Genomic DNA, 67,640 nt, shown 5'->3' with positions numbered 1-67,640 from the left:
TCAGGCGATCCTCCTGCCCCAGCCTCCCTCGTAGCTAGGACTACAGGTGTGCACCACCTCGCCCGGCTAATATTTACATTTCTGTACACACAGCCCAAACAGAAACAGGGAAGGGCTCACCTGAGGGAACGCTGACGAAAGAAGCTCGGCTCGGGCGCACAAGACACACTCCCGCCACCAGACGTGCCCCTGCCCCACCACACACATACACACACACACACACACACACACACGCACAGAATCGGCACACAAGGCAGTTCCCGAGGCTGCGGGGTTCTGCCCCCCGCCGGGACGCCCCTCTGGGAACACAGCCGCCCACCCACAGTCCAGCCCTCCAGGACACTGGGCATAACTTTCGGGGACACTCACAGGCACATCCCTGAGGCAGGCGTGAGGCGGCAAAGGGTCCCGCGGTGAGCCCACGCGGCTCCCGACGAGGTTTCTGGGGGCCTGGCCGGCCCTCCTCCAATCCAGGGATCCCGGGACCTTCCCCTCGAACTGTTCCGGAGCCGAGCGGGCCACAGGCTACAGCCTGCTTCGCCTGGCCAGGCCTCAGGCGCACGGTTCCTAGGCAACCAGGCGGGCGGCCTCTGTGACGTCAGCGCCAAGCGCGTGCGCAGTCCCAAGGTCGGCTGGGACTCCCGGATGTCAGGCTTTGTGATGTGGGAGACGCAAGTGGGGTGTCTGGAGTGGGAAAGGAGGCTGCGGCCGGACCCAGGGCCAGAGTCTAACCGTCCTGTTCTCAGGACCCCTTGGAGTAGAGCCCTGGGTGGGTTCCCGGTGGAGGCCCAGCTTCGTGGTTAGGGGTGAACAGTCGAGGCCTCTTTGGGTCATTTTTCGGGTTGGCTGGTGTGGACGGGAGGGGTCACATGGTGGTGAGGATGTAACGTGGTAAGGGGGCATGGGACCACTGGGGCACAAGAAGTTACCTGAGTTCCCAAGTGCGTGAGTCCGCTGAAATTACACTACCCGTGTGTCCACTGCCTCTTTGTGGCCTGACCTACAGGGTGGTGCCCTGGTCTCACCCCCCAGCGGGTCCTGCTCGTCCCCACTGTTTTTCAGGAAAGGTGGAAACATGGACTTAGGCAAGTCCAAGGGACTGCAAAGGTGACCACACAGGTGGGCCACACATGGAACTCGGATCCCAGAAGGGCAGGTGGAGTGAGTGTTTCAGAAGCAGGACTGGGATATCCCTAGACTGACTGTGACCACAATGTCTGCTTCCAAGGGGCACTGAAGACCCCAAGAGAGGGAGGGAAAAGCAAAGCATACCTGGGACAACAGAAGCCTCTACTGGAATCCTAGGCAGGTTCCGGGAATCTTGCCAGAAGGCAAAAGAGCTTTCTGAGAAGTGCAAACAGCCCCACCTTCAACAACTGGGACCACTACCACCGCCTCCACCCGCACCCACCCAATCCCTAGTCTCTTGTTCTCAGTGAAACACAAGGGAGCCAAAGGATTCTGCACTGGTAGCCAGATCCTCCACCCTCGTCCCCAGGAACACAGGAAGTACATGTATTCCTTCAACGAAGAAAGAAAAGTGTAGCTGAAATAAAACACATTTATTAGAAGGCAATGGCCAGCCACACTGGGCTGCATGGAGCTGCAATACTCTTTATATTACAATATAAGTGCTTCAGGCTGTTAATTTATTTCCAGCTATTTTAATAGCCTCAAAGAATTACCCAGCTGTCTCCAATGTTAATTTTTTTCTTTCTCGTAATAGATTTATATACCTAATACCCTAAATACAAGAAACAAAGAAAAATCATACAGCAGGAAGAAAATACTTCTGGGAAACCTGAATGCTTGATATTTAATTATAGTCCTTTTATGCCATTTCTCTTCTCCCATTTTTTTAAACTGCAGAAGAGATTTTATTGCCCCATTTTAACAAATGAGTTTTCAAAGTAAACTTAAAAATAACACTGAAAACTGCACCAATCATGTGCAGTGTATAGCACAAGGAGCTTTCAAATTTAACTCAGCTGTGTGTAACCAGCATTCACATCAAAAATGGAACATTATCGGCTCCTCAGAAGCCCTCTAAATGCCCTGTAAAATCAGTATCTTACTCCAAAGGTATCCGCTATTCTGATTAACACCATTGATTAATTTTAACTGTCTCTGAATTTCATTCAAGTGCTCTTATTTCACCCTACATTTGTTTTGTGAGATACATTAATGTTGGATATGTAGCAAACTTTTCCTGTAAATGGCCAGATAGTAAATATTTTAGGCTTTGAGGGCCGAAATTTCAGTCTTTGTTTCAACTAAACTCCGCCATTATGGTGCAAAAGTAGCCATAGACAATGTATAAAGGAATGAGCACAGCTGTCTTCCAATTAAACTTTATTTACAAAAAGAGACAGTGGGCCAGGTTTGGCCCATTGACAAGCCCTATACCATGATTAATTCTATCTACGGTTGATGGGCATTTGAATATTTTCAATTTGGGGCTGTTGTAAGTCTTATACATGTATTTTGATGCACATGTGTATGCATGTAAGTCATTTTAATAGAAGTCTCCAGTTTTCCAAAGTTGTGCTATTTTGTACTGTCACCAGCAGGACATGAGAGTTTCAGCTGTACATTTTGATGGGTGGGTTGTAGTATCATAATGTGCTTTTAATTTGTATATCTCAGATAACTAGGGCATTTGATAGGCTTTTTAGCCATTTGGTTATCCTATTTTGTGAAATTCTTGTTTAAAGCTTTTGCTCATTTTTCTATTGGGTGGTTTGATTCTTGTTTGCTTATTGAAATTCTTTAAATAGTCTAGAAAAAAAGCACTTTTCAGATATATATATTACCAATACCTTTTCTCAATCTATGACTTGATATTTTGTTCTATTCTTGTATATATTTTATTCTATTTATTTCATGAATGGCATTTTCTAGAAACAGGAATTAAGTTTAATATCCAAAAAAGAAAAAAGACAACTTTATTTTCCTTTTTGGTAAAATATTTTTATTTTCCTGCTCTGTTTTAGGCATCTTTTCCTATGCCAAAGTCAAAAAGATACTCTCCCTTGCTTTCTTCTGGAAAAATTATGGTTTTACTTTTCTCCTTTAAATCCATACTCCATTTAAGAATTGATTTTTGTATAGGGAAACAGGAAGCAGTCATGATCCTTTTATTTCCCCCATGGGGCCTCTTTTACTCAGCACAGTTTATTAAAAAGTCTACCTTTTCCCTATAAGCTGCAATATCTTCTTTGTCATAAATCAGCTGACCATGTATGTGTGGGTCTGTTCTTGGATTTCTGTTCTATTCTGTTGGTATATGTTTGTAATGTTTGCATCAATTCCACACTGACTTAATTACTGTAGCATTATAGTAAGTCTTGATATCTGATAGTGTAAATTATACGTCTTTGTTCATTTTTAAGATTGTCTTGTATGTTTTCATTTCAAGATTAACATGAGTGTTTATAATTGATACATCAAATTTCTTACGAGGTACTCAGTTCCTTGTAATAAAAAGAACATTTTAAAAATTATCCTTAAAGCTTTGGGTCTGTTCTGCTTTAAGACTATGTTGTCCATTACTCATTTTGTGAAGGTTATTGAGCTTTGTAAAAGAAAAATTATTCACCAGGCACTTGTTAAACATGACAAGACATTTTATTCCTTACCATGGCAATAGGAGGGAGAGTCTGAACTCCACAGGTCGAGATATATAGCCAATGGCAGGGGGAGAAAGTAGATGGAAAATTCCTAAAAGGAACATTGGTGAGTGGGGGAGAAGAAATTGACTAGATATCAAAGGTTGGAGAAGATCTTAATTGCCTATAAAAAGGGGAGAGATTCTTGATAAACTGGTTTAGCGAGAAGATTCTTTGCTAAAACTGGGCTCAGCAGACCAAGGAGGAGGCCTAGTAGAGAAAAGGGCTCAAAGGAGCCTGCCTAATGTTTCGTCAAGGACAGAGTTTTCATCAGCTTCCAGAAGAACGTATCTCTAGTAATTAATTCTAACTAATTCTTTTTAGTGAATGTAATTATTGCATAATATGCTGTTTTTGCAGCATATATAATTTTCAAAATCATTTAGCATAGGGTCTGTTCTACAGAGGGTATTCTAGTCTGATGCTGAGGATTCAGGATGGGATATGCTTTGTGTTATTAGCAATGGTAACATGATTTTGTCCACTGGATTACACCAATATCTTTATTCTTGGAAACAGATACTCAAGATTTATGAAGCATCGTGTATAGGTTCAGGCAATATATTGCTCACTGGAAAATGTCTAACTCTCCATGCTCCAGGATGCAGAGGCAGGCCTATAAACAAATTATTTTAATCATTTAACAAATTCTGTCTTAGCCGTATCTGGAATCTTTATGGGTAGAAAAGTGAGAATCTATGGATGGGGAGGAGCATTTGAAGATGACCTCGAATACGGGGTGGGGGGGGGGCCGTTGAACTGATCTTTGATGGCAGGTAAAACCCCCCAGCTCTTGGGGGAAAAAACTCCACTCCTCTTAGAAAAAAATTCAAACTCGTTGTATCACGGGCCTTCTGTGAACTGCTGCTGGCTACTGCTACATTCCTGTTTCCTACCACTCTCCCCTTCCACCAAATTCCAGCCTCAGGGGCCATCTTTCTGTTCCTTGAATATACCAGGCTGTTTTTCTCCTCTGTGCTGCTGTGGTTCAGCTTGCTTTTTCTGGAAGGCTTTTCCTGCAGAGCTTCCCAAGCATCGGTCATTGGTCTTTAGCACTGCCCAGCTCTCTGACTATCCCCATGCAAAACAAGCCTGAATAATGTAGGACTCAAAACATCCAAAAAGCTACTATGATATCCTCAAGGAAATGTGATAGGATTTTGCACCATTAATTATGAACAGCATGCTATTAAACGAAGAACTGGAGGAGAATAAATAGAGCTCTTGGAAATTATATATCATAGCCAAAGTAAAAAAAAAAAAAAGAAGAAGAAATAAAAGATGAAGACATAGAACATTCCCAGAAAAATAAACAATAGAATAAAGAAATGGAAAAATAGGAACGAGAAGAAGAGAACATTAGAAGATAAAATATAGGAGGTCTAACATCCTATCCATGGGAGTTCCAAAAAGAAAGTGCAAGAAAAATGTAGGGAGAAAATTAATAAAGGAAGAATACAAGAACATTTGCTAGAATTGAAGAGCATGAGTCTTCAGATCAAAAGAACTCCCCAAGTGCTCAGCACAAATAATGACAAAAGACCCAAAGCAAAGAAAAACAGTCATTTTCATGGGAATAGAGGTGCTAAGCACATTCTGAGAAGGAAAAAAAAGATCACTTTCTAAGAAACAAGAAACAGAAAGCCACTGAATATAGCATCATAGATAAAAGAAAATGGCATCCTTCAAAAATCCTGGGGAAATATATGCCCAGCAAAATATGAATCAGGTATGATGGTAGAACAAGAACATATTAATTCTTACAAGGACTCAAAAAGAATTCACATCTCATGCCCTCTTTCTTAAGAGGTTATCAGAGCATATGCGCCAAAGAAAAGGAAAATGTGGTTCAGGAGGGAACTCTACAGGAAGGTGGTCAAGAGGTCCCAAGACGAAAGGTACTGAGTCAGTCCAAGAGCTGCAGGTCCCAATGTGAGGAGGCAGAGGGAAGGTTCCAGGTGGTCTCCATGAAAGAACAGAATATCTAATATGTGTAAGCATTTAGAGATGAACTACTAACAAGAATATGAAAAAATTAATACGATGTAACAGGAAATTATACAAACGAGAACAGACAATCCAGGAAACGCAAAGAGTACCAGAAAGGTAATAAAGTGATGTTACATTAGGAGACTCAGGAGAAGGAGTAATAAAATACTGTAATATCATAATGTAATAAAATCTGTTACTGAAAATTCCAGCACTTATCCATGAGGCCGAATCAGAAGAACAAGGAGAAGCAGTTTGGGGAGGAAGGAAAGAGATATTTTTATTACTTTGCTGACAAAGGAGAAAAAATGGTAGATCTTCTCCTCTCAAAATCCGAATTTCCTGAACATAGGCAGAGATAAAGAGCTTTTAAAGGAAGGGTTCTCAGCTTCAGGCAATTACTGTGGTTAACTATTCTTTCTAATCAGCTCATCTCTGCCAAAGACAAAGCCAGTGAACTCCACCAGCTGCCCGTCTGGGGGGCTGGAGCCACCTGGGAGTTTTAACAAAAGACTTCACCTGCCTCAGGGATGTGGGCCAGGCCGCAGTTCCCAAACAGAGTTGAGGAGGTTTTAAAGAGACAGAAAATATTTTTTTTTTTTTTTTTTTTTTTTACCCCCAGGCCATTCCCTGTTACAAAACCCCAGCCTGATTTAAACAAAAACTCCCAAGTGAATGTTTAGTTTGATGGGGGTAGTAGGGGAGTAGGGAAACCAGATAGTCATTTATAATAACATGAAATTGATGATTTATGTCTAAAATTGATACATCAAAAGCAGTAGTCTTAGACTATTACCAAATGATGTATAAGGATAAATATGAGAAAACACAGTTTAAAAGGTTAAAAGAAGTTACTTCTAGGGAGCAGGAGATGGGAAGGAGAGGGAAAGACAGAGTGTGGCTGTAGACTGTTTTTTTGGTCATGTGTTATTTAATTATATTTAATTTTTAAAACATGCTCCATGTTTTATTTTTTAAAATTTTGTGTTAAAAACATATATTTTAAAAAGCATTCAGCTCCTGAGTTGAATTCTTTGTAATAAACCAGTAATAATAAAGTGCAAAAAAAAAAAAATTTCAATACACCCCTTTTGCAAGGAAAGAAAATGAAGTGTTATATGATCACCAGCAGGTGGCACTATTGTCTGTAACTCAGAGAGAGCCTCGCTTATCCAGCTGCCTGCACTCTTCTAAACTCATTTAATTACATTGAATTGTGTAGCATTTGCATCACTAGAAATGAGCTCAACTGATTGATCATTATTGAGAAAAACTGTTTGCTTCTGTAGCGTTTAGGCAACCACAAACATTTCTATAGTGACTACACTCAACAAAAAATGATCAAATTATCTAACACCAGTAAATTTTTTCCTGATATTTTTCTCCTGTAAACCAGAGATGAATTCACTGAACTCTTCCCTCTTTCATAAATATTTGCTTTCAAGGAAAACCAGCACATTTTTCACAGAGCCAGCTAATTTATTTACCGACTCAACCTAACAGTTCATTAAAAAGTGTCAAATTTTGCAAGCACAAATGCTATTGGTTATGACAGAACAATTTGGAATCTGAATAGCGCTGATTATGAGGAGTAGGATAAAGGGTTGAATTGAGTTTACCTAATTCCACCTCTATTAGCTCTACGTGATACTGAAACGAGATCTCGAAGCAACAGCAAAGACTGATTGAGCAGTGGTTCCTGAACAGGACTCACCTGCAGTTGCCTTATCAGTGCCTTTCCTGTCTGGCCCCTGCAGTGTGCTCACTCCCTCACCCTGCCCCCTCTCCGCACTTGTTCTCTGGCCTTGGCCTTCATCTCGGTTCCTCCCACCTGTCACCCACTCCCTGACAGCTTTCACTCATTGTCTCTGACGCACCCACTCACATCACTTTCTTTGTCTCACCCACTCTTTCCTCCCTTTAGCAAACACTGTATTTTCCAACATTTGTCTTTTTGCTGGGACTCACCTGATGTCTTTTCTCCTAATGCATTTTTTCTCTGTGTTGGGAATTGTGTGTCTTGCTCCCTATAAATTAGGGGCAGGGCCAGGGTCTTCCATATTTCTTTCCTGAGGCTATTCCTCTGAGCTGGACTGTGCAACCTCTCTTTCATCACCTGGGACATTCTCATGGGTTCAGTGACAACATTTCAGCCCCCACACAAAGAGAAATAATGTGCACAGAGGACTGGGAAAATAGTGCAGAGCTAGACAAAGGAAAGTCACCACAGTGCTTACAACAAGCATTTGGTGAGTATAGAAACCAAAGAAAACCAAAATGGGTTTTTTTAGCTGATACTGAATAACTTGGTATTGGTCAATGGCAGAGGTATTTTTGCCTCTGTTTTAAAATGAGATGTGTAAATGACACCTGAGCTGAACAGGAGCCAGCTGGGACTAGAATTAGAAAGAACAGGGGAGTATGAGGAGACAGGTGACCTCGCTACCTTGTCCACACCTCACGGAGTGAGTGATCGTAAACAAGTCTCTTTTAACCTCAGTTTCTCAGGACTCTGTTCCTTTACCTATAAAAATGGTAATATACATGCCTGTAGCCATAGCCTCTGGACCAGGAGAAATCTTTTTCTCTCTCTTTTTTAGAGATAGTGTCTCACTCTGTTGCCAAGGCTAGAATGCAGTGAAGCAATCATAGCTCACTGTAACATCGAACTCCTGGGCTCAGCGATCCTCTTGCTTCAGCCTCCCAAGTAGCTGGGACTACAGGCACATGCCACTACGCCTGGCCAATTTTTAAATTTTTTGTAGAGACGGGTCTTTCTACATTGCCCAGGATGGTCTTGAACTCCTGGCATCATGTGTTCCTCCCACCTGGGCCTCCCAAAATGTTAGGATTGCAGGTATTAGCCATGGTGCCCAGCCAGGGGAAATCTCGATTTCCTGTTTTTAAGATCTCTCTCACAATTCTCTTAAATTGGCACACAGTAAACAAGTTTCTGGAAAGAAAGGGACTTGATAAAATATTAATCAGCGATTAAAGGATCATTTTTTATAAATATAAGGACATACTTTGTCCCACTAGAGGAAATTGGGGGAAATTGGCTCCAGGACATGGTGATAAGAAATGGGACTTTGTACTTTCCTAGACAATGATCCTGTCTTTGACTAAGTCTGCAGGTGGAACTCACCTGCTTCCAAAGGTGGGTCTGGGCCATAGAACTGTTTGGAATCATCCAATTTCTTCCACAGTCATTGGGTGGGATTATTAAATCACTCCCTTAGTGTGTATACACGGATTCATTCAAAAAACTTCTGTATTCCTACTCTGCGCAGGGACTTTGCTCACTTCTGAAAATCTCTTGAGCCATGAAAAACAAGGAGCCATGGCCTTGCTTTCCACGGGAGTAGAGACAGCAGAGAGGGGCTTGAGAAACTGGCATTGAGTGAGAGCCTTAAAAACTAGAAATGGGAGGGCCTGACAGTCTGGGGTTCCTCCCATTAACATCTAAGACAGCGCACAGCTGCCACACACGCCAGCCAAGTCTGTTCAGATAGTGTTTCCTCCTTTTTCTTTCTTTTGCTCAATAAAATTAAGGTTTTTTTTTTGTTTGTTTTGTTTTTTAGAAAAAAACTGGTCTTGGAAATATCAGGATTATATATTATGTGGGTTAAACTAAATGGACATGCATTCTTTCTTTTAACATATGTTTATTGAGCTACTACTTTGAGCAAGGCATTGTTCTGGGTGCTAGGGATAGGATACAGCAGTGAGGCAGGCAGGCAGAATGCCTCAGAGGGAGCTTGTGTTCTAGGAAGGGAAGACAATCAATCCATCACTCAGTCAATTAATACGCTAACAAGAAAAATTTCACATACTGGAGAGTGAGCACAGATATAATAATGACTGGACAGCTACTTTATGTGTTTAAGTAGGCATTTTAGGCTGAGATTTGAATGAAAAGAAGAAGGATAATTATAAGAAGATTGGAGAAAAGTGCATTCCAGGCATACTGAACTGATGGTACAAATGTCCTAATAATGTACAATGAGATCTAGAACCTCAGACAGGGTCCCTGTATCTGGAGAAAATGGCAGGGAAGGAGGCAGAAACTAGGCTGTGTCAGACTTAATAAATCACTCTGCAAGCTGTGTTTTCTTATGTGTGTGTTTTTTTGTTTTTTGGGGTTTTTTTTGAGACAGAGTCTTGCTCTGTCATTGGGCTAGAGTGCAATGACATCATCATAGCTCACTGCAACCTCAAACTCCAAGGCTCAAGCAATCCTCCTGCCTCAGCCTCCCAAGCAGCTGGGACTATAGGCACGCACCACCACACACAGCTAGTTTTTCTTATTTTTTGTAGACATAGGATCTTGCTATGTTGCCCAGGCTGTTCTCAAACTCCTGGCCTCAGGCGATCCTCCCACCTCAGCCTCCCACAGTGCTGGGATTGCAGGCCTGAGCCTGCATGCCTGGCCTCACTCTGCAAGTTCTGAAGCTGGCATTTTTTATGTTTGTGCACATGCAGGCAAAGACAAGAAGGTACAGAGCAAATGCTTCCCGGCTGACAGCAATGGAAGATGCATCCCAATTTCAGAGTTGTCAAAGCATTACAAAAAAAAAGTATGCCTTTGAATTAATGAAATGTAGTGCTTTAGATGTGTTGCAGAAAGTTCTATTTTAAGCTGTCTTTGTTCAATCTTTTGTGAGGCAAACTATCATTTCCTTGTTATCCTTTCTTATAAATCCAGGTACTTAGAATGAAGCTCAGATTATAACAGGAATGCTTACCCAGCATGGTGAATAGATTATTTTAAGAGTAATTGGCACACCTGAAAAACCAAGTCTGAATTGTTGAAACTGAAATTGAAATCAAGTAAGATGCTCAGATAAGCTTTTTACCAAGCTCACTTTAGGGTGCAAAGATAAATCTTTATCAATGACTTTATCAAATCTTATCAGTTGCTATGTAAATTCAATTGCTTAAGAGAAGATGTCTATATGCTTAGTATCAGGAGAATTAATAGACTTATTTCTTTAAAAATGGGTATAAATTTGGATGACCGGTCTGGAACAAGGAGCAAGAGTTTGTCAGCAAGAAGTTTGGGAACGAAATTATTTTGTCAAATCCTTTCCAATTCCACTTCCACTCCAGCAGCCAGAGAGAAAAAATACGCCACAAGTCAGGAGAAGCTAAAATGTTTCTAGGTGACTCAGAATGAATTGTAGAGAGTTGACAAACTTGAAAATATAGACAATCGGCTCAATATTAACTTTTCTCCCAGTTACCCTGGTATCTAGATCTTTGCAAGCAGCACTACACTGGGTTTAATGATTTTGGGGTTGCTAATGCACTGCGACTCTAAAATATAAATGCTAGTACAAAGCACTACATGTCGAAGTGTGAAATGAACTTAGAGGCTGGAAGTAGCCTTGTATTCTAGTTTGGTACATACAAGAACGCGGCCCAGAAGGTGGGTAGGAATTCTCGGGTTTATGGATTTAACGCTGCTTCACCAACAGAGCAGAAGCTCCAGGGGCAGTGGAGAGGGGCAGCCCTGCAGGTCACACGACTTGAATTGTCATTTTGATGCTGATGTGCACAGATTTGGCTCCTTTGAGCAAAACTCTTCTTCTCTCTGAGCCTCAGATTTGATACTCTAGGATTTTTATTTATTATCTTCATTATTATTTTATTTCTTGTTTTAAAAACTCTTCTCACATTACCTTGGCATACTTCTTTTTTCAGCCATAGCTTTCTAGGACATTCTGTGCAAGCTCAGACTCATTTTGTACGGCCAGCCTTCCACCCCAAAAGCTTGTGTCCTTCTGCATTTTTCCACAGGGCTTCTCCTACTCCATTCTGGACACCCTCAGGCTGTGCTGCAAGGACAGCCCTGCAGTGCAGGGTATTTAAGGCCCCCCCTTACCTCAGTGGGGGTGGGGGGCTGAGCCGGACCGAGCCAGCAGGTGGATGCTGTAGTCTCGTGGTTGTAGATGAAAGATTCTGGACGCATTCTGCACACTTCTCGGGAGATGACAGGACAAGGAAGCCCTCGTTTCTCCAACCACAACCTCCCATCGGGCACTCCTACATTGGCTTTCGTCTTTCCCTCTTCACTACCTCCACTCACTCTTCACTCTCCACTCCATACCTCCTACTCGCTTTGATCACTTCCTGTAGGAGAGTTTTATTGCTGCATAACAAATTACCACACATTTTTTACCGGTGTTAAACTCATTACCTATTTTGTAGGTCAAAGGTCTGAGTGGGCTAGACGAGATTCTCTGCTTCGGATCTCTCTAAGCTGAAATCAGGTTGTCAGCCAGGCTGGGTGCTTTTCTGGAGGCTTCTGGAAAGAATCTGCTTCCAAACTCATTCAGATCATTGGCAGAATCCAGTTCCTTGCAGGACTGAGGTCCATGTTTTCTGTTGGCCGGGGGTCATTCTCTGTTCCTTGGGGCTGCTCTCTGGCTCCTTCCACCTGTCCCCCACCATTACGAAAGCCTGCAATGGCATGTCACCTCCTCCTTGTGTTTTTCAATATCTCTGAATTCTCTTTCTGCAATCAACCAGAGAAAACTTTCTGCTTTAAAGGGCTCATGGTATTAGATTAGGCATACCTGGATGATCTCCTTTGGATTAACTCAAAGCCAACAGATTAGTAACTCAATCCCACCTGCAAAGTCCTTTTAGCCACATAATGTTAACATAATTTCAATCACGATATCTCATCATATTCATAGGCCCAGGAATTAGGGTGCAAAATCTTGGGGAATCATCTTTAGAACTCTGCCCATGATCCCTCCCAGCTAAACTACTTGTACCCAAATCCTTGCCTCAGGCTCTGCTATCAGGAGAACTCAAAGTAAGATGTTTCATGAATAACAAACGACCGCTCTTTAAAATTCTAGTTGAGCTTTCTACTATTCCAACTAAATTCAAGATTTTAGAGATGTTTACTAATTTTGTTGTCCTTTTCATGACTGGAAACATGTAAGAGAAATAAGTATAATAGTTAAACAATTTCTCAAGCCTCCTTAAGAATGTTCAAACTATTTGAACCTAACAAAGGCTGACAGTTCCTTGCTTTTTGATCTTCTATTACAGTACATCTCACTTTATATTTTATATTCTTTCTTTTCTTCTCTAATCTATAAGCTTTACTGCACTATCTCATTTGCTCTTTACAAGAAGCCTGAGAGGTTTTTTTCACCCTGGTTTTATAGACAGAAACCGGGGCTCAGACAGTTTCAGAAAATGTCTCAAGGTCATGCAGCTACTCATGGCAGAAACTGGATGAAAACCCAGGTCTGTCTGATGCCAGATGCCCACTCCTCCTACTTCACATTGCTGCCCTCCAAAATTAAGCAAATTAAGCAGATACCCTGAGAGCAGGAGGTTTTCTGCACAGCCCCAGATAGAAACACACTTTAAGTGGTTGAGTTAGAGAAAATAATGACATTTAATGCACGCTGGCTTTATAGAAATTACAGGGCACAGTAATGATCCCAGATCATAGTCCTGATTTTCTCTGGCAGGACTTCTTCTAGAAAATTCAACAAACCTCAGCGAACACAAGCATAGCCCTGGAAGAGTTTCCAGCATTTCCTTTTAGCAAACCTGTTCATTAAACAGCAATCTATTACTTGTAGAATAAAAATAACTTATTGTCAGACATATGAACAAATGTTTCCCCACAGATATCTCTTTCTAGAAAATCTTACATGCTGTTCCTTTTGAAGGAAATTTTGAAAGTATTAACTACACAAAAGTCAAAGCAAGATAGAAGGATGTTTGGAATTTCATTGACTTCAAATTATGGCATGAGAACCTTAGCTGGACATGGATGGACACTTAATTTTGAAAAATAACTTCTCTAAAAGGCAGAAAGTAGTTTGAATTTGAAAATTAATGGTTGCTTTGAAAGGTGTTTCTGCTTTTAGAGAAGTTTCATTTTCCATATGAAACTTTATTATCCTATCAAGGATCAAGGTCATTCTTGACAGGAGGGGGATTTTCTCTAAACTCCAAATAAATCAAAAGGAAGGAAGGGAGGCAGAGAAGGAAAGAAGAAACAAAAAGAAGAGAGAGAGAGGGAGACGGAGGAAAGAGATTCTTGTTTATGAATAAAGCAGAACAGTGAATGACTTACTTTAAAATTTGTGATGGCATTAATTTTATAATTACAGTTGACCTTGAACAGTTGAACTTGATCTTGAACTGTGCAGGTCCACTTACATACAGATTTCCTTCCACCTCTGCCACACCTGAGGCAGCAAGACCAACCCCTCTTCTTCCTCTTCCTCCTCAACCTACTTAATGTGAAGATGATGAGGATGAAGATCTTTATGATGATCCACTTCCATTTAATGAGCAGTAATATATTTTCTCTTGCTTATGATTTTCTTAATAACACTTTCTCTTACTTTATTGTGAGACTACAGTATGTAATATATATAACATACAAAGTATGTGTTAATCGACTGATTATGTTATCAGTAAGGGTGCTGGTCAACAGTAGGCTGTTAGCAGTTAAGTCAAAAGTTTTACGTAGATTTTCAGTTATGTGGGGATCAGCATCCCTAGCCTCCTTGTTGTTCAAACTGTATCTCTGTTTTGGAAGTAGGCATGTGCACACACAGGTACATGATAGAAATATGCAGTGCTTTCAGATGCAAAATGCTCTGGTAGAATGGAGCACCTTGATTTGTGACTCTCATTTACCTTCGCAGTGAAGGAGAGTGTGAAGGATGTGTTACCGTACTAGCAAGATCTTTCTACAGTATCTCTGATCAGTGATTCTTCAACCAAGATTTAAACTTCTTAAAGGGCAGAGAAATGACCTCTATCTCCACCTCTCTCATCTTTGAGTAACTCTCTCAGAACATTCTTTCTTGTACTGAGTCACCCTCTACCTCCGTACAATGCCTACCAATAATACCTAGCTTTCTCTGTTTGGCTTTCTTTCCTAGGGAGGAAACTCAGGAATAGGACTAAGGAGAGGAGAGGGTGCTATTTTCAAATGTTTCAAGACCCATTATTTGATAGAGAAATTGTACTTGTGTGCTAAGACCATTGTGATCTATGAATAAAAGTTATGGAAAGGCCAAAGAAACACTGAAACTAACATTACTGTCCAACAATGTAATAAGCTGCCTGGGAAAACCCTGAGTTTCTCATTATTGGAGGTATTCTAATTGAGGCTTGGTGGCCAATTGTCAGGGTACTATCGAAAATGATTCTATGTTACGTAGAATATTGTGTCTTATGAACTTCCTCTGACTTACTATGCTGTTGTGCTTTCTGGATTACAACTTAGTACTCAACAACTTTAAAATAATAACAATGATAATAATAGTAACCACTAGCATTTATTTAGTGCTTATATTGTAACAGGCATTGCACTAAGCATTTTATATATATTATCTTAATCTTTTTAACAACCCTATGACAGAGGAGATATTGTTAGTTGTCTCATATGATGAATGAGAAAACCAAGGCTTAAAAGATTAAGAATCCTGTCTTCCAATTATGAGGATTAAGAACAGATCAGCGGTTGCCAGGGATTGGCAGTGAGGGGAGGGACTGATTACAAAAGGACAAGGGAGAAATTTTGGGGGTGACGGAACTGTGCTCTGTATCATGATGGTGGTTGCTTGGCTAACTGCATTTATCAAAACTCACACTAAAAAGGGTAAATTTTACAATATAAATTATATCTTGGTCAATCTGAATTTAAAAACCTTGCCTTTGATTATACAGCTAGTTGGTGCTCTTGTGCGTGTTAGGACATTTGCCAATTTGGATTCTGAAGTTATTTTCTCCTTGCCCAACGCCTATAATTTGGGGAAGGTGCCATATTAGTAACAGTGGTACTTGGCCTCAGTTCATAGTCCACGTGGCCAGTACTCTATGGGGATTTCTGTGTCAAAATAATTTTTATCACATTGTACTTTCTTTGTTACTGTATTCATCTCTGTAACACACTTTTTAAATGCTTAGTTTCCAATCTTGCTACACTCAGATGAACCTGAAAGCAGAGACATTTTCTTTATTCCTATGATAATAAGCTATGTAAGTTTAATATCTTTCAAAGTCCATGATTCAGGCAAGATGATTCTTTTCCTCAGTAAATAATAGTAGGAAAACTGAGAGTTGGATGCAGCATAAGGAAACATTGCCTGTAGTCACTGCTGCTGAGAGTGGGACCAGGTGCCCACTAGGGTAGGGGTGGCTTACGTCAGAGAACAAAGTATTTCTAAAATCACCTTTAACTGAATTTGCCCAAGTTCCCCCTCACCAAAATGCTCAATGATTTCTCCAAAGTCAAGGGCAAAATTGATTGACTAGACATACAAATACGGAACATTCTGAGAGATAAGAGGGGAGCCGCGGGCTCTGTGTCTAATCTCACTCACTTTTCCTTCTCTGCCCACTTTTCTTTTGTGGATGGGAAGATTCCTCCCGAGAGCAGTTTAGGGCAAGATTTTGACGCAATTGATGAACGAAGTCACTATGAGTAAACCATTTTATAAATGAAGGATATTTTAATAATGACCATGTCTAAAGATATTTTCCAGATCATTTGTTACATGGCAACTGAAAGTTGTTCCAAGTCAAAATAATCTAAGATGATGCGAACGTTCTTTTTATCAGTAATGATAAGGAAAAAAAGGAGTAAGAGAGAACTCCACCTACGCTGGGAAATGTATTGAAAGGCAAAAAGTATAATTCCTGTTTTCTCTGCATTTGTTTTGGATGCCTAGGTCAGATCTGGGCATTCCATGCTGGTCTCTGAAACTTTCCAGAGTCAATGTGACAATACACTAAACATGGCCATGAACGCAGGGTGCTAAGAGCCCACGGTACCGAAAGCCTTAAGAGAGAGCATCATTAGATACACAGTGCCCAACAGTGGAGACCCATAGGATTTGGGGCAGCAGCTCTCTGCAGCAAAAGGTGCCCAGATCTCTGCAAGGCAGGTGGCATGACTTAGGGAGAATCAGGCAGGGACTCTGGGGTTCTCCTTCCCACGTTAGTGCACAACCTTAAACAAGCCACAGCGTGTCTAGCTGCCATTTCTTACCTGCACCATGAGATGTACACAATTGCTGGAGCCAATTTCAGGACAAACTTGATATCATCTCCAGAGCTAGTGTAGTCAACGTTGTAAAATAAATTTCAATCTCACATTGGGAGTGTCTGGAAATTTCCTAGTTTTCAGTATTTACCTGGAGTTTGAAATGTCACACCACTGTGAAAATGTCTTTCACGGTTTCCAGCGGTCTAGCCAATCAGGGGAACAGCGAACCCTTTGAATTGAGTAAGATAAAGACTTACTTTAAAATAGAAAAATATTGCCCCATAGAACTTGTGTCACTGTGAAGACTGAGAAATATCAGAGAACAGTTTCTTAAAGTTGCTCAATTGTGGTGGAAAAGGTTAAATAAAAGGGACAAATTGCCTAACACGCACTCCCTTCCAAAGCATAAAAGTAGCAGTCAGATGAGGCAACTGTCTACAACCAGGAAGTCCTAAATGAAAGAGTAAAGAAGTAACTGTCTACTGGAGTGAAATACTACAAAACATGTACATATACAAAGTAACTTCTTTGCAACAAGGAAATCAGAGAATTGCTTAGGCCAGTGTGTAGCAAGAATTGGTAGCACAAATTTATCCATACTATGAGTAGTCAAAGTATAGAAGCCTAACAGTAAATTCACCTCATCATTTAGTTACCATTATTAACAATATGCTTTTTGGTATTGTGTTGTACAGTTTAAAAATAATGTTTACACACATTGTCTCACTTGAGACTCAGCCAATCTCTCAGGTCGGTGGAGTAGCCTTGTCCTATGGAGACACCTGTCTCTACCTCCCATCCCAGGTGCCAAGGGGAATGGCCACAGAAACCATCAAGGAGGCCCTAGAGGTCACCTGACCCTGTGTGCATGATGAGGGCAGCTCACAGCCACCTCTCCCACTTCCATTCCTGGATCTGGAAAGAAGCAACACAAAATCTCCAAATCCAAAGCTGTGCCAGTTGCAGACAGCCACTGCGGTGTGAAGAAACTGGGTGTCTGTTATCAGAAGGCCTGCACTTCTAAGCCGGGGCCGGAGCAGGTCCCGACCTGTTGGAGGCTGTCTGCTCTTCCGTAGAACACTGGGGCTCATAGTACCGCCACCGAGGGCTGTGATGACAACTGCATCCATTCATTCATTCAATGTTTACTGAGCTCCTACTGTATGCAGGCCTAGGCCAGGCACCTGTGCTGTGGCTTCCCACCATCGCAGGGTGACCACCACAGTTCTGGGCTGCAGGCCAGACCTTGGCATGTAAAGCCACTGCTTCACTTGGTCACAGCACCGGGCACCTAGACAGTTCCCCCGCAGCCTGCGCTGGCATGGTGAAAAGAGTAACAGGAGGAGAATCAGGAGGCCTGAGCATTGGCACAACACAGCCATTACCTGGGCAAGAATGTGTCAGACACCAGATCTGTCAAATGAAGGAGCTAGGACAGATAATACCTAGAGTCCCCTGGCCTTGTAAGTTTTGGTAGCAGCAAGAAAGCATAACTCTAACACCGCAGATTTTGTAATAAATAAGCTTCGCCGCTTCCTAGCTGTGTGAATTTGGACAAGTCACTAAACTTTTCTAAGCCCCAGCTGGGGCACCGAGGGGATTCCAGGAGACCCTGACAGGAAGCCCCGGGCACAGCACTCATGGTGTGATGGAGGCTGGTTTCCACCCCTCACTGGGATGCTTTGGTGGATGCCCTTCTGAGAGTCCCGATTCCAGTTCTAGCAGGACTTTCAAAGGGGTGCCCCACAGAGGAGCCCCAGCGAGAGAGGAGACGGGGTTCTGCCACCCAGCAAGCCTTTAAGCCAAGCCCTGAGCATCGATGAGCTTCACTTCCTTACGTGTAAGATGAAGATACTATTACCTGCCCTGGCTACCTCCTGAGGCTACTGTGAACACAAAAGAGGACGTACGTGGAATGTTTTATGACCCCTAGAGAGTCCTTCAAATGCCAGTGTGAGGGGAGAGCAAGGGCTGAGTATCTGTACCGCCCAGTGGCCTCCTGCCCACTCCTGGACGTGACCGTGCATTCTCCTAGACCGTCGCTCATTCCCAGGTGGTGTTGGAGCAAATTCAGGGTGCAGGTGTCCCTAACCCGCTTAAGAATTTTTTTGTGCTCAGCACATGACACTTCTGAGAGGGGACACCCCTTCACAGTGTTAGCTGCAGAGGAGATTTATGTCTACACTGTCTTTTTTCTACACAGGCAAGGAGGATAGTTAGGTATGGCTGTATTTCCTTTATACTGTGTCTTTAACAAGCCATGCACCTATGGACAGACATTTTAAGTGACTATCATGTTATAGAAACTGGGGGTCCCTATTTATAACTGTAGTGTCAGCGGATTCTTTTCCATTACTTTGTTTCTCTGATGCCTTGCTTTTCTGAGAGACAAATTGACGGTGTTTCTAACATGAAAAGTGGTCCTGGCCGGGCGCGGTGGCTCACGCCTGTAATCCTAGCACTCTGGGAGGCCGAGGCGGGTGGATTGCTCAAGGTCAGAAGTTCGAGACCAGCCTGAGCGAGACCCCGTCTCTACTAAAAATAGAAAGACATTATATGGACAACTAAAAATCTATATAGAAAAAATTAGCCGGGCATAGTGGCGCATGCCTGTAGTCCCAGCTACTCGGGAGGCTGAGGCAGTAGGATCGCTTAAGCCGCGGAGTCTGAGGTTGCTGTGAGCTAAGCTGACGCCACGGCACTCACTCTAGCCTGGGCAACAAAGTGAGACTCTGTCTCAAAAAAAAAAAAAAAAAAAAAGAAAAGAAAAGTGGTCCTAAGAAAACACATGGAAAGCGTCCCACATTTGTGCCTCTCTGATCTCCAAAGCCCAATTCTACCCATTTTTAATTTTTTTCCACAAGTCTGTGCCCTATGACTTCCTGGCAATATGACGACATATTCTCCATGCATGACCTTTGGAAAAAGTTACCCGCTCCTTCTAAATGACTGATCCCCAAAATAATTAAGTAGGGATTTGAATGAAAGAACAGCTTGTGGGAAAGTGCAAAGGATGCCATCACATGTATTTCCTATCGTTAGTTCAAACTTTTAATTTCCTGTAGGTACGAAAAAGAAGGCAAACCTTCAGTCAGACAGCAGGGATGTAGACAGATGGTCCGAAGGCTTTTGGAACCTTCAAAAAATGATGGCTGTCTCCTCACCTGTTTTCTTAGTCATCTTGGGCAAGAAAATAGGCACCTAGGGAAGTAATTAGACCTCCGGGACAGCAGGAAGAGAGCTACTCAGAAAGATGAACCTGGAGTTCAGGCAGAATTGATTCATTTACTTGACTGCCTTCTGCTTATTTTGAAACTTCCTCCAGATATATATTTAAAACTCAGTGGCAATTAGGTAATGATGATGTAAATAGTGGTAAGGTGTATAAGGAAAATAGAGTGGCTAGGATTGCAGTCATGCAAAATTAAAGATGTACGATGACATGTCTGTGTTATGCAATGAACCCCCATCATACAGTGAGATTCTTACATTGGGTTCAGACATGGTACTACATGCACAGACTAAAAACTGGGGGGGAAATGCAAATATCCAGGTATTTGGTGTCATATAGGCAACTTAACTAATAACTTCTATGTAGTTTTAGTGTAATAAAGATAAAGTAGAAATCAAAAAGTGCTAGGCTACTGCAGAATTCTTGTAACTCTCAACTGCAAAACCAAACCAAGACCTTAAAAATGGCATTTCCACTTACTGACACCTGGGAAGTCAAATATATTGTACAAGAGCAGGAATTCTTTTCATCTCTCTCTGGTGGACTTTCGAAAACATAGACTGATCCCCATTGAGAAGCACCAAATTATAGAGACCTCACCAGCTTATTGGTTCGGTCACATCTCTTAAGTCAAAATATGATAGATTGTTAGCAGATTTTTTGGATAAAAATTTCAGCCATTAAAAAAAAATCAACCAAAATTTGCATGATTTGGAAAAATGAATCCTATTTGATTAAATAGCCAAGGGCAAACATTTTCACAGTCAACTATTTCAAAGCACAGAATGATCCCACAGCCATGGCAAAAACAGCAACCAAATATGACTGCTCTTTGAAGAATTCTAAAAGCAGAAAATCAAAACCAAAACCAGAACCAAACACCACCAGTGAAAAAAAATCTTACTGTTTCACTGAACAAATCTACAAATCTACATTCACTACCAACTCTGCTTTATAAAAACAAAACCAAAAAATTTGAGAATACATTATTTCCATCTAATATAGTTATTCTTGACCTCTTAAGAATAATCTTATTTTATAATGGAGGAAAACATTAAAATGGACAAAAATTAATTTTTTCCTTTCCAACCAATTAGATCTAAAGACAAGAAGTTCTCTCCCTTGTTTAAGATGATTGAGAGGTTAGTTTTAGGAGACAGACAAGCACACAACAAGAATCTGGGAGGCTGAGAAATAAAAGATCAGCCTTGGCAGTAGAGTGTAATCTTGCTCTCAAGGAAAAACCTCCCATCTGTGTTCTCCTGGTTGAGATCATTTTAGGAATTTAGGGTTTGGATTTATCCTCCCTAGCCAGTTTGCAATGGAGGAGGAGCAAAGCTGGGACCTGTCCAGCCACAGACTTGATGACTACAGTGTTCTGGTCTAGGGTTCAGTTCAGGGAGTGCCACCTCTCACCTCTATCCAGACCACTGGACATTAGGAGTCAAGCTGCCAACAAAACGAAGGGACAAAGGTCAGTGGCCACCAGCTGGCTGCCAAGTCCTTCCGAAGTCTCCACATTCTCATCAACTTGAGTCTAAACCATCTAAACAGATGACTTCGGAGCTTCTTAAAGAAAATGTAAATAAGAAGCTAAAGCATCGGACAGGCTTTTCTCCTGACTGACTCTTCTAAGGTGACATAAAAAGCAGAGCACGAGAGACAGCTCTCCTATAAAACTTCATGCTCCAGGAAATTCACAAGCACAGAAATCACTCCGTTTAAGGTCCGGCGCCCTGGGGTGATTGAGTCCAAACACACATAACACATTGTCTTACATTTTCACTGGTCAGTCCCCATACCAAGAAATGACCCCTGGGCTCTGGGTTCCAAAGACAGTGCCTGGTGCACTTCTTAGGACACTGATTTTTCAAGGGTAAAATTCTGAGAATTAGGACAAGCTCTTCCATGTCGCCATAGTAGAAACCGAGCCAGAGCAATTCTGAGTGGAATTCACTTTCCACTCAGACGTCAGCACAGTTCTAGAAACACCATCAACTTGAGTAAACACAACGTGCAACTTGTTTCTTTGTCATTATATAATTTTTAGCTTGGAAGACTTACTTTTCGGGAAACAAGATAACATTTCAAAATAATACTATATCGTACCTCAGAAGGAAGCAATGTCATTAAGAAGTAACAGATAATCCCTGAACGCCGGCATTTCTATAGCACTCTTCTGTTCACAAATTCCTTTTTTTAAATTATTATTTATTTATTTTTTTTTTTGAGACAGGGTCTTGCTCTGTCTCAGGGCAAGGAAAAAAAAAGAAAAGAAAAGAAAAAAATGAAAAAAAAAGAAAAGGAAAAAAATGAAAAAAAAGAAAAGAAAAAAATGAAAAAAAAAGAAAAAAAATGAAAAAAAAAAAAAACCAGATTGAGAAATGCTGCTCTAGACCACGTTCCTAAACTTCTAGGTGACTGAGAATAATACCTTGTACTAACTGGTGGTTTGGTGGATTTGTCTGCTTGGGGCAACAAGTGAAGAAAAGAGAAACCGGCATGAGGAAGGCCATTTTCCAGTTAACCCATTACTAATCAGGAACAAAGAAGAGTCTCAGGGCAGGAACCATAAATTATATTCACCCTTGTGAGATCCACACCTTTGCGTGACCCACACATTTTAAATGACTAAATGAACGAAAAGTAAACAAGAAAGTGATTGATGAAGGAACAGCTATTCATTTCTTTTGTAAGGTTTGTCAGGATTGATACAGCTTCAAATTTCCAAAATTAAATTATTATACAAAAGTTAGTTTGAAGTGCTGGTTGGTCATTTCCCCTAGGCACCTATAGTTTTTCATTTACTACTCTATCATTTAAAAAATAATATAAAAATAACTCACGATAATTTGATAATTTTTTTTTTTTGAGAAAAGGTCTTGCTCTGTCACCCCAGCTAGAGTGCAGTGGCATCACCATAGCTCACTGCAGCCTCAAACTCCTGGGGTCAAGAGATGCTCCTGCCTCAGCCTCCCAAGTAGCTGGGACTATAGGCATGCGCCACTACCATACCTGGTTGATTTTTTGAACATCATAATCAAACTGCTGAAAAACAAAAATAAAGAAAACAGATGTTACACACGGGCACATGTAAACAATGATAATAATGACAGGTGATTTCTTATCACAAAAAGTAGAGAACACCAACCAAAAAAAAAAGACCTCTTGAAAGTACTGGAAAAAAAAATTAAGTGGCAACTTAGAATTCTATATCCAATAAAAATATCCTTCAAAATAAAGACATTTTACATTTTCAGATTAACAAAAACAGGGACAATTTATTGCCAGTAAACATGCACTATAAAACATTACATGAAGAAGTTATTCAGATACCAGAAATGTGGATCTATGGGAAATAATGAAGAAGACTGAAAAACATGATCGATAAAGCTATAAAAATTGGTAAATTGAACTTTACCAAATTTAAAAACTTGTATTCTTTAGAAAGGCACAGTTAATAAAATGAAAATCATATACTGGAAGAAAATATTTGTATACACATATCTGTAAAGTTTGTTTTCAGAACATATAAAGAACTGTAAAAACTACACAAACTTAAATAAAGAGATGCAGGAAAAATGATCAAATATTGAGTTTGTCCAAGTACAAAGTTTGAGGGTGGCCACCCGGGAACACAGATTCCAAAGGATGGAGTTCAAGGATTCAGTGAGCTATGATCATGCCACTGACCTACTGTCTGGACAGCAGAGTGAAAGCTTGTCTCTAAAAAAATAAATAAATAAATAAAATCTTTCCCTCAAATAAAGCTGTAAGAATAGGCAGCTTCATTGTTGAATGCTGTCAAATATTTAATAAGGAAATAAAAACAAATAATAGCAATGCTATACAAACTCTTTCAGAATATAGAGAAAGGAAAACAGTTCCCAACTCATTCTATAAGACAAGAATATTATTATGTGATATTTATATCACAAATACAAGATTGCTTCAATATTTGTAAACCAATCAGTGTAATTCACCATACTAAAAGGACAAAGGAGGAAAGTGTTTTGATCATTTAAGTAGATGCAGAAAAAGCATCTGATAAAATTTAACATCAATTAATAATAAAATATTGACATACTAGAAATACAAAAAAAATGCTTAATATGGCAAAAGGTAACTATCCAAAACCTACAGCTAAAATCATACTTAATGGTGAAATATTGAACACTTTAACCTCCTAAGATTGGAAACAACACCAAAAAAATTTTTTCTCACCACTTCTATTCAATATTTAACTGGAGGTCCCAGTCAATAAGAGAGTGAACAAAAATAAAAAGTATAAAAGTATAAAGGAAAAAGTACAATTGTCTTTAATTGAAGAATAAAATATAAAGAACAAAATAAAAGAAAATGGATGTTTTCAAATAACCTAAAGGAACTGCCAAATAAGTTATCAAGATCACAGGATACAAGGCCAATATACTCCTCCCCATCAATTTAATTTGTACATACCAGTGACAAACAATGAAAAACATAAATATCATTTACAATAGCATTAACAAATAAAATGCCTCAGAATATATTTTAAAAAATTTTTAAGAACTCTACGTGGAAAATTACTCAACATGCAGAGAGAATTAAAAAATAAAACACCTGGGCCGGGCGCGGTGGCTCACGCCTGTAATCCTAGCACTCTGGGAGGCCGAGGTGGGTGGATCACTTGAGCTCAGGAGTTCGAGACCAGCCTGAGCAAGAGCGAGACCCCATCTCTACTAAAAATAGAAAGAAATTATATGGACAGCTAAAAATATATATAGAAAAAATTAGCCGGGCATGGTGGTGCATGCCTGTAGTCCCAGCTACTCGGGAGGCTGAGACAGGAGGATCTCTTGAGCTCAGGAGTTTGAGGTTGCTGTGAGCGAGGCTGACGCCACGGCACTCACTCTAGCCTGGGCAACAGAGTGAGACTCTGTCTCAAAAAAAAAAAAAATAAAAAAAATAAAAATAAAAAAATAAAATAAAACACCTGAATGAATGCAAAGATATTTATAGATTAGGAGACTCCATACTAAGATGTCAGGTCACTCCAATTGATAAGTTGATTCAATGCTCTCCTGCTCTCAGGTCTTGGAACTATATCACTGGTTTGCCTGGATTTCCAGCTTGCAGAAGGCAGATCATGGGATTTCTCAGCCTCCATAATCATGTGAGCCAATATCTTACAATAAATCATGTAAATATAAAATAAATCATATGTATATAGATACATATATACATATCTCCCATTGGTTGCGTTTTGTGGATAGCCCTAATATACTTGGGGCAAAAGATTATGGGTGGAGACAGACAACAGAGCATCTAAGGTCCTGCAGAGAAACTGGCATGAGCCTTCATATTCATTAGAATGACTCATTAAAAACAAAATATAAAAACAAAAACCAGAAAATAATAAGTGTTGACAAGGATGTGGAGAAATTGGAACCTATGTGTACTGCTGGTGGAAATAAGAAAACAGTATAGAGTTTCCTCAAAAAAATCTAAACACTGAATTACCATATGATCCAGAAATTCCACTTCTGGGTATATACTCAACAGAACTGAAAGTAGGGATTCGAACAGATATTTGTACACCAATGTTCCTGGGAGCATTATTCACAATCGCCAAAAGGTAAAAACAACCAAAATGTTCAGCGATCAAAATATGGATAAATAAAATATGGCATACACCTACAATGGAATATTATTGAGCCTTAAAAAGAAATGAAATTCTGCTACATGCTACAACATGGAGGAACCTTGAGGACATTATGCTAAATGAAATAAGCCAAAAACAAAAGACACATAATGTATGATTCTACTTACAAGAGAGACCTGGAACAGTCAAATCATAGAGAAAGTAAATAGAATCATGGTTATTGAGGGTTGGAGGGGTGAGGGAAATGGGGATTTACAGTTTAATGGGTAAAACAGTTTCAATTTGGGATGATAAAAAGTCCTGGGGTTATGGGACTGCAAACAAGTACAACCTCTGGAAAGTAATATGGAGATACCTCAAAGAGCTACAAGTAGAACTACCATTGGATCCAGCAATCCCATTACTGGGCATCTACCCAAAGGAATAAAAGACATGCTATAAAAAAAACACCTGCACTCGAAAATTTATAGCAGCACAATTCACAACTGCAAAGATGTGGAAACAACCCAAGTGCCCATCAATACATGAGTGGATTAATAAAATGTGGTATATGTATACCACCGAGTTCTACTTAGCCACAAAAAACAATGGTGATCTAGCACCTCTTGTATTATCCTGGAAAGAGCTGAAACCCATTCTACTAAGTGAAGTATCACAAGAACGGAAAAACAAGCAACACATGGACTCACCATCAAATTGGTATTAACTGATCAACACTTAAGTGCACATATAGTAATAACGTTAATTGGGTGTCGGGCAGGTGGGAGGGGGGAGGAGGGGATGGGCATATACACACCTAATGGGTGCGGTGAGCACCGTCTGGGGGATGGACACGTTTGAAGTTCTGACTCGGGTGGGGCAAAAGCAATATACGTAACCTAAACATTTGTACCCCTGTAATATACTGAAATAAAAAAAATTAAAAAAAAATTCTGGGATTAGATAGTGGTGATGATTACACAATGTAAGTGTACTAATGCCACTGAACTATCTACCTAAAAATTGTTAAAATGGTAAATTTTATATTAAATGTATTTTATCTCAATAAAAAACTCATTGAACTGCATGGTTAATTCTTGTTTTATGTAAATTTTATCTCAATTTAAAAAATCATCTGAAATTGGGAAACACTTTAACCATTAGAATTGCAAATAAAACATTCATTCAAGAACAAAAGAATAAAGTACAAAATAATCAGGTTGTCAAAATAGATGTCTGATCCAAACCATTTCATTTCAAGTAGGTTTTTTGTTTTGTTTTATTTGCAAAATTCACACATTCCAGGATAAAATCCTCTGGTTACAGGTGCATGGGCAGTAAAATGCAGGTACTTATTACCTTCCCTTAAAAATAAACCCAGGGAAGACTGGATTTCTTGTCTTATTTGCTTCCCTGTCTCTCAGCCAGTTGGCTTCTGGATGCCATCTGGTCAACTGCCATCTGGGACCTGGCCTACCACAACATCTCCCTCTGCTCAAGAACAAACGCCAATTTCTTTTCCTAGTTGAAATTTCTCAGACCCCTAAAAAACTATTATTTATTTCTGGCCTTAGAGACACAGGGCATCACAATTTAAAAAAACAAAATTAAAAACAAAAAATATGTACATAATAAGCCCTACGGCACACACTAAGAAAATGACTCAAACCACCTAATAAAAAAATCATTAAGGTAATGGAAATAGCACACTAGAAAATATTCAGTTACTGAAAAAGAAAGCAGTAAAGGGTAAATAGAGGAACAAAAATGATGTGACACACAGCAAACAAAAAGTAAAATGACACAGGTAAATCCAACCAATAATAGCGTTAAATATGAATGGACTAAACAATCCAATCAAAATGAAGAGATTGTCAAATTTAAAAAGCAGGAACAACTATATGCTGTGTACAGTATACACTTTAGGTTTCAAAATACAAAGAGCTTGTAAGTAAAAGAACAGAAAAAGATATATCATACAAATGGCAACCATAAGAAAATTGGAGTGGCTACACAAATATTACACAAAGTAGGCTTTAAAACAAAAAACACTCCTAGAGATGAAGAGGGATATTTTATAATGATAGGTCAATCCATCAGGAAGACAATTGAACAACAATAGTTGGAGACTTCAATACTCCATTTTCAATAATGGATAAAACAACTAGGCAGAGGATAAACAAAATTAAAAATTGAACAACACTGTAAACCAACCAGACTAAATGACAGGTATCTATTGAACATTCTACTCCCCCAAAATAGTAGAATACTCATTTTTCTCCTGCACATGAAATATTCTACAGGTTAAAGCATATACTAGGTCATAAACCAAGCCTCAGCAAACTTAAAAGGATTTAAATTATACAAAGTATGTTCTCTGAGCACAATGAAATGAAATTATAAACTGATAGCATACCTAGAATATATAAAAAATTCTTACAACTCAATAATAAAAGACAAACAACTCAACTAAAAATGGGCAATGGATCAAAAAACACATTTCTTCAAAGAAGATATATAAATGTCCAATAAGCACATGAAAAGATGCTTAATATCATTAGCTATCAGGTAAATATAAGTGAAAATCACGAGATACCACTTCTCATTGGCTAGGATGGTCTATATGTAAAGCGATCACAAGCCTTTAAATGGGGGAAAAGCAGAATTATAGGGATATTCTTGTCAGTTCCACCACTGGGAATCTATTTTAGTCTTAATGAGTAAGGCCTTTCAGGAAACTCTACTTTCTCAAGGTTTACATCACGATTTTCTCACCCTGTCACTATTGACATTTGGGGCTCGTTAATTCTTATTCTTTGTTGTGTGGGGCTGTGGCAATCGATGTTTAGCAGCATTTCTGGCTTCCACCTTTCAAAGCAACTCCAGTTCCTCCAATTTTGACAACTAAATATGTCTCCCGACATTGTCAAATGTCACCCGGGTGCCAAAAAGCTTTCTGGTTGAGAACCACTGGTTTACACCAAGGATTTCACAGGGGGAAGAATCAGTGGTGCACTGGTAAATATTTAACACCCAGCTCTCTTCAGGGGGCAAAAAGCCTTTGTTGGGACTGTTTGCTGATTTCCATGGTGGAAATACTCCCTCAGTGACTTATTTCAAGCTATAAATGCTGTCAAAGTGCTTGCAAAGTGCCCGAAGATGTAACAATCAACTTTCACAAGCTGCTATCAACCAGCTTCAACAGGTTACAGATAAAGATTTACAGTACTTGAGTAAACACAGCATTCCACCTTAAAATATCTGGGAGTGCTGATGTCCAGGTGATCCCTGAGGCCAGGCTCCTAGCAATCAGGGGTAGGCCCAGAGCTCCCACTTCTGTGGTCTCCCCACCTTTCAGTGTGGACCTTGCCACCTCTGCTCCAATCTTCTCCATCAAATTCTAAGATCAGCTTTCCTTGGAACTTTTCTTTCCTCAAGCTGCCAGAATTGAAGTTTGAGATTGAAAAGCTTCCCTAATTCAGGCAGGGCAGAGCTGATGAGGCTGCCTATTTTCTCCTGGCCGGTCCAGCAGACAAATTGGGTTCAAGGCCTCTAGAGAAGGCCCTTAATTATGTAGGCTCAAGGTCCTGGCGGATTTCTGGCCCTCTTACACTGTGATTAAGAAATAAGTCAACTGACTTGACCTTCTGAAGCATGAAATGATCCAAAGAGTGTATCTAGGGTAGGAGATGTGCAGTAGGCTTGTGATGGCTGTGTTAGAATTTTGGACACAGGTTGATCAAATCCCTGTGTACTAAAAGGAAGTGTAGTGACTGATGTGTGAAGTCAGAGAGTGGAGCTTTCAGACAAAATTCTGAACATATTACAATTTGTGTGCTAATTTTCCTGGGCAGTTGTTTGAAAATCAAGGCCAGGCCCAGGCAAAGTTTCAATTCTGAGTCTGACGTCTTTGTCTTCACAGCTTGTGAAGCCTGTTTCTACGTGACACGTTGTATTATTATCAGACAATTTAAATATCTTCAGTGAAAGATATTGGAATCGGTACTGAACAACATAAATATTATTTTTTGATAAAACGGAACTCTAATTTTACCAGTGACAACAAAATAAATTCCCAAAAATTCATAAAATGACAACTAGTTCTAGGCTAAAATATCAATTCAAAGAGGAGAAAAAAAGTCACCTATGAAATGTTATCAGTTATTATAACACATTTAAGTCACATGATGAAAGTAAAGAGTACTACTGTATAATCACAAATGTTTACAACAATGTAGTGACAATGTAAGTTCCCTGTGGGTCCTCTCTTTTTGGACTTATTTCATTTATGAACAGAATGATGTTCATTCATCCATAAACTTCTTTAAGATTCAAAGAGTTCAATTTATCCATTTTAATTCTGGCTCTTTTATTTATCTATTTTGCCAAGGAAACTAGAAAATGAGTTTTAAGAGAAATTAAATACCTTGTGGCATATACTGATTTTCACCCTTCAAACTTTTACTTCCTTCCTTTATTCAATCACTTGTTCACATAGATGTCTGAGCACCTACTCTGGTACCCAGCTGTATGTCTGGTGGGAAGGATACAGAGATAATGAATGAGATTTCACCCCCAACTTGGAGCAGGTCAAAAATTCATGCAGTAGACAGTAAATAATGCCCTATTTTAAGTACAATAATCAAGGAGTGGACACCACTTTACAACACAGGAGGTAGTGACAAACTCTCAGAGGGAAATCTGGGAAATTCCACAGAGAATTTGTAGCACTTGAAAGTTCTGTTTTTAGTATTTTTGGTTTTGTTCAACAATATTTTGCTTTTTTATCTAAAGAGTTAATTAGAAGAAAGAAGAGGAAGAGATGAAGCCAGCAAACATTCCAGTCAAATGAAGTTGACTTCCATTCTTCTAATCCAGATTTGGCCTACCTAGATTTAATTTACGGCAAAGGGGTTGTGTGTGTGTGTCTGTGATTGAAGTTTTATAATTAATAAGTCTAATGAAAATTTAAAATAAAAAAGAATCCTGCCTTCTCCCCATTTCATACTGTATCATCTTTTACTCAGTGTTATTAATTCACCCAACACTTTCTAAGAACCTCCTAACTTCCCAGCACCCTTCCATGCTGTGGGAAAAACCTCAGAGGTGGAAAGAGCAATACCTACTTAGGACCTAACAAAAGAAACAGGAAAGCTCAAATAACAATACAAGAGTGTAATAATCAAGTCAATTCTGTTTCAAGCCTCTTAAGAGGGCTTTTCTGAGACGTTACAGTATCATCAGGATGTCAGCAGGGGACACCTTAAACATATCTTCTATTTAGTAGAGCTCAGCTCATTTTCAGACCTGGGCTTTGATGTTGGGTTTGAAGTTATTTCTGAATGTGAAACCATCATCAAAAAACATTCATGATCTTGCATATTCAAATCATTAACTAGGTCTCATAAAATGTCTCCTTTTATCTTCTACATAGACTTAAGTTTTGTTTTGTTTTGTTTTTTGGAAAAGGGGGAAAACTACTTATAAATAAACATTATAAATCCAGTGAGTTATTTGTGGGGATTCTTTTTAGTTTTTACAAGCTGTCTTGTAGGAAAGGCCTGCATCCTTCTACAGTTCTTCGGTGACAGCATTTGGCTGGTGTGCTCTGTCACTTCTCCCTCACCAGAAAGCCTCATTCTGGATGTAACATTGCAATGCATTTGCTTTTTTTTTTTTTTTTTTTCCGTTCTCTCTTTTGAAAAATTTTATTGCTCTTCTTAACTTTAGTCAGACAAATCTTTTAATGTTGATAATAAAATATAATCTCTTTCTTTCTCTTTGTTCTTTTTATTTTGCTTTCCATTGTTTTCGGAAGGGGAAGGGTATGAATATTCCCAACTCAAGAAAACGAAAATCCTTAAAATGTGTCTGGATTATTTTATACCATACCTTTATGGTTTGAAGCAATTCTCCCCACACCCCTCAATCCCCCCAGATCCCAGAGCTGCTGATCTCAAGCCCATTTTCACCTTCACCCACAGGCCATCATCTCAGTTCAGATCCAGTTTGTGCTACAATTTAATGCTGAGATGTGCCTAGAGAGTGGTGGAAACCTCCCCCCATGACAATTTTTAGTAAACACCTTGGTTTGGCCTTTTCTTATTTCAGAGGGCAATAGATTTTAAAATATTTTTTAACATTTATGATTTTGTATTTGTAAATTTGTACAATTTTATTTGTATTCATCATCTTTTTTCTATATTAAATGTAACTTTTGTGGTAGAGACCAGATCCACCTCAGTACTAATATTCTTTAGAGCCCACTTAGACATTTCATCATATTTTAGTTTAGCAAGGAAGCCACAAAATAAAATCTGCACTAAAATATTCGTGCACCAAAATATTCGTGCACCACAAAAATCTGCTTCCCAGCCTTTTCTAGTTTGCAATTACAGCAACATTAAAATATCACACATCAGATAATTTTCCTTCTCTCCTGTCATCGCCAAAAAATACCCCACAAACATTTTGTGATTCGTGGTTACTGTTATTTAATCTACCTTGAGTTTCATCTTCGCTTATCTGTAGAAAGGGAATATTAATTCAGTTCGGGGTAATTTCGTAATGATTAAATGCAGGAAAAGTGCCCAGTGTGTGTAAATCGCAGGCCCTAAATCAAAATAGGAGAGACAATAACAAGCTAGGTAGATGCTTCCCTACATCTGGAATTTCTGGTTGTTTCCTTAGGTGTGCACATTGAACTTTTTACTTAACGTCGTTTTTAACGTCTACCAGGAGCAAGTGTCCTGCTATAAGGGTACTGTTTTGTTAAACGTTTATAAAATGCTTAGCTTCTCTTAACTTAAAGCTTTTTCAGTCTAACACCAACGAAATGCCAATAACGGGAAAAGCCAAGACTCACGCTACTGAGGCCAACCAACCCTGCTCCAGCTTGGACGAGACGCTTCACTAATGCACACGCAGTCCTGGCCCAGAGATCACGTGAGTCTCTGCGTGAGAACGAAGGCACGTGACCACTTCCAGCACAGCCAATCAGGAGAGAGCGTTGGTGCCACACCCACCTGCTCGCTGCTGGGCCTGGGACAAAAGCCAGCCTGCCTGCTTTCTGCCAGGCCAAGCTGCTGAGCTGTCTTTCTGGAAATCTCTGCACGGTAACAGCACAGGACACTTTAAAACCGGTTTCATTATTTAAGGAAATATATACTCTAACTCCTGAGTGCTTTGATTTTGTTATCTGTTAACCTGGGAAGTCATTTTAAAAATACATTATAAAAACACTTCCCCTTAGCAGTTATATAAGATTTTCTTGCAGTTCTCTGAAAGGCACAAAAGTGCAGTTTGGTTCGGTTCTTATCGAATGACATTTTTATGCCTGAAAATAATCCGCATGAATATTCCATATAAGATAGTAGGCATCGTTGCACTTCTGCTTGTATGTCATTTACACCGTGAGGACATCCAATGCAATTGCACTCATCTTCTGTAGTTTTTCTAAAATTAGGGTTTACTATATGGTTTTTGGAGGACTGCCATATCATAGTTACTCTTCATAGTGGCATGGTATGTTATGCCACTTGTAAAGTTTTTCTATGGAGTTTAATTTTTGGCAGGTTTTAAAATTCTCCACATGCTTTATAGCTGGGGTCCCCAACCCCAGGTCCCTCTACAGCCTGTTAGGGACCGGCTAAAGAACCGCAGAACTCCACCCCCGCGTCCCCAACCCCTTCCGCTCCGCGGAAAAATTGTCTTCCATGAAACCGGTCCTTATGTCAAAAAGGTTGGGGACCGCTGTTTTTAGGATAGAATGAATGTGCACAATATGTTCTTTAATAATTGCGATACAAAACAATAAACTGTGGCATCCAATGTATCAACTTAAAGATAGGACCCTATTTTGCAGAATAGCAAACTTTGAATTATTTGGGTATTATCAGCTTTTATTTTTTGAGAAAAATTTAAAAAGTGAGCCTAGTTTTACAAAAAGCCTTTCATCCTTCTAACCTACAAATGTACACTGTGTGTATGTGTATGTGATGGAGGGAGCCATGAGTAGAAGGAGACATTAAAAATATTCAGAACGGTAAAGATAGTGGATGGGAGATGCTATGAGCCAGTTTCTCGGCAATAAGGTGGGGGGTATAGAGTTAATTGCCATTCCTGGCTAATATAAATCCTTTCCATTTCAAAAGATATTTGAAAATATTCTGAGCATTTTGGCAGAAAGGCACAGTCTCCAATGTCATTTTATTTTTCTTATTTTCCTTGCATGCTTCAATACACTTTTAAAAATAGCTTTATTGTGATATAACTCACATACCATATAGTTCACTCATTTAAAGTGTACAATTCAATGGTATTTCGTATATTTACAGAGTTGTGAAATATCACCATAATGTCATTTTAGAACATTTTCATCACCCCCTCCCCAAAGCTCCCCATTCTTTCCCTCCTCTATTCCCAGCCCCAGGCAACCGCTGATCTACTTTCTGTCTCTATAGATTTGCCTATTTGTGGACATTTTAAATGGAATCATACAATAAGTGTCTTTTGTGACTGTCTTCTTTTCACTTATCATAACTCAATACAGTTTTAAATTATCTGACCTCCATGTCCTGCCTCTGAAGATCAAATGTGACTCTTGCATTCCTTGATGAGTTTGAGGATTGAGTATAATTTGCAGGAGGCAAAAATTAGAAACTAGTTAGAGCAAGTGGGCTTTTCTCCATCGCAGAAGCTAATGCGCTTGTCAATGTTCAAATACTCCATTGCGTTAAGCACAAACTAGGGAGCAATGTGTGTTCTTGTACCCCCGAGACTGATTTGGGGGGCACTGCAAGTTAACAAACAGAATTCATCAAAAAAGGAGTGGATTAAAGTACTGACCAAATGTAGTTTAACAGCTACACTTCCCCTTCTTGTAAAACTGGTGATTATTTAACATAAATCAATATAAGTTGAGTATTTAACATAAATCAATATAAACCTGTGTTTGGTGCTTATGCTGGGGGCCCTGGGGAGTAGATCCCCTCAGGCTAAGCAAACAGGAGCCAGCAGAAAGCAAATTCTCCCTTCTGCCCTTTCCCCCTCTTCTCTTTACTGTTTGTTCAAATGTTTGGGAGTGAATTTAGGGCCCTCCCTCCAACTTATGATTTTATAGCCAATAGATGATGAGATTTATTTGCATATTTCCAATCACATAAGAAGCCGCGGAGTGGAAACAGTGTCAGACTCGATTCTTACTCCTCCTCTTCCCCCTCCTCCTCCTCCGAGGAAACCTGCCACTTCTAGCTGTCCTCCTCTCCCCTTTAAAGCGCGACTTGCCCTGCGGCTGTCCTCGGCTCCTGCCCTCCGGCTGCTTCGGCTCCGGGGGTCCATCTGTCGGTCGGCACCTGGCAACTCCTGCAGAGAGACGTGCCCCAAGATGAGCAAAGCCCTGTTCCTGGTGGCCCTGGGTGTGTGGCTGCCGAGTCTGACCGCTTCCCGAGGAGGGGTGGCCGCCGACGACCGTAAGTTTTGCGCGCAAACTCCCCTCCACCTGCACGCGCGGCAGTGGCCCCTGCTACCCGTCCTGCGGATGGCAGCGAGGAAGTTGGAAGGGGATGCGGTGCGCACCGAGCGCGGCCTCGAGAAGAGTCACCCGAGTGGGACCCGCGAGGGACAGGGAGGGAATCTCCTTCCGATCTTGCAGGGTCGGCGCCTGGTTCCCGCCCTGGGTTCCCGCGCTGTCCCTTCCTCTCCGGCTGCGGCCGCGTTCCCGGGCGCGCGGACCCCGCCGGGGAGGGTCGGGGGTGTGAGGGCGGGACGAGGGAGGCGGGAGCAAGGGCCCGGCTGGCGGTGACCAGCAGTGACCTCCCCGCTGGGGGTGCCCTGGAATGAAAGGCACGCGGGCCAAGGTGACCCCGGCTTAGTCGGGGCAGCGGCTCAGCCCCCGCCTGAGGACGCGCGGGCAGACATTGGCCCCTTCTAGAGGAACGGGCGGGGCGCGGGAAGGCGTTGCTGGCATCTCGGCCGCACCGGGCCCTCTCGCCCTCGGCTGACCCCCTTGCCCCGCGGTGGGAGTGGCGGTGGGCTGGGGATGCAGGGAGGGACGCGTGGTGCGGAGTCCCAGGGACGCAGCGACCTGCGCGCGTTCGGCGCCCGGGACGCTCTCCAGCTTCCACGTTCGCACGCCGCTCTTAGTGCCCAGAGAGCCACGAAGGGCCGACTCTCCTGAAAACGTGGCCGTCCACTTGGGGGTTGCCAGGTCTGCACTTGGCCAGCCCCGCGGTGGCTGCGGGCAGGACCGTAGTCACCACCAGGGCGCCGCCCGCTGGTCCGGGGCCAGGCGTTGGGGCCAGATCCGAATTTCTTTATTTCAGGGAACGTGAAAGCCCAGCCTGCCCGCTGTAGAGGCGGCCTGTGTAACTTGAACCCTGGTTCAGTTTCATACAACAGCAAATTAAAAAGCAACTGAAGCGAGTCCTAAGCGGAGGCAACATTCCCTTTTCTCTTCCGTGGTGGAGTTGCAGTTAGGGCTGCGTGGCTCGGATGTGCTCTCTGGAGTCTCTGTGCCATGGCTTTGACTGCAGCTGAACGTTTGTTTTATTTTGGCATTAATTCGTGAAAGAACATTTTTGTTGGGTTAAAAAAAGTGTAGGTTCTATCAAAGCAGAACTGGATAAAAAGACAAGTATCTTTCCTATCAGATTAGTTTGAGAACACGGGAGAGTCAGCGAGAAAGCCTTAAACATCTTATATGTTCCAGTGTTCCCCTCCATAATGTTTAACGCTGGCCAAGAGCATGGTAGCAAGCAACTCCGAATCCGTATTTCAGAAACCACACCGTAGAATAACGTTACTTTCACCATCAAACAGGCACAGAAATGTGTCATCCACATTTTAAGTTTTTGCTAGGCTTTAGAGGTTTAGGATGCTATGTGTTTGGGCTAGACAGTGTCGTTTGTCTGGGTTTAGCATCCTCAACTGGAACAGGAGGATTTTGGTGAGACTGAAAGGTCTCTGAGGCTCCTCTGATTCTTAACTCTTTGATTGAAATGGGTACTCATGTGCTTAATTAATTTAATCGGATTTTAACCAGCACATGCTTTTCCTGGCTGTAAATGTATTAAAGAAGGATTATTTCTAAGCAGACTGGACATGACTCCCACTCATTCCCTCCATTTCCACCCGACCCTGTCCCTATCGTGCCTGTCCCATCACAGCAACTTTCTGCCCCTCTATCCTCCAGATGCATTCATCCAGGAATGTGAGAATTCCAGGGCGAGAAAGTGGCAGCTGCAGGAGAATGATATCCAACACCTCCTCTGGGCTCTGAGATTACTTATTCATTCTTGATTCTTTCTAAGAAGAATATGAGGCTAAAAGGCACTGCCCTCGGGCTCTGTGTCCTGGGCGACACGGCCATGTCTGCAGTGGCCCCAATGAGGAAACTGGATGAGCTAGGAGAGGGAGCACATGGGTCAGTGCCCAGCAGCTGCAGTTCTATTTGACTGGCCGTGGTGAATTTCCAGGAAAACATCTGGGTTAAACGTGAAGGGAGATGAGAGCAAAATAGCAGATGTCACTGGAGAACAGCTTAGCCAGGCAGTGATTGATTAATAGCTGTATTGAAAGGTGGGAGTCAGGTACAGGGGAAGAATTGCGATGGAAAATTTTAATTTTTTTTTTTTTTTTTTTTTTTTTTTGCAGCAGCATATTTTTAGCTCAGCCTTCTATTCTTTCTTTTTATGGAGGAGAAATTGGGCTATATAGTTTACTGCCAAACTGTCAGATTATGTCAGATTCTTCAAGAAAGTGCCTTGAAACTTACAACATTTTACTGTTAGTTTCATCTCTCTGATGGTCGTCTCTTCCCACATTATTACCACAAAGGCTGCATTGCCTGCCGTGTGAAGATGTTCTAGCCATCAAAATGATGGTTGATGATGACTTTGGATCACAAAGTGCAAGGAAAGTATTCAAGACATGAGTATTATTATTTTTTAAGTCTGGATGGAGATGCCATTTGAATTTACTCATGAGGTATTTTCTAACTTTTATGGCAACAACAACTTTTTAGGGAGAGTTGTAGTCACTAAATATAGTTTTTCACCACAGTGAACTAAATTTTTTTTTATCAACAGAGACTTTTTAAGCTGAGAGTAAATCTTTGTCACAAGTGGCTTTGGCCACATTCTCTCTTTGCAAAAGTTGAAGGGTCCATTAGCTTCTGAAGGAGAAATACGATAGGATTCCAGCTTACTCAGAGACTAAGAGTAAATTTTACTATGAACAATGTCATTTGGGCTGTATGACTGCACATTGCTGTCTTGTGGCTATTTTAAGAATGTCTGTGTGCAGTGACATAGTTTGGATACTCAACAAATGTTAGTCCATACTAGTGGAGGAAATAAATATCTATTAGGAAGGGAGGAATGGATTACCTCAGGTGGTTTTGCATATATACATATATAGTTCTACTGAAAATGAGCCTTAACTTGTGCCAGCTTATTCTTTTGTCTCTTCCAAGTCTGTTCTCTCAGAATGATCACATGCTATCTTAAGTAGTTTGGTGATTTTGACTTTTTGAATGAATAAAAGAAAATGTCCCCACTGCTAATTGGCAGTAGAATACAACAAAGATGACTCAATTGGCATGGCGACTCAGTCTAATCCAGCCACTGTGTTCATGGCACACAACCCTTTGGGGTGTGTGTTCATCTATGTGTTTTTCTTAGATGATAAAGTCTGTTTCTATGCAAACAAGTAGGGACAATACTAGTCTGACTCAGATTAATTTATATTTAATATATAAGTTTAACAATGCTTTAAAATACAATGAAAAGTCAGATTTTTTTGATGAAAACTAGAGTAAGACTTGGCACCTACATTTTAATTAAAATAGAGTTCAAGTCTTTATCCAGCCTTCCCATAAATGAAACAATTGCTAGCAAGGAAGGTAATCATTGGCTTCCATTGTGTTAGTTTGAGACAACTGAATGTTTCCACTTGCCATGTCTATCGACAGGGAGGAAGTAATTTCAAATTAACAATACAAGAATTTCATATTGCAATTTTTAAAGAAATCTTGCTTTAAATATGCCTACACGGTGACCTTCAACCAAAATATTTTATTAACCAATCCAAAAGATCCCCTTGAATAATGATGACTTACACTTGTTCATGCTCAGTCTAATTCATTCAACTGGGCCATTTATTTCACACTCATCTCCGAACCTATTTTTAAACCCTTCTTTCTAGCAGTGTGGATGTTCAGTCCTAATATTGGAGAAAATTCAATGTAAAATTCAGGTGGTAAGTACAGGACTTGTTTTTAATACTCACTAAAACACATATTTTTTCTATACATTGTCTGTACTGGAATATCTGAACAGATCGGTCAATTCAGTCAGATAATGATATTGATGTTTTTCCTCAACAAACGGACCAATTCAGTAATTCAGCTTGGTTTTTGGCATCCTGCAGGTGCTGCCTGAGTCAGTAACCGTGACCATCAGTCTCAGAGAGCAAATGAATTACTGATGAAATCCGTGGGGTGTGTGTGTGTGTGTGTGTTGGGGAGAGAGAGAGAGAGAGAGAGAGAGAGATTAGAAGTAGAGATTTCAAAGAGAATTGTACTGCAGTTGAGCTCCCCTAACTCATGTCTTCATATGAATGTTAATCTTATTCATCTGATTGCTCTGATCTGCCTTTAGAGTATTACCTGTTGCTTTTTTTTAGGATGCTCAATGCTCCTTTTTTTTTTTTTTTAGCAATAATAATATCCCCTTTATAAATTTACCTTTCTCTAAGTGCTTTAACTTCTCAGCTTAATTTCATCTCTTTGAGTTATTATCCATGTTAACATAAATTCTTTATCTTTGTTTACACACTCAGATTTTTCAGCTATCTACTTAGGAATTTAGGGATAAAGATTACATAGGAAATGTGTTAACCTGTAGCTTGCCTGGTACCCCAGATCTCCCCTTAGTGCTCAATAAGGACATTTCTGCTGGGGCCTGGTTGGCAGGTGGTACTGATGTGCTAAGTCAAATTCAGGATGGAGGCCCTTCCTTCCTTCCTTTCCTCCTTCCTTCCTTCTTCTCTTCGTTCCTTCCTTCCTTCTTCCCTCCCTCCCTTCCTTCCTTCTTCTCTTTCTATTTCTCTCTCAATTCTAAGGTGGCCTTAATTTCTAAGGGATACAATAAAAGGCCATCTAGTTGGATAAACGCAGAATGACTAATACCATTTCTATGTATGGGAAACAACAGTTTCCTTAGTAACAGTAACATCTGTTCATCTGCCACCCAGAAGCAATCCCAGGGTGCATTGGGACAACCACACATACTGACTGACTCAGCCACCATCTTCCTCTACTTGGTCTAAGCCAGTTGCACCAGGGCTGATAGAGGTTTGGGAAACACATTCATCTTTAGGATGCTAGGACATCCTTTAGGGGTTGCAAATATAGACATTGTGAAAATTCTTATAAGAACACAAAGAGAAGGAAAGATTGCCTAACCACCAATAAGATTTATGATTTCATACCTGTGGTAGAATTAAAACCATCACACTCACATAGAATGGCACTATTTTCCTGTCAAACTTAAAATGAAGAATCGTTTCCTTTAAAAGTGAAATGAAAGTCTCCACATAGCAGTTTGCTGGAGAATATATGAATTCCCTATTATTTTTCTTTCCAAGCTATGGACCCAACAGAAATATGGGTTGTGGGAAATTTGAGCTATCAGTGAACCATACATATAATCTGATACAGGATCTATAGATTGGATAGACTTTTCTTTTTCATGGAAATATACAAAGCCAGTCTTAGTAATTTCAAAGAATGTTGTAGGTCATTTAAAAACCACCAGCAATACCAGGGCCACTAAATTGCATAATTCAAGGTAAAAAATAGACTAAAAATGAATGACAAATAGACTAAAAGTAAAAGCTTCTGGGGTTGTACGAAGAAATAGTCTTAAACACCAGTTTGGCAAATAGTTGGTAAAGGAGTTTTATCTGTTGGATTGTTCAGATGATCTCTGCTTTGGAAAGATTGATAATCGAACATGTTAAAATAAGATTGTTGGAGAGGAGGTATGAGCTATTTGAGGTAGAGAGACGTGGGAGAGGGTGAAGTTAATTTAGTTTTAAATTTTCTAAAGCACTTTCTAACAGTCAAGTTCTTGGGCAATGAAAGAAGAATTAGATTAAAAATATTCAATATTCTTTTTCCTCTATCAGATGAATAATATAGCTACCAGAGTGCTTTCTGGTTAGCAAAAAAGAAAGAGACCCAACATCTTCAAATAAGATGAGAGGTAGAGTATATTCTTAGTGGATGGATGGATCCCAGTGCAGTTTTACTATATGGAATTGAAAAGAGCTTTAAAGTTTAATAGTTTAGCATAGACTCTTATTTGAATAAATGATCTTACAGTCTTTAGCTTTTGTAATAAAACTTACCTCTTTCTAATAAATATAAAGAAATGTTCTCCTACATTTTAAGTGGTTGAGTGTGTGTGTGGTGTGTGTGGTGTGTGAGATCAACTGATTGCATATAATGAATCACTTGGCAAGTAACCACAATCTTGTTCAAGGAATGTTGGAAAGTAATTATTAAAAGAAAAACGTTGGCCAGTCCTCAGATAATTATATGACAAATCTGATTCAAATGCCTGCCCTTTCACTGTTACTATATCATTTTTATTTTTATTCTTGGCCTGACTTTTGCAGTGTTATTTTGAAATTATAGATTTTCAAATTTTGAATTGTGAACAGAGAATATTTAGGTTAAGAAAGTAGAAGTATTCCTAGCAACCTTATTTATTTATCTCCTGAAATTTTTGCTTAGCAAAATCTAAAATTTACAGATTATTGCCTTCTTACAATATTAATAAATAGGTAGGGTTTTTATTTTTACTTTTTTATTAGACAAGGAAAATAATTTCCCCTAATATAACTTCCCTTTGTGCTTTGTTCTGTAAAAAGGATCTGATTTTATTTACAACATAATTTACTTCTAGTATTCAATGTAATATGATATATACTGTCTACAAATACCCCATGAAGATTTATTAACATTTAGATTTATTGTCCATAGTTTTAAGAGCTAGGTTCTCTTTCTTTACCCAGTTTGGGATTCACTATGAAGAACAAAAGTGCACCCTTTCTATAACCTCCTTTACTATAGTTTTTAAGTTTTGACTTTGCGTGTAAAATTGTAATGACGTAAATAGAAAAGGAAATATTTGGGAAATGAATTAACCACAGCTCACACCTAGCACAGGTATTTCTGAACCACCCATTAAATGATTTCTTAAAACATTTTGAACTGGTGGGAACAACTTCATACAAAAGCTTCCTCGTGCTTCCAACTTTTCTTACTGCTAATATTTTTTTAAAATTATGTTTCTTCATGAAGAAGAAACAACTTTCCTTCGAACAAGCCTAATTGTATAGTATTATGGGAAAAAATTATTTTGATGTAATTAGAGATTTTAAGAGGGTGAAATGATACACAAAACAAGTCTCTCCATCACCTTTGATCACCACTGAAGCATCTGTCGTTCTTGCTATCCATATTCATCTTTAAAAAAACAGAAACAAAAATAGCATCAGTGGTGGTTGCTTGTGAACCTAAAATGTACCATTCCGGCAAATAAAAACAAACAATCCTCCAGTTAACGTCTTATTCAATTTTTTCTGAATTACAGGAAGAAGAGATTTTATAGACATTGAAAGTAAATTTGCCCTAAGGACCCCTGAAGACACAGCTGAGGACACTTGCCACCTCATACCCGGAGTGGCAGAGTCTGTGGCCAACTGTCACTTCAACCACAGCAGCAAAACCTTTGTAGTGATCCATGGCTGGACGGTAAGAGGCTCTTCGGGAAGGAATGCACCAGGGTCCACGGGGCATCCTGGCTCGCTCTAGTTGGTGGGACCCAATGATGGGTCCACAGCCCATACTTCTGCTTGCCTTCTAATAGCTTTGCTTTAAACTTGAATAAAGGCAAGTCTGGCTTGAGTGGGATCTAAAGCCACAGGTTCATGAGTACTTTCCCTAGACAGTGCCAACCTTCACTTGAACACAGACCTGTTTTGTGTCCTTGAGTCAGCCATTCCTGGGAGGTGGGGATAGGAGGCTCCGCCCATCTGCAGAATGTAGGTTATGGTTGTGGGGAACTGGTGGAAGCCTGGCATGGCCCTGCATCACCCAGTACATCACCCGAGGTCCCTTCCTAAAGCAAACAGTCTGCAAGAGTGAGGAGAGGGCTGGAGTAGAGAGAGGAGGTGTGGGTCCCGGTGCTGGCCTTGCCATTCTCCACCTCTGTGACATGGGTGAAGTCACTTCTCATCTTTGGGCCTCAATTTACTGATCTGTAAACAAAGAGTTTGGACTAGATGTGTCTAAGGACCCTCCACTTCCAACATTCTCCAATTTTAAAGTTCAGGAAGCTTTACTAGAGATGAGAGAGGGCTGGCTGGTTAGGGAGGAGAAGGGGTTTGGTGCAATTCCTTGCGGTTTTGCTCTAGAGAGGTTTTCCCACTGGTTCCCCCAAAGACCCATTCTGCTTTCAGACTGATCTTTCCTTTTATAGTATAAATTGTTAAAATTTTACTGAATTCATAAAATATACTTTTCAAAATTGAAAGCATGGTAAACCCCAGTCTGTCATTCCTGAGCTCAACACAACCCTTCTTTGGCATACTCAAATTTGCCTTGGAAGGGGCAGTCATAAGTCTCCGAATACTCTTTTGGGGTTTTATTTTTCTGTCTGAGCTAATGGGCTTCCTTGCAAGTTTGTTTTTTCCATGTTATGTATGTGTATTGAGCTGACGTGCCCATGACAAGTTGTGCGTGAGTGTCTTAAGAACACTTGTATCATCCTCTTCAGGTGACAGGAATGTATGAGAGTTGGGTGCCAAAGCTTGTGGCCGCCCTGTACAAGCGGGAACCAGACTCCAATGTCGTCGTGGTGGACTGGCTGTCCCGGGCTCAACACCATTACCCAGTGTCTGCAGGCTACACCAAGCTGGTGGGAAAGGACGTGGCCAGATTTATCAACTGGATGGAGGTAAGGCTGGGGGAGGAGGACGCTTATGTGTCCAAAACAGAGCTCTTGGCTGAAGCCAGACAGAGGGCTGGTCTTTCTGCCTTTTTACTTAGATGTAGGTATTTTCTGGGGCAGTTCACATCTTCAAAATGAGCATAGCCTGAAGCAGCATTTTGATAAGAATGATAATATCTATAAAGCCAATAAATAGCCCTGCCCTGCCCTGTCCTTTGATATTTTCACAGTGAATAGATTTGCTGAGACCAAGAACTCCGTGGGCTGAGCAGACAAAAGCCTGTTATTTCAGGATAGGGGAAAGAAATGGCATGTTCTGCCAATCCTTCCCCACCAATGGCTGGCACGTGGAAGTTTTACCCTGGCTTTGACTTCTGTTAGAATGCCAATCTCTTTGATGAAAATATTAATCGTATTTATTCTTTGGTGTGGATATTTAAGAATGCAGATTTTTGTCGCGGGTTGGGGAGTGATGGAATTGAGTTAGGAAGACTATGGCAGGGAAGGTACTGAGGATTTGAGGTGGCTGAGGGTTCAAAGTTCTGTCTCAGCAGTGAGGGAGCCACTTTGGCAGACTATTCTCTGAAAAGTACCTTTGAAAAAGTATCTTGGGGTTGGAAGGAAGCTAATACTCTGACAAGGCCAAATTACTTAAACCAGATAATTAGAGGGTAAAAAATAAGCTGTATTTATTAGACTGATCATCAAAGGACAAAAGTTATTTTTGTTGGCTCTTTTGCCAATCAGGCAAGTGAATTGGGGCAAATCCAGTCACCTCCCTGGACTTCGGGCTTCCCACCTGCTAAATGAGGAGGCTGGACCGTGTGTCTCTGATCCCTTCCCACTGTAATAGTTTCTCATTATAAGTCATTGCTTGGCTGGCCTTTAAGAATAAAGTGATGTAGTATATTTAGAATAGGGAATAATGGGGTGAAGTTAAATATATATTTGTATATATGCATATGTACAAATATACACATATATGGATACATATAAATATAAAAATACTGTATCAGATGTATGGAAAACTTCCTAATGTCAATCTGCTGTTAAAGAAAAAGAAACTCTCAACACTGGACAATATGTTTCTTTCTTTTACCTGTAACACCAAATTAAAATAAGTAGAATTAATTTTCAGTATTGCCTGTATTTTGAAAATAATATTTTGACTCATTTTACTTCCTTTAGTTTTGATCTTTGGCAAAGAGGGATAAGAGCCTTTTTTTTTTCCTTTTTCTTTTCCGAAGGAGGAATTTAACTATCCTCTGGACAATGTCCATCTCTTGGGATACAGCCTTGGAGCCCATGCTGCTGGGATCGCAGGAAGTCTGACCAAGAAGAAAGTCAACAGAATTACTGGTAAGAGAGCAGTTTCTGGTCTTATCACAAGAGTCAAGATGGCTCTAATTCTGAAAGAAGATCAGAACGTTTGTTAATTACCCATGTGTGTGGTGTTCTTCCGATAAGCCTGGTACTTGATTATCTCGTTGTAGGGCTCTTTCAGGCATAAGATAAAATACAGAGGCTTGCTCTCACGGGCTCACCCTCTGCTGGCAACAGCACAGGTATAATGCAGAATTAAGCAAAGAAAGCCCACAGATTTCTCTGAGAAGCCTGTTTTCCTCTCGCTCTGCTGTGCTTTGGTAGCATATTGCACATGTGTAGTCACTTCTCACATCACTACTAGGAAAAACCAACAGGATCAACTCCAGAGGCCGTTTGGAAAGAAGACAGTCCTCTAAGCCAAGGTTTGACATACAGAGAGAGGGAGAAAGAACCCATCACTGTTTAAAGGTCTTCTTAACGGATTCCGAAATCATTTACAAAAGGAAATCAAGCCATCCTGAGTGAAAATCTCTTGATGATGCCTAGTTTAAGAGACTCAAAATCATTTTAGAAGGAGCCAAGCTTACTTTTATAGCTCTCTTAGTAATTGAAAGATCCAGTGACTATAGAATGAGAGCTAACGAGAATCTAAGTGGCTGCCAGTTACGTTCCAATGATGAGCAATGACATGCTAATGTCATACTAATGGAGATTTAAGAATCTGTCTTTTTTTTTCCCCCATCAAGGCCTAGATCCAGCAGGACCTAACTTCGAGTATGCAGAAGCCCCAAGTCGCCTTTCTCCTGATGACGCGCATTTTGTAGATGTCTTACACACATTCACCAGAGGGTCCCCTGGCCGCAGTATTGGAATCCAGAAACCAATAGGGCATGTTGACATTTACCCGAATGGAGGCACTTTTCAACCAGGGTGCAACATTGGGGAAGCCATCCGTGTGATTGCACAGAGAGGCCTCGGAGGTAAATACGATTTAGAGGTGAATTAAATGGGAGTTCTGTCCTGAACCCTTATCGACCCAGTGCCCTACCCAGCACCACCAAAGTATGTAGTTTTTGCGTATACATTTGGCCAAAATATGTTTATGGAGAATTCTGACGTGTTTGGCATGATCGCCTTAGAGCCAGACTGCCAGCCATTATACCTTTTATTTATCATATTGTAGGCTACACTGGCTACTGCACTTGTAGTAGCAAGAGAAAGTAAAGATGAGATTTAGACAGGAAAATGCCACTGACCTTGATAATAGCATTGTAAAATGTTGTCTGGCCACATGTTGTCACACTTTGTAGTCGCAAAGCCAGTGGGGTGATTTTGGATTTTACTGAAAACGAAAGAGATGTTAATTAGTGCAAATTTCCCTTGTTAGCCTTTTTAAGAGATGGACAAATCAAAAACCAATCTCCATCCCCCTGCAATGAGTCTTCCAAAATTCTAAGAAAAGAGAATAATGTAATATTAGCTTAATATTTACTTTAATTATCATGTTAACTTGTGTTAAATTTGTGATTTATTTTTAAGGGCCCTTTGCATACTTTATGGACATTGGGACCTACCTGCAGTCAACATGCTAATTGCTTTTGTGTACACTTTATAGAACTTACAGCATATGTTACTATTTTCAATTGTTATAAAAGCTTATGGTAATAAACCTGTTTTTAGAACATTGCTTTATTATTTCTATGGTTCATTTGATGTACAAATCATTAGCAGGGGCACAGTCCTCAGTTATACATATCTATGACAAAATACTATTCATTTCATAGTTACGTCTTTTATGATGTGGTTTCTAGAATTACTGTATGTTTCTCAAAGTACCTAGAATATTAGACACCTTTAATGTAAGAGAAAGATGCTTTAGGGTTAAGGTTAGAGTTAGGAAAATAAAAACAGGAGGAGAATGTGATAAAAGAGGGAAGTTAACCTCTACCTTAGGTGTCTCTTATCATGGTTTCACGAACATACTCATAAGTATAAGACAGCAGAAAAGTCAGAAGTTCCCCCATGAACTTGCAACTTGCACAACCTTGGACATAGGTGAGCAGGTGCCACCAAGAATACCTCCTAAAATAGGGCTCACAGTCATAGATGCATAGGCCTATATCTTAGGGTCATTTTATTCTAACACCACACCTAACCTATTTCAGACATGCAAAATGAAACACTCATTGTGGATTTGCACAGAGTTGAAATTTCCCTTGTGCCTCTTTTTCCCCAGATGTGGACCAGCTAGTGAAGTGCTCCCACGAGCGCTCCATTCATCTCTTCATCGACTCCCTGTTGAATGAAGAAAATCCAAGCAAGGCCTACCGGTGCAGTTCAAAGGAAGCCTTCGAGAAAGGGCTCTGCCTGAGTTGCAGGAAGAACCGTTGCAATAATATGGGCTATGAGATAAACAAGGTCAGGTCCAAAAGAAGCAGCAAAATGTACCTGAAGACTCGTTCCCAGATGCCTTACAAAGGTAGGAAGTGACTACTGGAAATGAGGAAATCTATTAGTCCTATTTGCATCATGCTCGCTGCATCTCGTGTACTGACTCTGTCCTTTGATGTTATGCCACTGAACCCTGAGCCCTTGCTGTGTTTCTGTTGCTGGAGAGGGAGTTGCATTGATCCGGTTTACTGATGCCCATAATTGCCATTGCCAGGAAGGCCCCAGTGCTCAGCCTAGGATTTGTAGCCCTGCTTGCCACCCTCCTCTGTCACTGTGACCATTAGCATGAGCCAGCGCAGCAGCACTGAGCTCAGAGCCAATTTGAAACCATCTTCCTGGGGTCAGCAAGCCCCAGAATTTCGACTGGGCCAAATCTAGCCTACTGCTTGCTTTTGTAAATGAAGTTTTATTAGAACAGGACCACACACATTTCATTTCCATATTGGCTAAGGCTGCTTTCCTGCCACCACAACAGAGTTGAATAGCTGAGACAGACCCGACAGCCCGCAGACCGTAAAGTGTTTACTCCCTGGGCCTGTACAGAAAGTTTGCCACTTCTAAAGTCTGCTTTACACGAATGCCAGAACTATCTGTGTTTTTAAATAGAACTACCCCTGGGAGGCAAGAATGTACCAGATCTTCTAGGATGTTTCCATTTTGCCATGAATTTTTTTCCCACTTGAATTTCAAGCTTGGCATCTTGCTTAGAGCAAGATCTAAAGGAATGGTGGGGAAATGGGAGAGCAGGTGATCAGATGTCTCTGACAAGAGGGGACAAACTTTAGAAAGGTTGGCTCATGTGGAATCCAGGTAGAAGCCCCAGGGAAGGGATGATATTAAAGAACAAATCCCCAAGGTAAAATATATCTGCTGTAGGTGCCAGTGTGTAAGGCCATTTGTTAGAATCTGCAGAGGTGCATTTGATGGCATAGAGGCTGGAGCATTTGTAGCTGAAGGAAACCTTTTAGGCAATGAAGGAAACCTCAATTTCCCTGACTCTTCAGAACCAGAGAGTGTGGGGGGGTGGTAAGGAGGGGACCATGGGGCCATAATCTCAAAGACACAGACATGTCTCACTCACCCCGAATCCTACACGTGTGTGCTCAGGGCTCCATCAGTGTCTGCTGGGGGCACCTCGCGTCTCCCAGCTTCTCCTGCTCTCACCTGTCATTGTGTCGTTGTGGTCTGCAAGGGCTCCATTTTACCCCAAACCCGATTTCCCTTCACCTCTTAGAGCTGTGGCATTTTGTTGTTGTTGTTGTTGTTGTTGTTTGGGGTTTTTTTTTGCTTAGAATCTTGCTGCTTCTTTTTATTATAAAAAGAGAGGCATCTAAGCAAAATAGAGTTTGTCATCAGAAAGCTCACAACAAAACATATTAAAATTTTTTTTGTTAGAACGAGTGTCTAAAGTAGCATCGAAATATAGTTGGCCAAATTCTAAACAGGTAGCGTTAAGAAATCTATGTCCTAGCTTAAGAGAAAGTACATTTAATAGACAGAAACACAAATAAGAAACAAATCTGACCACGGGTCTAGGGACATAGAAGACAAAACATCCCAATAACTCTTTTTTTCCCCGTCATCATGACTGTGTTTCAGGCCTGCTGCCTCCCCCTTCCTCTCACCTCCCCCCAGTCCCACTTGCTCAGGGATTTGGTAGAGATGGAGGAAGAACAGGGAGCAGATGTGGAAGTTCAAGTACCTGCTTCCGAAGGCTCTTTCTAGTACAGAACGCGTTAGGAAATGGCTTTGCAAAGCAGTCCTTGCGGCCTCGCCGATGCTTCAGTGCAGTGGGTTTTATTGTGAGCCTGCTGCATACTCCCCTGTGCTAGATGATGGAGGAATTCAGAGGGTGGATACGATCCTCTGACCTGAAGGAGGTTACAGTCGGGGCGGGAGGGCAGCTCTGCCCATGAAACCAGGAGAAACACGGTTACTTACAGTGACACAGCATCAAATGCCAAATGTGCTCGGTACAGATGCTCAGAGACTAGACAGCCAGGGAGGGTGGACTTCATGGGACCAGTGTCCTGGGAGTTTCGGCCTTTTGGTTTGGTCTCCTGCGTATCCCACCAATGCCTGGGACTGTTTGTCAATTCAGACACATTTGGGTTTTTCCTGTTCGTTAAAGCCACACTTTTCTGAAAGGGAGTGAAATTCAAGATCTGCATTTTCTAGGCGTGAACACTGCACAGTATAAAGAAACCTTTCTAAGCCACACTGACGGTTTGAGGCGCTCGCGAGATACGTTCTGTGGTTCTGAATTGCCTGATTGTTTGGGGGTCGTGGTGTTTCCACAATGATTAATCACTGTGTGTTCCAATTTCCTCCCCTACAGTATTCCATTACCAAGTAAAGATTCATTTCTCTGGGACCAAAAGTGAAACACACACCAACCAGGCCTTCGAGATTTCTCTGTACGGCACGGTGGCGGAGAGTGAGAACATCCCTTTCACCCTGTGAGTAGCCGTGGCGTGTGGGGTCACTGTGGCCCTGCCACCTGCCCTGGACGTTAGTCTGAGAAACAGAAGTAGAGTGGGACACCTAGAAAACAAATCTCTAGTGCAAGAAACTGGGGCTTCAAAATTGAGGTCTTTGCTTTATTTTAGAGTGGGAAGAAAAAATTCTTCAAATTGGCCATTTTATTTTTATTCACTATTCATTTTTTTCCTTTATCATTTTATATCTGCTTGTTTCTTTTTTACAATTGTTTGTAAACAAAACAACAATAAAATTCCCTTGAAAGTTTTGACATTAAAGAAAATGAACAACAGGAAAACACTCTGTAGATAGATGTATATATAATGTGTATAGAAGTATAAGTAATAAAAAGCCCATGACAAGGTTTACCCCTTACTATTGATCAAAGAAATAAAAAATTAAGGCAACTTTATGATATCCTTTGGTAATTACTAAATGAACAAATCTTTTGACATACCCAGTGCTAATGAGGTGCGGTACAATCACGCACTACTGGGCGTATCATTCGTTGATAGAACACTCCAGGTAAAGAAGGCAGCATGGCAGTAACTTTCCGTAGCTATAAAATGTTATTACGTGGAATGAAGTAATTTTTTTCTAATATCTATCCTACAGAAATAGTCAACAAAAATTTTTAAAAAATTGAAAGTATGGCAATTTATTATAGTGGTACATTTAACAGCATAAATGAGAAACTCAGTATCCACTATTAAGTCAATGGTTCAGTGAATTGTGGTTTACTAAGCCAATCATATCAATCTAGCCTTTAAATAATATAATTATAGTAAACTAGGTCACACATGGCAAAAAGTAGAAGATAAAATACGAAGAGAACAAAGAAAGGATAATTATATGTGTACTATGTGACTAAGTAAAAATATGTTCACATATCAATACAAATTGAAAAGAAATACATGAAAATGAAAATAATGTTTCTGAATGATTGTCTTATAGATTTTTTTCTTAAGAATTGTATTAAAATGTTAATAGCTTATGTTGTTAGGATAAATACTGGAATAGATTAAAGGAATGTGAATACCTTTTTAAATACACTGAATGCCCTTGACTTTAATTTCAAGTATTTTATTGGACAATTTTTGCATTTTTTAAAGTATCCTCCAAACAATAAAGTTTATTTACATCTTGGGAGGAGAAAAAAGGGGGGAAAAGCTGATTTCCAGAGCTAACCAAATTTGTTGATTTTTTATTTTTTTTAATTCAGGCCGGAGGTTTCCACAAATAAGACATACTCCTTCCTAATTTACACGGAGGTTGATATTGGGGAGCTGCTTATGTTGAAGCTGAAATGGAATAGTGATTCATACTTCAGCTGGTCAAACTGGTGGAGCAGCCCTGGCTTTGCTATTGAGAAGATCAGAGTAAAAGCAGGAGAGACACAAAAAAAGTAATTAACTTAATTTTCTCTATTCACTTCAAACTCACCCTAATGTCATTACCTTGGGACAGATATTTCAGGAGCTCTCAACATTCAGGTGAAACCTTAGGAAGCTTTGCTTAGATAATTATACCTAGAATTTTCTTTAGCAGTATGCTTGCATTATCACACTGGGGAAATATTAATAATGGTATTTGTGCATTTCATGGAAGGAACACTTCAGCCCTGAATTGGTCACAGGTATTCATAGCAAGAGCTGGGATGAGAAGTCAAGAATCTCAGCATCCCACGTAGCACTATTTCTTGCAAACACCAAATACTTAGGGAGCAAACCTCAGAGATGTTACTTTGACGTTCAAAGAGTCAAACCAGCCTCTTCAAGAAGGATGAGATTCCAAGATCATCTCAACCTGTGTTCCCAACCCCACCCAACATGTATCTATAAAATAAATTGCACAGAGAGCCACACAGAATTTAAAACTTCTCTACTAAATGCACAGGGATTTTTGCAAACTGTTGTGTGCTATTATTGTTAATGCAAACAAGTCTTCAAATTAGGATTGTCAAATTATTTCTCTTTAGTCGTTTGCTTTGATAACCAAAAAGAAAGCATTGGACAGAAAGGCTATGCAGAATTTTTGTTTCTCTAAGGCAGTTGAAAGCCAATTCCCTTTGAATTCTCTAATACAGTGGCCAAGAGGTGGGAGAGTTGGTCTTGGATCTCTCTTGGTGAAAGCCTTGTGGTATTAGACTCCTCCAGGCTGTTTGTATGCCTGTCTGTCTAGATTGATTAACTAGCTCATTTGCTGAACCCTGGGTTAGGCTCTCAAATAACCCTCTGCTTCCGATGTGGCCTGAGTGTTACAGTTAATTATGGAAAATATCCAAACAATTAATCAGCACGACCAAACTGTACAATTTTGAGCAGTCATTTCTCTTGTCCCACGTGATGTGTTCATATCCATCTTCTTCCACAGGGTGATCTTCTGTTCCAGGCAGAAAGTGTCTCACTTGCAGAAAGGAAAGGCACCTGCGATATTTGTGAAGTGCCACGACAAGTCTCTGAATAAAAAGTCTGGCTGGTGAGCATTCTGGGCTAAAGGTCTCTGCACATCTGAGCTTGCATCCCGAGGGAGGCCGCTTCACGACTTCCTCTTCACCCTGTCACTAAAGGCCTGCCCCGATTCTTGTCTTTCTCAGTCCTTCTGTCCGTGTATCAGATGGGTCCATTGCTTTTTGCAGTATTTCCTCTTTTTTCTTTCTCCTTGTGTTTTTTCTCCTAGCCCTGACATTCATCCAAAGTGCACATTTTAGCTTTTATTATATTTCTCAAACTACCTCCAAATCTTCACTTCTGCTTTTTTCTGTCCTGCATCTCTGCTTCCTTTACAAATGCCATCTTCAGCACACGTAACACGAGTGTAGCAGTTGCCATTATGGCTATGGGTGCAGCTCTTCCCAGGATGTGGCTGAGGAAGTAAAACATCTCATTGTATCAGCTGCAGCCACGTAGTCCTTGGTTTTCTAAGAGTCTGCAGACTCCAGGACAGAGAGCCAAAGGGGCAGCCCCAAGCACCCACCTCAAAACCCCCAAAGATGGGGAGCTAATTAATGGACTGAGAATGTAGGAGACTGTTCTCTTTTCTGTATCTCAAAACAACTCCCTGGCTCTTTCCTACCTGACCTTTAAGGCTAATCCGCGTGGCAGCTGGCAGCTGAATCTTTCCAGAGCGTCAGTACTAAGTGTAGACCAAGCATGTGACCCTCCCCACTCCCCTTGTGAATTCCTGGAATATGTCATTTTCATTCCTCCACTGGTTCCCCTGCCAGATGCCAAGTGCTAATGGCTTGCAGGTACAAAGGGGAGAAATATTAGATCATGTCATACCAGCCAGGGACACGAGAAACAATGGGAAAGGCTGGATGCAGTTTCATCTGGAAATAGGAAAAGCAATTGCTTTTGGTTTGTCCCTTTTTGCTGGTTGCATTTATAGATAAAAGTACAGAATGAGAATTACCTGTTTGGAGAAAGTATGTTAAAGACTCTATGTGGAACATCTCTAAATTTTTAATTTCTATTTTATAATATGACATATACATTTTTATTATAAATAAATTAGGGAAAGTAGGCAAAAAGAAAATCACTGTGACCCTATCACCAAGCGACAACCCCAATTAATATTTTGATTTATATCCTTTCAGACTTTATTTATACATATATATTTATATTTTTAACCTTTTATAAAATGTGATTATGGCATATATACTTTGAATGACAAGATGAGACCACACAGATCCAAACCATTCATGTCAGAGCACTCAAGATAAATTTAAATTGGAGACTAGTTATTGGTATTGAGGCCAGGCAGAATAACTCAATTCTTTTCTAAGTGGAGACTGTTTTTACTAAGTGGTTATTGCTTTGTTTTTCCTCAGATTTCCTGAGGGAATTTCACGTTTTCTTCAATTCTTAGAAAGAAACTCCTAGATGAAGTTTTATACATGCATTTATGTGACACACAAATGACACACATATTCTTCTCTGATCATCTACAACTTTAAATCTATATGTGAATGTAAAAACAAGACCCCCCAAATGAGGAAGTAACTCCAGCTGTTTAGAAAGCACTTCTGGTCATATTATTTATATAAGTTATAAGAATTTATTTCAGTACATCTAATGAGACATTCCTCATATGATGATAGGATTACTGAAACAACAGATACATAGTCAGCTTTAAAAAAAAAAAATGCACCTGAACTTCATCCAGGAGGTAATCAGGAATCAGACTGATAATCACCTGTCACTTCTTTCCTCTGTCATTAAAATTAATCAATCAAATCAAAGATTCTCTTTCTCCCATCTTCTGTTAATTCAAGAAAAGAAATGGAACAGGCTTTTCACTGGATAAATTTTAGAAGTAAGCAATCCTCTGAATGTTGAAATCATTCAGCTCGGTCCTTTGAAAACGATGGCTGTTCGAGTGTCTTTCACTCCTACGATTTTCCGGCTGAAAACTTTGTCATCATAAAGATGGTGGGGGAGGAGAGGGGATTGTGGAAACACAAAGCTGATAACAAGTTCCCCTTCTTCCTCTGCTTTTTCCCAGAAACCGGGCAAATCCACAGAGAGAACAACAGCACGTGAATTCTGTGAAGAACAAAGTCAATGAAGTAACCTTTACAAAAGATGCCCCGTGCTTTGGGTGTTTAAATGTGGGTTTTCCCGAGTATTAATCCCAGCTATATCCTTGTTAGTTATTCTAGGAGACAGACTCAAAATACTAAAAAGTGGCTAATTCCATTTGAGGAGTATGGTGGTCAAATTGCACATCCTCCGACGATGAAAGACGCAGATCTGAAAAGCACTGCATTTTGTCCTTTGAGAAAGAAAGAATTGTTCGGGCCCACAGTAAAGTAAGACTCCTTCATGGGGCATGTTTAGCCATGGCCTAACATTGGTTAGAACCTCCTATTTTAATTGGAATTCTGGATTTTTTGGACTGAGGCCTTTTCAAAGTTTTCTCCAAGTCTGAATATAGAAAAATTGTTTTCTGTGGCCTAAGTCAGACCCACCTACTACTTAGCAGTAGAAACACCTGACTTTTTGGAATGGTTCTCCTCTTGCCTTTGGGATGTGGCCCAGGAGCTAACCAGGAACTTGTGACTTAGAGGGACAGAGAGTGGGCTGATGAAGCACTGAGCCTTCAAACAGTCTCCGCTGTTGGCTTGCGTCATGGCAAAATGAAAAGTTAAAGGAGATATAAAATTTATATCAATTAATTCTTTTTTGATCAATTAATTCTTAATAGGGCTTATAGTTTAATTTCTCTCTCCCCTCCTATTTTTTTTTTTGTCTCAAGATTATATTTTAACAACGTTCTTTGGATGAATGTTGAAAATGACCCCGTAACCCTCCGCTGACACATAATTTGAATGGTGCAGAAAGAAAATGATGATTTTACTATCAGATTTTCATCAATTTGAAATCCTTCCATATCCAGTAGTTACTAATCCATGTCAGGCTTATCTTACTCATGCTTCAGTCATATTTTGAGTGTGTGTCTTTTGTTCTGGCTTCGACAGGGAAAAATGTGTTCAAATTCAAATTCTGCATCATGTGAGCTTCTACAAAGTTTAGACAAAGCCCGTTTTTACTAAGTAAAATGGTGGAAAAGTTTTGGGGGTATCTTTATAAGCAGTGCTTATAAACCATCGTGTGCAAGTAGCCATGGGCAGTGCCGTGATGGTTGCTATGTGTTGTTTTTAACAACTAAGAGTGAGTGAATAATTATTTATTAACTCGATCTCCTATGTTCAGAATGCTTTTCAATATATAAAACTATAAAATGATAAAGAAGTCAACTATCTCAGAGGCTATTGCTGGGAACCCAAACTGTGAACGTGTGTGGGTATCTGAACACATGCTCCTGCCTAAGGTGTGCGCTTCTCATTCGGCGTGATTTGGAAAGTAAAACCATCAGTCCAGGGATGTATTAGAACACGCGGGAGTAGAAATGGTTCCAGATGTGCCAGAACTTCAACCCTATATCTGAGAAATGCAGTCGTGCGTACATAATGGAGGACCAGTGCTGTGACTGACTCCCTCAGCCTTGGAATGAATTCTCCCTAAAAATAAAATGATGTAAGATTTGTCGTTGGCATCCCCCTTTATTGCTAGCTCATCAATCTTCTGGTTTTGGTTTTGACCTAGGGTGCATTCACTTAAACAATTCACCGAATTAGCACATGGCACTGGGAACTCTGGCTTCTAAAGACTTTGCTATATATAGATATATATATATATGATGCTTAGGCTTTCAATTTTATTTATTAGCTGTAAATATATGTGTGGATGTGTAAAGGGAGCTTGTACATATGGGGCGGTCATTGTGGCTATCTGCATTTGCAGGTGCGTGGTGCTAACTTCGTACATGTTTCATCAGTAATGGTCTCGCTGAGTCAATTCACTCTTATGAAATAATACAATGAAATGGGCTTTAACACAAAACAAGAAAGAAACTTACTTAACTATGTGAAGAAATAATGAATCGGCTTTTAATAAAATTCACAACATTTTGTTACAACAGTAAGTCATTATTTTGTATCATTTTTAGTCCCCTAAAGAAAGTCAATTCATTCTCAGGGCAGATGCATTCAGCACATTTTGACTGCACAACCACTATACTTAGTACATAATGTAGCTTCTGAGAATTACAGTGCACATTATATTGTATTTTTTAATACTTATATTTGTATAAAGCTATACAAAGTCTTAGATGTCCTTTAAACTAACTCTAGAGGAAAATGATAGAGAATTTTGCCTGAATAAAATATACAGGACTTTTCTTGCTGGCAATATGTTTTTTCACAAGTAAAATGTTAGATTACTATAAAATACCTTTGACCATTTTCCGCAATGCATCACCTCTGTTTCCGAGGTCTCAGTAGCATTTGCAACTATTCAGAGGATGCATTTTTTTGGAAGTTTGCTTTGGGTTGCCTTGGTAATTAAGGTGAATAGCATACAGTCTTTTTATGCCAACTAAGAGGGGATTGCTTCTTATACAGTCAGGAAGAATTTAGCCCAGAAAACAAGTGTTGCAGTGCCCACCCCTGCCAAATATTGCCATTTAGGCATGGGGTCTTCTGGAGCTGTAATCCCCCTGATTAGAGGGTACTCCCCAGTTTATACTTGGCCACTGCCCATGGATGCCTGTGGATATGACACAAAAGATAGACAATTACAAGTGTTGTTGAGGATGTGGAGAAATATGAACCTGCAGATGTTGCTACTGGGAATGTAAAATGTTGCATCCATTCTAGAAAACAGTTTGGAAGGTAGGTTTTTGACAAGTTAAGCACGGGATTCTAAACCATTTGTTCTAGCAACTCCGCTACTACGTATATGCCCAAGAGAAATGAAAACATAGGTCCACAAAGATTTGTCCACAAATGTCCATACCACAATTATTCACAATAGCCCCAAATGTCCATCAAGTGGTGACAAGATTAACCACATGTGACATATTCATACAATGGAATATTATTTGTAAATAAAAAGAACCAACTGCTGAAACACACTAAACCATGATACACCTCAGAAACCTTTTCCTATATGAGAGAAACCAGATGCAAAATGGAATGGCTCTATTCATATGAAATTTCCAGAAAAGGCAAACTTACAGAGACAGAAGGCATATTAGAGGTTACTGAGACTGGGAGTTAGAAGAACAAGCAACTACAAATAAACATGAAGGATCTTCTGGGAATGATGAGAATTAGATCAAGATGATGATTGCACAACTCTCAATTTACTAATAATCACAGACTTTTACACTTTAATATACAATAGGTGAATTTTATGGCATGTAAATGGTACCCAGTAAAGTTCTTAAAAGTGTGTACACATAGGCCTGTGGGATGACACAGTCATGAGCTTGCAGACGTCATCTATAAAAACGGCACTTTGAGGTCCCCCTACTCTTGCCCCCTGAACAAGGACTTTCCACAGTACTTATCCACTGCCCTGGATCCCAGGGGCCCAGCACAGGGCATTTGTCACGAGCGAATGCTGTCCTAACCTTGTTCTATTTCTATCTTATCTTAGCCCTGACTCACACTACAGGCCCATTTGTGAGGCACTTCTCTTACTGTAGTAAGATAATTATGCAGATAATTATCCTCTGAATCTCACTGGGGATTTTCCCGTATAATCAGAATATCAACAAACAAGCATTTTTGGAAGTAGCAGTAGTATTAGCAATAATCTAATGTGACACGTTTACTTTTTAGCTGGTAAGTCCAAAGAGGTTTAGTGGCTTACCTGATGTTACACAGCTAGGTAATAACACACATGAAACGAGTGCGATTGTTGCTAATTAATAACTCAGTGTGTCCTCCTTTATTTACATCATCTTGCCTCTCAAACACATTATAAACTACTTGCTTAGTTATAAGCTTGCTTTCTATGCAAACAGCACAATCGACTTACCATTAGAAGATACGGTTCTTGGTCCTCTACCGGGATAAAATGGATTTGCATTCATCCCATCCCATTTCCTCTGTGACTAGTGTGACGCAGTATGTGAGGTGGCAGGGCTTCCAGGTAAGTTCACTCTGTGTCATGAACACCAACTAGTTCGTGGGGTCAATAGCGTGTGGCAGAGGTGATGGTCTGTCACTTCCAAAGTTGGGTTATGAAGCCTGCAGCTTCCATGTTGGATGCTCCCTTGTGCTGTCCCTTTCTCTTGGGCCACTCATTTGGGGGAAGCCATGTTGTGAGTGAAGCTCTGGAGAGGCTCACGTGGCCAGGAACTGAACCCTCCATGGGGATGTTGATTGCGCCATCAACAGCCACACGAATGACCTCAGTGGATCCTCCAGGAGCAGTCACACTTCAGAGACAGAACTGCTTGAATGTAGCCTCGTGAGAGGACCTGCCCCATCGAAACGCTCCCAGATTCTTGACCCACAGAAACTATGAAATAATAAACGTTTATTGTTTTCGCCTGCTAAATTTTGGGGTGACTTTTTATGCAGCAATAGATAACTAATACGCATAGCTTGATTTATCTGATAGATGAGTCTTCAATTGTTTCTTATAAACGAAACCTTTAGGAAACCAAATTTTAAAAGAACCAGAGGAGGTATATTTTGGAAGAATCCTCTTATTTCTGCCCCTTTCCTTTGGTAAGGCGAGAGATGATGGATTATCAGCTCCGTGGTTTCTATTGTTGCAATTGTTTCATTTTTGTTTTTACAAATAATATACTTCTTCCACATAATAGGATTATTTATAAAGAGTCATTCTTATATCCATTGATATTTGGGGCTACGACTAACCAACTGACTTACAAACTAAATTCCTTCCTTCTTTCCACCGGGTTGCCATCCAGCAGACGGATTCCGCATGCAAAAACTCATGAGATTCTTGTGGTTTGGACACTCCTTGTGTTTGAGTTGGCCGTCTTCCCCCATCACACCAGCCCTCAGGCAGTAGCATGACTGCAAGTCACCAGGTGGTCTTCCCTTCTTTATTGCAGGCCTCCAGCCAATTGTGGTGTTAGGTCCTTCCACTCAGGGCCTGGGAGCTTTCTGGAGAGGCAAGTGGAAGCCTTGTGGAGATCTCTGCACACAGGTCTCAGTGAAGGGCTAGAAAAGCCAGTGGGCATTGCCTCGCAAGTGCTGGCCAGGCTTATCCAATATCATCCCATGTTTCAGGCACTATGCAGGGTGTGGCAAGTATTTTCTCTCACTTAGAGCCTGGTTGCCCCAGAGAGAAGGAATAATGCAGGGGAAAGCTAGACTCTCAGCTATCCAGAAACCTGGAAGACTTGGGATTTAAAGGGAAGACATGAGACGGGGACTGGCAGGTGGGTTTTCCCCTATGTCATGCACATGCTTGCATATAACTCTGTCCACAGCTTTGGCCTCTGTGCCACTAAACAAATCACAGCCTGCGTCCCTATGCTAAGCACGAGAGAGATGACTGACTTATGCACCAATTTCTAGACCAGTGATTTCTCTCCTGGGATGCAGAATAGCTTATTGTTTGATTCCACAGCCCACGTCTTCTTCCCTTAAAGTGTCAAGGGTTGCATATTTTATTTTCCTACTTACCTTAAACTAAAATAAATATGCTTTTATAAATCTATGATGACCTCTTAAAATATTTAGAGACAGTAATTTTCCAAACACGGCCTCTATTTTGTTTATTAGGGAAAGACTCTTGGAACACAGGATTATAATAACAGAATGACACTGTCTAATAAGTTATTCTTATCAGCACTTCTGGAATACACCAAACCTCTAACCCACCTTATCAGCATTCTCACCATGCCCACCGAGTTCACGTCTGTGCCTGGCTGTTCTCATTGACACTCTATAAGCCACTTGCAGCTGCTTGGGGACACTAATTCATTCTGGTCTGGGATCCTGGAATTTGGTTAAGCCTTTTAATACCAATCAGGATTTCAACAGGGAAAAAAAAAAAAAGTCTTCCAATTGATTTTTTCAGACTTCTTATCATAGGATGTATTGTAATAAGCCTCTGCATGGAAAACTGAGCTCCACACCACATACCCCACCCTCCCACCCCCAGTCCATGGAAAAATTGTCTTCCATGACACTGGTTCCTGGTGCCAAAAAGTTTGGGTATCAGTGATCTTCAGTATCTACTCAAGGGGACTGAAATATGTTTGCCAAAGATTCATTAACAAATTTTGAAGCATGGACTTTGCTACAAAAGGAATCTCTATTGACTTTTATTTCTAACCAAGATGGAGTAATAAGAACTGAAAAAAAATTGACAAAATATATGAAACAATGGTTTTCAAAGAAAATAAGCATTAGACAACATGATCCATGAAAAAGGGAAACAAATAGTGTAAGCACTACAATTGTCTCAGGTTAAATCTGGGGAGAGTTTCAAGACTGCAGTACAGGAGAAGGGACCCAGGTGAGCCCAGTCTTCTGAGCTGGGGAAACAGAGCTGGGTGTCTAGGGAGGCCAGAGCAACTGGAGCTTGCTGGGCAGAGTACGGGGCAAGAGACAGATATACAGGAAAGAATCTCTAGAGTTCTGCCTCCAGTGCTATCTTTTTTTCACCCACATGTTCTCTCCTATAAGTTTCCACTAAGTTATTTTTAAATAGTTGGTATATCTCTGCAGTCCTTGCAGGTAAAGGTGTGTGTTACTAAGTTTTGCATTTTAAGGGCCTTTAGCAGTTGCCTGCAATAGATGTTAAGTTGAGACCTTTAAGAAAGAAAGAAGGAGAGAAAGGAAGGAAGGGAGGGAGGAAGGAAGGGACAGAGGGAGGAAGAGTGGGGGGCTTATAACATCTATAGAAGGAAAACAAATGACTATAAACCAGAGGATGGGAGGAGAGACAAGGAAGTATACTATAATAGTATAAGGTTCTTGTGCTATAAATGAAGTCATATAACATCACTTGAAAGATTGTGATAAGTTAGAAGTTTATACCATAAATAGTAAAACAATGAATAAAATAACAAAGAATTTGATTTAATAAACCAAGAAAAAGGAAGATAAAATGAAGTAATTAAAAATAACCTAAAACAAGGCAGGGAAAAGAGGGAAAAGGGAACAATTAACAGATGGGCCAAATGGAAAACAGATAGCAAGATGATGTACTTAAATCTAACCATGCCACTCACATTAACTGTGTTTTAAACACCCCGAAATAAAAAGCAGCAATCACCAGAGAGCATAACAATAACACTGAGCAGCTAGAACTCTCATACACTGATGAGGAGGATGTAAAGTATCACACTCACATGGGAAAACTGCTTGGCAGTTTCATAAAAAGTTGGCCATACACCTACCGTACGATCCGGCCTCTCCACTCCTAGGTATTTGGTGAAGAGAAATGAGGCATGTGTCCTTACAAACTTGTGCATGAATGTTCATGGCAGCTCCATTTGTAATCGCTATAAACTAGACACATACATATCTATCAACATGTGAATGTGTGAACAAATTGGGCTGAATCCATACCACTCGGCAATAAAAAGGAATGAACTATTGATACACTCAACAACATGGATTAATCTCAAAATAATTATTCTGTGTAAAAAGAGGCCGACAAGCATGCATACTGTATTATTCCATTTATGTAAAATTCTAGCAAGTGCAAGTTAATCTCTAATATAGGCATGAGCCACCATACCTGGTCTATTTGAATTATTTGTTAAACAAATTTATAAATAAATGAATGGTGACTATCGTGAGTAAGTACTTTTACATTTGACCAGTAGCATAAATCAATGAAACCTTCCATTCCACTCTCCATGTCTCTATTTCTTTAGGTTTCTACAAACAGAGGGTATAACAAAAATTGACCAGTACACTCATTCTTCCTGGGAACAGAACATGTGGGATGTTCTAAAAATACATTGTTTGATTCATTAAAATGAATTTCTCGAGAATGTAACAAATAGGAAGACGATGAGTTCTAGAAAGAGATGTTCCTGTATGTCCTAAGAAGGAGAAAACAAAAAGAATACAAAAGGGAACTGAGATAATTGACCAAAAAAGCCACTAGGAAAGAGTGGGTGAGTTGAGTTGGGGTTTACAAAAAAAGCAATGGAAAGCAGAAGTTAGAAAAGAAGGAAGGAAGATCTTCATGTCAAGATGTCATATCATTTTAATACCTTAATATTGATTTTGAAAGAAAAAATAACTTTCCTTTTTCACCATATGTGCCAGCATCATGTGAGGTTGTATCATACACTGAGGGCGTGACAGTACTAGTTAAGTAAAGAGTTGGTTGAAGTGCTTGAGTGACACTGTGACCTCAGCACTTTGATATCCAAGTATGGGCTAGAAAATTAGCTCTTAGATGTCCCCATTGTGGAGGTGGCTTTGAGAAATTGGGCAATACAGTGTACCTTTCAGAATTAAAATTTGATACACACTTTGGCCCAGCTATACTTCTAAGTATTTCTCCTACATACAGATTCTTGTATATGCAAAGTGATAAAAGCACATAGATACTAATTACAGCACTACTTGTAATAAAATATTGGGAACATTTAATATGGTAAGGGGTTAAATAAATTGTGATTAAAGACTATATGGCTATATCCTGTCATTTAAAAGAAATAGCTTCATATGTACTGATTGGGAAGGTCTCCTCAAAATATATTAAGCGAAATACTTACAGAACAGTACTTTTGTGTAGGAAATGTATAGAACCCTATACATATTTTGTTCTCTTAAATTATTTTTCTTTCTATTTTATTTTTTATGCTTTATTTCTTTTACATTGACAGATAAAATGGTATATATTTACTGTGTATAACAATGATGCTTTAAAGTATATCTACAATGTGCAATGGCTAAATCTAGCTAATTAACATATACGCTACCTCACACAGTTATCATTTGTGTGGTGAGAACACTTTCCATCCACACTCAGCATTTTTCACGAATACAATATATTATTATCTATAATCACCCTGTTGGGCAATAGATGTCTTGAACTTACTCCTCCTAACTGAAGTTTTGTATCCTTTGACCAACATCTCCCCAGCACCGCACCCGCACCCCTGCAACTGCACAGCCCCTGGTAACCACCACTCTATTCTCTACTTCTGTGACGCCACAGATATATGATAAGGTGCTCAACGTCACTAATCATCAGGGAAATGCGAATTACAACCACAAGGAGAGATCACTGCACACCTGTTAGAACGGCTATGATCAGAAAGACAAAAGAGAAGCGTTGGTGAGGACGTGGAGAAAAGGGAGCCCTCGCACGCTGTGGGTGGGAACGTGCTTTCTTACAGCCATTATGGAAAGCAGTATGGAGCTTCCTCAAAAAAATTAAAAAAAGGAACTACTGTATGATCCAGCAATCCCACTACTGGGTATATAGTCGAAGGAAATGAAATCAGTATGTTGAAGAGATATCTGCACTCCCATTTCATGGCAGCCTCATTCACAATAGCCAAGATATGGAATCAACCTAAGTGTCCGTTGATGGATGAATGGGTGAAAAAAAACGTGGTATACAAACACAATGGAATACTACCCATCCATAAAAAAGAAGGCTATCTAATCATTTGCAACAGCGTGGATAACGCTGAAGGATATTATAATATATATATTTTCTTTTCTGGGAGGAAGGGAGGGGATAGGACCCTACGGGGAGTGGGGAAAGGAGGGGGACCTTCTATAGGGCATGGGGGTGAAGGGCTAATGTTGTAATATATTAAGTGAAATAAGCCAGGCACAGAAAGACAAATACTGCACAATCTCACTCATATGGGAAATCTAAACAGGTGCTCTCTTAGAACCATCTATGTTCTGAATGCATTGACCGTTTCCACCGGAACTCTCAGAATCCAGTAACAGTAACTGCTCTAGAACGGGGAATTGGGTTGCTGAGGGACACAGGTATCCAGTATCCTCTTAAATACCTTTTACATGTCGTATATATGCATGAATTATTTTTAAAAGTAAATAAAAATCATAATTTAAAATCTGTTTTGAATATTTGTCCCTGAAGACAGATACTGATTTTAAGTCAAGTGCCCAAAGGAGATGATAGCATTGAAAATGACGAGAGTTGGAAAATAGCAAATGGAGGAGGTATTTAGGGCTTTGGCATGATTTCACCAGGAAAGGGGAGTCTGGTGCAGTTGTTCTTGATAACATGGCGAGTACTGGTAGGGAAAATAAGGACGGCCAGCTGTGCTCTGTCGCTGCTGAGCCCGCAGCAAGGAGGAATTAGAGCAGAAGGGACCAGAGTTACGAAAAATAAAACCGTTAAAGTGCTGAAGGCTCTTGGTCTGAGCTCTCAAACTAGGTCACTGGACCATGGTCGTCTTCTGGGAGAGCTGCTAACGGGTCTGTCCTTTATCCTGCCTGTGCGACATCCTCACCAGACCCACAACAAAGGACTGTCTCCCTGATAGTTCTGATTTCTGCCTGACACAGTGAGCTGCACGGGGTTACAGCCGGGCAGGGAAGGACGGGGAGATTTGCGGGTTACTATGGGGCACCAAGAATTGGCAGCCCGGCCTCGTGACTGGGTAGAGCTCAGCCCTTCCCACACAGCAATGAGGGCCTCCAGATGCAAGGCACGTGGGAGGTAGGGAGCCTCCTGGCTTAGCTTGGGAAGCAACTCTGGGAGCTCTTCCAGTGGACTGGAGAGAGAATCTCCTGAAGAAATGCTTGAGAGGTGGATCCAGAGCCATCCCGGATGGATGGGAGAAATACGGGAACACTCAACAGGAAGGGAAGGAACAGAGAGTGGGCAGAGAATTACCACGAAGGCAAGGTAGACCGACTCCTCCATACCTGGGATTATTTACATTTTCCCTGTCCAAATATTGAGGAGAAAACTTTCATTTAGCTTTAAATTCTTTGAAGGGCGTGTTTCTTACTTCTCTGCTTCCTGGCTTGATTTTCTCTAAGTGTCCTAGTGCCTAGACCACCTGCATGTTTTATTCTTTGCTGGGAGCTGCAGAAAACCTTTCTGTGGGTGGTGGGGGGGGGGGTCTCTGCAGCTTCTTTAGGGGTGGTGAGGATGGCACAGGCCAGGGCTAAATGACCAAATGATGTGATTTAGGAGGTGAAAGCACCCTAGGGAAAAATAAACATTTCTCAGTTGCTTGGTTATTTCTCAACTTAATAAATTATACTCTGCCTAGTAACAAAAAAAAGTTTTTATGTACTTTAAAACATACATGTTTTTGCAATCAAGAAATGAGTGGAAAGGAAATTGAGGCCAAATCTTACCGTGAAAGCAGGGGAGCGTGAGTAAACAGAGACAGCACAGGAGGCCCTGCAGGATTAGTAGAAGGAGCCAGAATTCAGCCCTCACAGCCCAGATCAGGCAGCTGAAACACAAACACCCCCGAGGGAGGCCATTTACTGACTTAGATTGTGTAAGTGACCAAGAGCAGATCCTTTTCTGGGAACCGGGTTGGATTTGAACTGAGAGAGAACGCAAGTTTCCCAAAGCCTGTCTTTAATACTCTGTCCTTATCTCCTACCTCAGGGATCCAATCACAGAAAACTACCCTGGTTCCTACACCTTGACCTTTGACCCGCCCCTCCGTCTAGGATGCCCATGGGGAGGAGGACAGGCCCGAGAGACAACATTCAGCAGTAGTTTTAGGTTTTTGTTGACATTTGTGCCTTTTCACTCAGACTCTACTTTTCTCCCCTGCCTGTGTTGCGTTTCTTATTGATTCTGTTTTTTATTTTTTTTTTATTTATTTTTTTTTTTTTTTGTTGAGACAGAGTCTCACTTTGTTGCCCAGGCTAGAGTGAGTGCCGTGGCGTCAGCTTAGCTCACAGCAACCTCTAACTCCTGGGCTCAAGCGATCCTCCTGTCTCAGCCTCCCGAGTAGCTGGGACTACAGGCATGCACCACCATGCCCGGCTAATTTTTTCTATATAGATTTTTAGGTGTCCATATAATGTGTTTCTATTTTTAGTAGAGACGGGGTCTCGCTCAGGCTGGTCTCGAACTCCTGACCTTGAGCAATCCACCCGCCTCGGCCTCCCAGAGTGCTAGGATTACAGGCGTGAGCCACCGCGCCCGGCCGATTCTGTTTTTTAAAAAGCACAGTCCTAAGGGTGATTCCTTGGCCATCTGATGGAGAACCATGTCCCAGGAGTAGGGGACAATTGCATCGTGTACCTTTCCTGCCACCAACATTGGTTTTCAACATGTGAGTAAGGTGAATGAAGGCTACAAGGAGCTTTGAAGGAAAAAATGGGGCAAAAAAAGAATATATTGGAGTCAGGAGGCATCAGTTCCAGCCTTGGCCCCTGTTCTACCTATGAGCTGTGGACCTCTGGGCAAATCATTCCATTTGTTAGTGATATTTCTACAATTGACAATAATATACTAAGTGCCCAAGGGCAGGACTAAATCATTAAGACCTAATTCTGTAAGAAATGTAGTAAAAGGAGAGCACACAGCAAGGGAAACCGAGTGGGCCGGAGGAGCAGTGGCTGTATGTACAAAATCGACCGGGGCTGTTTTTAAAGCAAACTTGTCAGTTCCTCAAGATCATGTCAGGACTTAGGAGAGACTTAGTGCTCCTGTTTGTGACATCCCAACCCACCCCACGTTATAAAAAATATCACAACATACCCTAATCCACATTAAATATATTTTTTTTATTTAAAATTAAAACTATTTTTGTATTTTTACTTTTGATTATTTTTTGTGACCAATTAACAGGGATATTTCAGCACTCAATAAGTCTTCTCAAGAATTCTTATAAAGTGGCCGGGCGCGGTGGCTCACGCCTGTAATCCTAGCACTCTGGGAGGCCGAGGTGGGCGGATCGTTTGAGCTCAGGAGTTCGAGACCAGCCTGAGCAAGAGCGAGACCCCATCTCTACTAAAAATAGAAAGAAATTATATAGACAGCTAAAAATATATATAGAAAAAATTAGCCGGGCATGGTGGTGCATGCCTGTAGTCCCAGCTACTCGGGAGGCTGAGACAGGAGGATCCCTTGAGCTCAGGAGTTTGAGGTTGCTGTGAGCTAGGCTAACGCCACGGCACTCACTCTAGCCTGGGCAACAGAGTGAGACTCTGTCTCAAAAAAAAAAAAAAAAAAAAAAAGAATTCTTATAAAGTGAAAAACATCTAGCCTGAAATCGTGTTTGAATGTAATGAACTTTTTGTAAGTATTACATTCAGCACTTAATGACATTGACATCTATTTGTGGACATTGAATTAAATATTTGAAGCCAATAGTTATGTTTTCAAGTCTCAAGCCTTAATAAGCTAAACTCTCCTAGAACCATAGCCCTCCAGCTGTCTGGTCTCATGGCAGCAAAGGGAAGGGACCGAGAACACACTGTCCACTTCAGGGAACTTTTTCTACACTGCTGACTTGGGGGAGGGACCCTAGCCAC

At 40.5% G+C, this 67,640-nt stretch overlaps 1 protein-coding gene across 1 annotated transcript; it reads left to right on the top strand.

Moving 5' to 3' along the window:
- The first annotated feature begins 8,763 nt into the window (after positions 1–8,763).
- Positions 8,764–54,450, top strand: LPL (lipoprotein lipase). The gene is made up of 12 exons (XM_069484794.1): positions 8,764–8,814; positions 11,457–11,520; positions 34,829–35,023; positions 42,215–42,375; positions 43,400–43,579; positions 44,821–44,932; positions 45,646–45,879; positions 47,136–47,378; positions 49,689–49,809; positions 51,054–51,236; positions 52,205–52,309; positions 54,338–54,450. Coding segments are annotated over exons 1-12 (1,650 nt in total). The 3' UTR covers positions 54,339–54,450.
- Positions 54,451–67,640: the final 13,190 nt, after the last annotated feature.

The sequence above is a fragment of the Eulemur rufifrons genome, chromosome 12, assembly GCF_041146395.1.
Source record: "Eulemur rufifrons isolate Redbay chromosome 12, OSU_ERuf_1, whole genome shotgun sequence".
In the NCBI taxonomy this organism is placed as follows: domain Eukaryota; kingdom Metazoa; phylum Chordata; class Mammalia; order Primates; family Lemuridae; genus Eulemur; species Eulemur rufifrons.
This window is presented reverse-complemented; position numbering and strand designations above follow the sequence as displayed.

Bases quoted from the DNA above. Each gene is read 5' to 3' on its own strand.
- LPL (XM_069484794.1), top strand. From the start codon at position 8,764: ATGATCCTGTCTTTGACTAAGTCTGCAGGTGGAACTCACCTGCTTCCA. The intron at 11,521-34,828 runs GTATTTAAGGCC...TCCCCTTTAAAG, and splicing joins GGACAGCCCTGCAGTGCAGG to CGCGACTTGCCCTGCGGCTG. The intron at 45,880-47,135 runs GTAAATACGATT...CTTTTTCCCCAG, and splicing joins TGCACAGAGAGGCCTCGGAG to ATGTGGACCAGCTAGTGAAG.